We start from the raw sequence: 72,089 nt of genomic DNA on the forward strand, positions 1-72,089 counted from the left end.
ATGATTTTTAAAAATCTCAGCAAATGAGGAATAGAATGGTATTTCTTCAACTTGAAGAAGACATTTACAAACAACCTACAGATGACATCCTACTTAATGGTGAGAAATTCAAAGTTTTCTCACTAAGATCAGAAACAAGGAAAAATATTCCTTCTCACCATTTGTTTTCAATATTGTACTGGAAGTCCAATCTAATGCCATAAGACAAAACAAGGGCTACAGATTAGGAAGAAAGAAATAATACTGTATTTATTCTCAGATGACATAATTGTCTATGTAAGAAATGTTGATTCCCATTGAAAATTTCCTCTTTCTTACCTTCTTTATGTCTTGCATCATAGCAGTTAGAAGCAATATTTTACTAGAGTATTATATTTGCAATGAATATTAGGAGATAATAAAATATTTCTTCTGGGTAAGCCAAAGTTAACCAAACTTCATTATTTTGTATCCGGTGAAACTGAAACCTTGAGAGGAAACTGACAAATAATGATGTTAGTGATGCAGTGAGTCACTAAATGTTCATCATCCAGTATTAAATTGATCTATCAAACTAATATAGGGAATAACAGAAGATGACCAAAACAAAAAGCAGCAGCAGCAGCATAGAGCTTCTTTCAGTTAAAATATGTGCTCTACTGTCGCCTTCTATTTAAGCCACAATAGTTAAATCCATCTATTTATGAGGCTGGCCAAAAGGGGCCATGTGGAGAGAAACCAAAGAATTAATTTTTTATGAAATACATCCAGTCACCATGGAATATTATTGACAGCCTCATTATCCTCCATGCAAGTTACCCACTTGTGAAATGGGCACCTTTGTCATGGAGCCCAAAGGAGAAAACACAATTTCTTTTTTCTTTTTTAAAGATTTTATTTATTTATTTGTCAGAGAGAGAGATCACAAGTAGGCAGAGAGGCAGACAGACAGAGAGGAAGAAGCAGACTCCCCACCGAGCAGAGAGCCTGATGTGGAGCTCGATCCCAGGACCCTGAGATCATGACCTGAGCAGAAGTCAGAGGCTTAACCCACTGAGCCACCCAGACAGGCCAAAAACACATTTTTTTGCGGAATTTTGACATTTCTTAGGTCTTTAATTTCACTTAAAATAATCTACAGCTATTAATCTACTTCCCAATTTCTTGAAGGTTCAGTCTACTGTGAGATAGTTCTCTGGGAAGACAGTATACTTGTGAGGGGAAAAAATATTACATTTGATAACCAGAACACATGGGTCACAGTCAGCTTGTAAGAGTAGATAAACACAAGGGCTTAGAGACTTAATGATCTTGTTAATTCTCTCCCCTCCATTTGCCCTTATTACTTTATGATTATTTTAATATAATCATAAAGTACATAATTGTGTACACTATTCAATTTTTTTAGACAATGAGGCAAAACATAAACACATATTCATTGATAAGGGTATTAGTTAAGATATTTGTTATCCTTATCTGATGATTGGTATTATAGACAATGAAAAAATACAGAAGAATTTAAGATTATTCACAGGGTGGTAAGATTAACTCCTTTTTTGTTTACCTGAATTTTGAGTGGATATTGGTCTACTTTTGTTTCTGAGTTCCTTGAGAGGGCAAATAGTGAAGTATATAAAACAGAAGATCCAGAAACATGAAATTTTTAATAGACTCATAACCATTTAGGACTATGCCTTGCCTCTGAAATCTCATAGATTTCAATGCCATTTATGAAGATTTCCAAATATGGAAGCGTTGACTCCAATTGCAGAATAAACTTAGATATTGATGATCATGCTGTTGTGTTGAGAAGAGAGGCCCAAGTCCACAGAAAATGTTTTGAGGCTAGCTGTGAAAATTAAAGTACAGGGAGACATTCCTGCTTCCAAAGATATGTTTTGTTTCCTTTCTGGATGACAGATAATCAAATACTTATCACTTCTCTAATTTTCAACCAATGTAAACTAATTTGGGTCAATATAATTTTGGTTATGTATGCATTTATTTTGCCACAAAAGGACAGCATAATAACCTATATTCTATTATCTGTGGTAAGCTGACAAAAATGAAATAGTCTAAGTGTTTACAGTAAGTTGGTAAAAAGTTGAAATGTGGGGATATGCTACCAGGCAAGTGGGTTTCTCTGATAGAATATTGCTTGAATGTGTGTTGGTCGCACAACAATCATGGAGATGTGCCTATGATTGATAGATTAGCAAAAGAGGAAGGGAAAAGAGATGGAAGAAATTGCAGAAATCTCATTTCCTCTCCTCACCTTCTCTTTTTTCTCCTCAAGAAGTCAGTCCCTCAGTACAGTAGAATATGAAGAAATGTGTTTGAGTACTTCATGTATTATATTTGTATTATAATCTCTTGCATTATATTGTATTATAATCTCTTGGGTATTATAATGAACACACTAGGGAAGAGCATTGTTATGGCCCACTACTAGTTTGAAATCTATCAAGACCAGTAAGAGAGTATATAAATCAAACAGAATATATAGATGAAACAGGCAGAAGACTGTGTGAATGGTGGAAATAAATAGCATACAGATATAACTTGTAGAATAAGGCCTCCCTCTATCCCTACAAGTCCCCACTAGACATATTAGTTTTGCTCCTCTGCTTATAAATACTGGTTGTGAAAAACATACACATAATGTTTTGATCCATTTTAGACTAGATTTTTAATAATCATGTTTCAAATATAATGCTGTACTTGAGCAACTCAGTTATAACTCAGTGGTAAAAGACACAGGCCTTGGGGGAAACACAGTAAATGGTGCTAGGGTCCAAATACATGTGTCCCTCTCCCTTCACCTAATTCATATGTTCAAGTCTATGCTTCAAAGTGATCGTATTTTGAAGAAGGGTGTTTTTAGTTAGATTAGGTCATGAAGATAGAGTCCTCATCATGGGATGAATGCCCTTAAAAGAAAAAGGGACAGAAGAGCTCACTCTCTCCAAAGTAGGGAAGAAGGAAAGGTTACATGAGCACATAGGCGGAAGCTGTCCATCTACCAGCCAGGAAGCTGGCTCTCACAAGTTATTGAATCCACCAGCACCTTGGTGGCGTATGGCCTCTAGAACTAGAACAAATAAACGTTTGTTTTCTCAGTTACTCAGGCTGTGGTAGCTTGCTATAACTGTCCAAACTGACCAAATAGATGGACTTTGGAAAACAGAAACAAATTAGCATGCATTTTTTTTGTTTGTTCCGTTACGTCTCCATCATTCTAGGGATCAACATCCTATTCATCCTCAATATTTTTTTTAAAGATTTTATTTATTTATGAGAGAGAGAGAGAAAGAGAGAGACGGAGGCAGAGTGTGGGTGTGGTGCAGGGGCCAAGGGAGAGGATCTCAAGGAGACTCTGTGACTATGGAGACTGACACAGGGCTCAGTCTCAGAATCCTGAGATCATAATCAGAGCTGATATCAAGAGTCAAATGCTTAACTGAATGAACCACCTAGGCGCTCCCATCCTCGATATTTAGTATGGACTAATGTACAGAAAGTTTTGTGTTAGTGATATTGTTGGGGGAAATAGTATGTCAGCATTAAAATAAAACTTGAAGAATACATGGAGCTATAATTAAAATCATAAGGGCAGAAATGTAATTAAAATAATATACATTAAAATGAATCAGGCTCTGAAAATTTACAAATAAGAGTTGAAACATTAGTTGTAGATACATGCACAAAAAACTGAATACATTATAAAATATAAATAGACAATTAGGAATAATAAGAGCCCTCATTCTAGATGGTGGCCACTTTTTTTTTCCTTTTAGCTGTCTCGATAATTTTTGATAATTCTTGATAAGATTACAGATACAAAAAAATCACCAAAATATAGTTGTAATTTCTAGATAATAAGATATGAAGCACATTTCAGTTTATTATTTATATTCTTCAGTACTAAAACAATCTAAAATTTTAATCTCATTTTTTAATAATTAGAAATGAATAAATCACTTAATCAGGCTTTTAGTCTGATCACATATCTGGATTTTCTGTTTTCAGGATCACCTTTCATTCTATACATCAAAGTAATTTAGGTCTGAATAGTTCTTAGATACCTGCAGTTTGTCTTGTTGCTTCATTGAGGGTAGAGACAGAGACAATGCCTTATTCTTGTTTGTATTTTCTGAGGTCGGCATTCACTAACTAATAAACACAAGAATAAATAGCTACCTATATTGATGCTTTTATTTCCCTAATCCAAAAGCCTGCATTTACTTCATGCTGCTCACAGATTATAAAGTCCATACTTTCCAAAGACCATATAGTTTCTTGCTAGATATCCACTCCCTGGTTAAATTTAAACTTTGTTCAAGTGAGGGTGATTAGTTCACACTCTGGTACATTTGTATTTTAATCCTGTTGGGAACAGTCTACAAAATAGTGATGCTATCCTGTATCAAAAGATGCTATGGGATGTTCTCAAAATACAAATTCAGGGGTGCCTGGGTGGCACAGTGGGTTAAAGCCTCTGCCTTTGGCTCGAGTCATGGTCTCGGGTTCTTGGGATCGAGCCCCGCATCGGGCTCTCTGCTTAGCAGGGAGCCTGCTTCCCCCCTCTCTCTGCCTGCCTCTCTGCCTACTTGTGATCTCTATCTCACTCTCGGTCAAATAAATAAATAAAATCTTTAAAAAAAAATACAAATTCATACACAACTAAAACCCATCCCAATGCAGAGACTGTAAAAACAGTCCCCAAAAGGAAACTTCTTTCTAGGTGAGAAAAACTGATACACATACTAAATTATTCCTAGTTTGTAAGACTTAGAAAGAGGAGAATTTTTTAGCTAAAACATGTATCTGAAGATGCAGAAAAGTTAAAATCTAGTAACAATGAAGGGATTTATATATGTGGTCCTGTTGTCTTTCACCTTCGGCAAAGCTGGCTTTGTTTTCCTTCCAAATGTGTTCCAGGCACTGAGCGGCAGATTTCATCAGGCAGCTTCAAGCCTCATGGTGGGAATTCATTATTCACGTGCAAGCTTGTCTGAGACAGATGTCTGTAGCCATAGCATAAGAAGCTGCCCAAATCTAACATTTGGCTATTTCCATAATTTTCCCAAAAAACACATTTTAAAGTTGATTTCTGACTCTATAAGAATAATAAACCCCTTCACTGAATACATTTTTTTTTTCTCTCCTTCAAATTTCAGTCTGTAAAAGAGTGAAACAACAGGGCTTAACTACTTAACGTGGAAATAGTACATGTAAACAAGTTGGCATGGGCCAGGAAAAATTAGTCAAGACTACCTATCACACACATACGTTCCATCCTTTTGTATTTTTCTCAATTTCAAGATTCCTTGTCTTTTTCCTGAAAATCATTCAATGTCCTCAGGTGTTTTGCCTAACTGGACCAACTAACTCATTGTCCTGGCCTCCATAAGAAAATGCTCATTCCTAAAATTAGTCTTCTTTCCCAAAATATATTTTTTTTATTAGTTTAGGTTTAGCCATTTGTTTGGAGAACAATAATCAGTACTAATCTGCTTATATCTCAACAATTAATTTGTAACCTGTTTTAGGAATGTCTCCATTTCTAAGGGAAAAAAGTTATGTGGTATACAAAGATCCATTAAAATAGTAGATATTTTAGGGGCACCTGGGTGGCTCAGTCAATTGAGCTTCTGACTCTTCGTTTTGGTTCAAGTTTGTGCCCAGCAGGGAGTCTGCTAGAGATTCTCTCTCTCTTCTCCCTCTGCCCTTCCCCACTGTGCTTTCTGTCTGTAAATTAAATAAGTAAATCTTTAAAAAAAAAATAAACTGTTAGGTATTTTCATATAGCAGTATACATTCTAGAAATCTGATAAATGAAATACTTATGTATTTTTTAATTCATGCAAGTACAAGTAAATTAATAAATAAATAAATATTTCAAGACTGTCTATAATATTTAAATAAAACACATAATAGTCCAGGAAAAACTAAATAGATTTCAACACAGTAGTACTATGTACAATTATACAAAAAATATAGAATTATGCAGAGGTTAACAGTTATACTTATTAATAGTTTGTGTGTTCATTAATAATTCACAGTTCCTCTTCAGGATGCTAAAATGTATTAGTAAAGTTATAAATAAATATAACCCTTTATTTATGTGATTATATGAGATATTAAAAATTATAATTCCATACATAGTAATAATTAATATATTCTGTTAGTATAGATTATTTTTCATGCTGATACTAAACTCACTTTCCAACTTTATTTTCCAAAAGCAGCATGTATTATAAAGGAAAGTGAGTACAATGTGGAAAATAATATGCATCTGTATCCATAAGATTTTAGCAAATGTTTTTGAGTATATTATAAAAAGATACATAAAAAGGTAATTATTTAAAAAGAACATAACTAATGATATTTTATAACCAACTTTATTAATTTCATAGTTCAGGAAAATTTCTTGCATGTCATTAACACTTCAATGCCAGAAACTTGGGTAATTTATATATTAAAGTCTGAACACTACCAGACTAGTAGATTTCCAATAAACATTTGTTGATTAAAAAAAAAAAGAAGAAGAAAGAAAGGTTTCTCTAGGAATAAATTATCTAAGAGGGGTTGATGAGCCAAAGGACATGCTAACTTTAAGGGATTTTGTTTTGTTTTTGTTTTTTTTTAAAGATTTTATTTATTTATTTGACAGAGAGAAATCACAAGTAGATGGAGAGGCAGGCAGAGAGAGAGAGGGAAGCAGGCTCCCTGCCGAGCAGAGAGCCCGATGCGGAACTCCATCCCAGGACCCTGAGATCATGACCTGAGCCAAAGGCAGAGGCTTAATCCACTGAGCCACCCAGGCGCCCCTTAGGGATCTTGTTTTATGTTGTACTCTTTTCACTAGAAATATTAAATATTAAATTAAATTATATTTAAATAATATTTGGTTTGGCCATAGCTGAAATTTCCCTCTTGGTCAAGTGTAAACACTAGATGATACCATAAAAACCGCCACAGAGACAAAAGGAACAACAATCATGGTAATTTTTTTTTTAATTTGACATAAAGTGCTCGTTACTTACTGGTTTAAATTATATTTATTTTATTAGATATAAATATGGATATTTTTTGCTTATATTTTATCCCTCTGTATTTTTTTATTTGGTGAATTTCCTTCTCATATCTCTTAGTAATTTTATACATAGATATATATGTATACATATATATGTATGTATATATATGCATATTAGTATACATATATATGTATACATATATACTAATTTCATACAAATATTAAATGTTTTTTGGTGGATGAAAATATAGTTTGAGGATAACTTTTTTTTTTGAAGATTTTATTTATTTATTTGACATACAGAGATCACAAGTAGGCAGAGAGAGAGGAGGAAGCAGGCTCCCTACTGAGCAGAGGGCCTGATGTGGGGCTTGATCCCAAGACCCTGAGGTCCTAACCTGAGCCGAAGGCAGCGGCTTAACCTTCTGAGCCACCCAGGTGCCCCTGAGGATAACATTTTCAAGGATAGCCATGCTCGTTTGCTTATGTATTATCTAGGGCTACTTTTGTTCTACAACCATAGAGCAGAGTAGTTGTGAAAGAACATTGTAACTCGTAGGTGGAAAATTCTGTGCAGCACCTGTCAGAAGTTGAAAATAAGAGGGAAAAAGTATGCACATACACACAAACATAAAATTATGTATAATTTTCATCTCTAAGTGTTTCATTTAGTTTATTCTTTGATAACATATTATTGTGATTTATGTATTTTTAAATATTTCTTTAGATCTGTTTTGTTGGAAATAAATTCTCTATATTTTGTGTACAAAGTTTTTTTTTTAAATTTCACATTCTTTTTTTATTATGACTTTATGTTTTCAGAGTGATTTTAGGTTTGTACCAAAATTCAGAGGTGAGTACAGAGATTACAATATATCCCCTGATTCCATGCATGTGTAGACTCCCTACATCTTTAATATCCCCTAAATAATAGTACATGTGTTATAATTAATAAACCTATATTAATAATATTTATAATTAATATTACATAATATACCTATATTAATATTAATAATAAATCTAAATACTGTAATGACCCAAAGTCTAGTTTACAATGTGGCTTGCTGTTGGTGTTGTATATTCTGTGAGTTTGGACAAAAATATGATGACATGTATGCATCATTATGATGTCATATAGAGTATTTTTATAGTCCTTAAAATCCCATGCTTCGCCTTGCCTCTCTATGCCTCCCTCCTGCTCAAACATGATCTTTTAAAATTTTTCATAGTTTTGCCTGTTCCAGAATGTCATAAATTTAGAATCACATAATATATAGCCTTTTCCAGATTGGTTTTTTTCACTTAAGAATACACTTTTAAGGGGCGCCTGGGTGTCTCAGTGTGTTTAGCCTCTGCCTTCAGCTCAGGTCATGATCTCAGGATCCTGGGATAGAGCTCCCTGGGATGGAGCTCCTCATCTGGCTCTGTGCTCAGCAGGGAGCCTACTTCCCCCCACCACCCTCCCACCTGCGTCTCTGCCTACTTGTGACCTCTCTGTCAAATAAATAAATAAAATCTTAAAAAAAAAAAAAAGAATACGCTTTTAAGTTTCCTCCATATCATCTATGGTTTGATAGTGCATTTAGTTTTAGTGCCAAGAAATGTTTCATCGTTTGGATGTATGTACAATTCCCTGACTGAAGGACATCTCCATTGCTTCCAAGTTTTAACAGTTATGAATAAAGCTGCTATGAATGTTTGTGTGCAGGTTTTGTGTTAACGTAAATTCTCAACTGTTTGGGTAAATACCTAGGAGTGCTGTTGCTGAATTGTATGGTGGTAATGTGTTTAGTTTTTTAAGAAACTCGCCAACTCTCTTCCACAGTGACTGTACCATTTTGCATTCCCTCCAACAGTAAATAGGAGTTTCCATTGCTCCACATCCTCACCAGAATTTGCTGTTGGTGTTCTGGAATATGGCCATTCTAATAGGTTGCAGTGATATCTTGTTATCCTGTTAATTTGAATTTCCCTGATTAACTATGTTCTGGAACATCTTTTCATGTGCTGTTTTACTATGTGTATACCTTATTTTGTGTGTTGTCTGAAGGTCTTTCATCTGTTTTAATTTTTTTTTATTGTTTCATTTTAATATTTCTTTGTATATATTGGACAATAGTATTTTATGAAATTTAGCAAATATTTTCTCCCAGTCTGAGGCTTGTCTGCTCATTCTCTTGATGTTGTCTTTCATAGAACATAAGTTTTTAACCTTAGTGAAGTCTGGCTAACCAATTTTTTTTTCATGGATCATGCCTTTGGTGTTTAATCTAAAAAGTCACAACCATACCCAAGGTCATCTATGTTTTCTCTTGTGTTATATTCAAGGAATTTATACTTCCGTGTTTCATATTTAGCTCCATGATCCACTTTTGAGTCGGTTTTTGTGGAGGGTGTAAAGTTTGGTTCTAGATTCTTTTTTTTCTTTTTTCTTTTCTTTTCTATTTTCTTTTCTTTTCTTTTCTTTTCTGAATGTAGATGGTCAGTTATTCCCGTACCATTAGTTGAGGACTGTCTTTGCTCCATTACATTGCTTTTGCTCCTTTGTCAGAGATCAGATGATAATATTTTAGGGGGTCTATTTCTGGGCTCCCTAATATGTTCCATTGATCTCTTTGTCCATTCTTTCATCAATACCACACACTGTCTGGATTACTATGACACTATAATGTGTCCTGAAGTACAACAGTGTCAGTTCCCCAACTTCATTCCTTTCCTTCAGTATTATGTTGGCCATTCAGGCTCTTTTGCCTCTTTATATAAACTTTATCAGTTTGTTGATATTCACAATATAATTTGCTGGGATTTTTATGGAAATCAGATTGAATCTATGATCAAGTTCGGAAGAATTGGTCTTGTAGTAATATTCAGCCTTCCTATTCATAAACATGACATATTTATCCATTTATTTAGTCCTTTAACTTCATTCATCAGAGTCTTGGAGTTTTCTCAAATCTTGTACATATTTTGCCAGATTTATACCTAAGTATTTCATATATTTGGCTGTTTATTTTGTTTTTAATTTTAAATTACTTTTTTGTGCCTGGTACATAGAAAGTCCATTGAATTTTATATAATAACCTTGTAATTAAAAATATTTTGTAATTTGTCTTGAGATTTCTGCTTCCATCGATGTGTTATTTAGAAGTGTGTTGTTTAATCTCCATGCATTTTGGGATTTTCCAGCTATCTTTCTCCTACTGATTTCCAGATTAATTCCTTTGTGGTCTAGAATAAACATTGTATTATTTCTATTATCTTAAATGTGTTAAGGTGTTTTATGGCCCAGAATGGGGTCTATATTAGTAAATACTCCATGTGAGCTTGAGAAGAATCTATATTCTGCTATTGGATGAAGTACTTTAAACATGTCAATTATATCTAGTTGATTGATGGTGTTGTTGAGTTCAACTGTGTTCTCACTGATTTTCTACCTGCCAGATCTATCCATTTGTGATAGAGGGGGATTGAAGTCTCTAACTTAGATATGGATTCATCTGTTTCTCTTTGATGTTCCATTAGTTTTTGCTTCATGTGTTTTGATGGTCTACTGTTAGGGCACATATACAGTTGGGACTATTATGTCTTCCTATAGAATAAACCTTTTATCACTATTTAATGCTTTATTTTATCCCTGATGATATTTTAGCTCTGAATTCTGTTCTACTTGAAATTAATATAGCTACCCTAGTATATCTTTTAAAAAAATTAGTATTAGCATAGCATACCTTTATCCATGCATTTGCTTTTAATTCTTATGTGTCATTATATTTCAATTGGATTTCTTATAAACACTATGTAGATAGATAGATATTTTGTGATTGGATTCTGAAAATCTCTGTCCTTTAATACATATAGGCCATTGAATTTCCAAGTGATTATTGATGTAATTGGATTGATATCTACTGTATTTCTTACTATTTTTTTTATTTCTTGCCCTTGTTTTCATTCCTATTTTTGTCTTCCATTATTTTTTCTGACCTCTGTGGTTTTAAGTATACATTTTATTATTCCATTTTCTCTCCTTTCTTACCATGCCACTTATACAGTTGATCCTTGAATGATATGGAAGCTAGAAGTACCACAGCCCCACCCTTCTCCTACACAATCAAACATTCACATATAAATTTTGACTCCCACAAAACAACTACAAATAACCTGCTATTGACTGGAAACATTATGATGACATACATAGTCCATTGACTATTTGTATATTATATGTATTATAGCCTATACTCTTACAATAAAGGAAACTGGAAAAAGAAAATGTTATTAAGAAAATCATAAGGAAGAAAAATACATTTGCAGTACTATAAAATATCCACATATAAGTGTACCTATGCAGTTCAAACCCACATTATTCAAGGGTCATCTGTACTTGGTGGTTTTTATTTGTTTTGCTTTTTTTGTTTGTTTGTTTTTAACTCTTTACTGACTAATCTTTATGTTATTGTTGAGTAAAAATCAGGCAGTACCAATGACTTCAGGAATGCAGGGCCTGTCCTTCTCTAGGACCACAATTAGAATGCATTCAAGCCTACAGCCTAACAAAAGGAGCTGCTTTTTGGCCACCATGTCTTCAGATCCAGCCATGTTAAATTTGGTATAGCCTTACTTCTAGGAGATGTGGGTCTTCGAGCAGCTAGGTAACTTGAATTTGGCCCTGCATAGGGCCTCAGTCCTTGTTTTGTGGTGTGGAACTGATGGATCTGATGGCTTGGCCAATGGGGATCCTGGCCACTGTGCTTTGAGGCCAATGGCACTTCACATACTTGTCTTGGGCCTAGACTGAGGACAATGTCAGACATAAATGTCCAATGGAAAGGTCTGTCTCCATGTTCTTCAGGCAACCCATATGCACAACAGACTCTTTATACTACTGAGGAAGTTGCTATTAGCAGTCATTACACATCTGAGGAAAGAACATGGTTGGCCTAATTGGCTATAGTGTTTTATTTTGCTTTGTTATTGTTCTTTTATTTGTTTTAGAGTTTTCCCTAAGTTTGTAATATGTATTTTACAGGCTAATCCAAGTCCACTTTTAAATAATGTAACACACATCATAGGCAGTGTGAGTACCTTATAATAAAAAAATAATCTGAACTTTTCCTCCTCTCCCTTATATATCATTATTGTCATTCATTTGACTTACACATAAACTTATATAATCAAATACATTTTGGGTATTATTATAATTAATGCACTATTATCTCCCTCATCACTTAATGATGAGAGAAACAATTTTTATATTAATTTTGGCTATTAATTATTTGATGCTTTTCCTTTCTTTACACTGATCCAAGCTTCTGACCTACATATTAGTTTTTCCTTCTCTAAAGAATTTATTTTAACATTTCTTGCAAAGCAGGTCTACTTGCAAAATATTCCTTTAATCTGTCTGAGATAACATCTCCTTTATTTCTTTTTCAATTTTGAAGAATAATTTCTAGGTTGGTAGTCTTTTTTTTACTTTAATTACTTAATTAAATACTTTAATTACTGGGTAAAATTCTGGTCGGTGTCCCACTGTAAGTAAGGTGTTTATTTTTCCCCTATGACATTTTTCAGGATTATTTCTATGTATCTCATTTCCTGGAGTTTGAAATGAAATTCCCAGGTGGAGTTTTTGAGAGACATTTATCCTGCTTAATATTGTGAGATTCCTGGGCCTGTGGTTTTGTGTTTGATATTAAATTGGGGAAACTTTCTGACATTATCATTTTGCATATTCTGTTTTTTAGGGTTTATTTTGTTTTGTTTTCTTCTCCTTCTGGTAGTCCCATTATGTGTATGTTACACATTTTTGTATTTGCCTCACAGTCCTTGTCCTTTTGTTTTGTTTTGTTTTTCAATCTTTGTTCTCTTTGCTTTTCATTTTTGATATATCGTCTAGCTCAGATATTCATTCTTTAGCCATTTCCTGTGTACTAAAAAGCCCATCAAAGGAAGCAAACTTTAAGTGTCTCTGAACAATAGAAAACAAGGGGCACCTGGGTGGTTCAGTGGGTTAAAGCCTCTGCCCTCAGCTCAGGTTCAGGGTCTCAGGGTCCTGGGATCGGGCCCTTCATTGGGTTCTCTGTTCAGCAGGGAGCCTGCTCCCCCTTCTCTCTCTGCCTGCCTCTCTGCCCACTTGTGATGTCTTGCTGTCAAAATAAATAAATAAAAATTAAAAAAAAACAATAGAAAACAAAATGAGGGTTGATGGAGGGGAGGTGGACAGGGGATGGGCTAAGTGGGTGATGGGTATTAGGAAGGTACTTCTTATGTTGAGCATCTGATATTGTATGTAAGTAATAAATCACTAAATTCTATTCCTGAAGCCAATATTACCTTACATATTAATCCACAAGAATTTAAATAAAAAATTGAAACAAATAAACAAAAATGCATTCTCCTTTGCTTTTTCCACCTGTCTGATTTAATTGAAGTATAAATAACATACAGTATTATATTAATTTCAAGTGTATGACATAGTAACTCAAAATTTGTATACATTATGGAATGCTCACCAAAAAGAGTACTTACCACATGTCACCATACAAAGTTATTACAGTAATATTAACTATATTTCCTATGCTAAATTTTATATTCTTTTAATTTATTTTCTAACTAGAACTTTGTACCTCTTAGTCCCCTTCACTGATTTTGCCTATCTCCCTACCCTTTGCCCCTCTGGCAACTACCAGTTTGTTCTCTAAAGTAATGAGTCTTTTTTTTTTTTCTTTTTCTTTTTTTTAGTTTCCATGTACAAGTGAAATCACATGGTATTTCTTTTTTTCTGGTTGACTTATTTAACTTAGCTTAATACCCTTTAGGTCAATCCACTTTTTCATGTGTCTGTGACCTCTCTTAGGAGGTATTCTTTGAAGAAGTATCTGATCCTAACTTCTACCCACTTCTTAATTGGATTATTGGTTCTTTGGGCTTGGTAAATTCTTTATAGATTTTGCATAATAACCCTTTGTTTGCTATGTCATTTCCAAATATCTTATCCCATTCTCTCAGTTGTCTTTTGGTTTTGTTGACTGCTTCCTTTGCTGTGCAAAAGCTTTTCATCTTGATGAAGTCCCAATAGTTCATTTTTGCCCTTGTTTCCCTTGCCCTTAGAGATGTTTCTAGGAAGAAGTTGCTGCTACTGAGGTCAAAGAGGTTGCTGCCTATGTTCTCCTCCAAGATTTTGATGGACTCCTGTCTCACATTGATGTCCTTCATCCATTTGGAGTGTATTTTTGTGTATGTTGTAAGGAAAGGGACCATTCTTATGCACAGGGCTGTCCAATTGCCCCAACACCATTTGTTGAAGAGACTGTCTTTTTTCCATTGGCCATTCTTTCTTGCTTTGTCGAAGATGAGTTGAACATAGAGTTGAGGTCTATTCCAGGCTCTCTATTCTGTTCCATTGATCTATGTGTCTGGTTTTGTGCCAGTACCATACTGTCATGCTGATAACGGCTTTGTAATAGAGCTTGAAGTCTAGAATTGTGACGCTGCCAACATGGCCTCCTTTTTCAACAATCCTCTGGCTATTCGGGGTCTTTTCCGGTTCCATATAATTTTAGGATTATTTGTTCCCTTTGAAAAACAATGATGGTATTTTGATAGCGGATTGCATTAAATCTGTAGATTTCTCTAGGTAGCATAGATATTTTCACAATATTTGTTCTTCCAATCTATGAACATGGAATGTTTTTCCATTTCTTTGTGACTACCTCAATTTCTTTCATGAGTATGTAATAGTTTTCTGAGTACAGATTGTTGCCTCTTTGGTTAGGTTTATTCCTAAGACTCTTATGGTTATGGTGCAATTGTAAATGGTATTGACTCCTTAATTTCTCTTTCTTCTGTCTTGGTGTAGAAATAGAAATGCAACAGATTTCTGTGCATTGATTTTATATCCTAAAACTTTACTGAATTCCTGTATGAGTTCTGGCAGTTTTGGAGTGGAGTCTTGTGGCTTTTCCACAAAAGGTATCATATCTTCTGCAAGGAATGAGAGTTTGACATCTTCTTTGCTAATTCAGATGCCTTTTATTTATTTTTGTTGTCTGATTGCTGAGGCTAGGATTTCTAGTACTATGTTGAATAGCAGTGGTGATAGTGGACACCCCTGCCTTGTTCCTGACCTTAGGGGAAGAGCTCTCAGTTTTTCCCAATTGAGAATGATATTTGCTGTGGGTTTTTCATATATTGCTTTATGATACTGAGGTATATACCCTCTATCCCCACACTGTGAAGAGTTTTGCTCAAAAAGTGATGCTACACTTTGTCAGATGCCTTTTTAGCATCTATTGAGAGCATCATATAGTTCTTGTTCTTTCTTTTATTAATGCATTATATCACATTGATTGATTTGTGGATGTGCAGCAAACCTTGAAGCCAGAAATAAATCCCACTTGGTCGTTCAGCCCAGGAATAAATCCCACTTGGTCATGGTGAATAATACTTTTAATGTACTGTTGAAGCGTATGGGCTAGTATATTGATGAGAGTTTTTGCATCCATGTTCACCAGGGATATTGGTCAGTAAATCTCCTTTTTAATGGGGTCTTTGTCTGGTTTGGGGATCAAGGTAATGCAGGCCTCATAATATGAGTTTGGAATTTTTCCTTCCATTTCTGTTTTATGGAACAGTTTCAGGAGAATAAGTATTAATTCTTCTTTATATGGTAGAATCCCCCCTGGGAAGCCATCTGGCCCTGGAATCTTGTTTGTTGGAAGATTTTTGATATCTGCTATAATCTCCTTACTGGTTATGGGTCCGTTGAGGTTATCTGTGTCTTCCTGATTCAGTTTTGGTAAACTGTACATCTCTAGGAATGCATCCATTTCTTCCAGATTGCCAAATTTGCTGGCATATAGTTGCTCATAATACATTCTTCTAATTTTTCATATTTCTTTGGTGTTGGTTGTGATCTTTCCTCTTTCATACATGATGTTATTAATTTGGGTCCTTTCTCTTTTCTTTTGGATAAGTCTGGCCTCAGGTTTATCAATCGTATTAACTCTTTCAAAGAACCAGCTCCTAATTTCATTGATCTGATAAACTGTTCTTTTGTTTCTGTTTCCTTGATTTCTGCTCTGATCTTCATTATTTCTCTTCTGCTGTTGGGTTCAGGCCTTCTTTACTATTCATTCCCCAGCTCCTTTAGGTATAGGGTTAGGATGTGTACTTGAGACCTTTCTTGTTCTGAGAAAGGCTTGTATTGCTATATACTTTCCTCTCAGGACCACCTTTGCTGTGTCCCACAGATTTTGAACAGTTGTGTTTTCATTATCATTTGTTTCCATGAAGTTTTTTCAATTCTTCTTTAGGTTCCTAGTTGACCCATTCATTCTTTCGTACGATGCTCTTTAGCATCCATGTATTTGAGCTCTTTCCAACTTTCCTCTTGTGGTTGAGTTCTAGCTTCAGAGCATTGTGGTCTGAAAATATTCAGGGAATGATCGCAGGCTTTTCATACTGGTTGAGACCTGATTTGTGACCCATGATATGATCTATTCTGGAGAATGTTCCATGTGCACTAGAGAAGAATGTGTGTTCTGTTGCTTTGGGATGGAATGTTCTGAATATATGTATGATGTCCAACTGGTCCAGTGTCATTTAAGGCCTTAAATCCTTGTTGATCTTTTACTTCCATGATCTGTCCATATCAGTGAGTGTTAAAGTCCCCTACTATTACTGTATTATTGTCGATGTGTTTCTTTGATTTTGTTATTAATTGATTTATATTAATTGGCTGCTCCCATGTTAGGGGCATAGATATTTAAAATTGTTAGATCCTTCATTGGACAGACCCTTTGAATACTATATAGTGTCCTTCTTCATCTCTTATTATAGTCTTGTTTAAAACCTAATTTTTCTGATATAAGGATTGCCACCCCTGCTTTCTTTTGGTGTCCATTAGCATGCTAAATTGTTTTCCACCCCCTCAAATTAAATCCGGACGTGTCTTTAGGTCTCAAATGAGTTTCCTGTACACAGCATATCAATATGTCTTATTATTTAATCCATTCCAATACCCTGTATCTTTTGATTGGGCATTTAGCACATTTACATTCAGGGTAACTATGGAAAGATGTGAATTTAGTGCCACTGTTTTACCTGTAACGTGACTGTTACTGTATATTGTCTCTTTTCCTTTCTCGTCTGTTACTTTTAGACTTTCCCTTTGCTTAGAGGACCCTCTTTGTATTTGCACTGGTTTGGTGCTTCCAAATTCTTTTAGTTTTTGTTTTTCTTGGAAGCTTTTTATCTCTCCATCTATTTTTGATGACAGCCTAGATGGATATAGTATTCTTGGGTGCATATTTTTCTCATTTAGTGCTCTGAATATACCATTCTGGTCCTTTCTGGCCCACACGGTCTCGATGCGTAAGTCTGCTGCCAATCTTATATTTCTTTTTTTTTTTTTAAGAAACATATAATGTATTTTTATCCCCAGGAGTACAGGTATGTGAATCACCAGATTTACACACTTCACAGCACGCACCATAGCACATACCCTCCCCAATGTCCATAACGCCCCCCCAGAACCCCCTCCCCCCAGCAACCCTCAGTTTGTTTTGTGAGATTAAGAGTCACTTATAGTTTGTCTCCCTCCCAATCCCATCTTGTTTCATTCATTCTTCTCCTACCCCATTAAACCTCCATGTTGCATCTCCACCTCCTCATATCAGGGAGATCATATGATAGTTGTCTTTCTCTGATTTACTTATTTCACTAAGCATGATACCCTCTAGTTCCATCCATGTCATTGCAAATGGCAAGATTTCATTTCTATTGATGGCTGCATAGTATCCTATTGTGTATATATTTGTTTATCCATTCATCTGTTGATGGACATCTAGGTTCTTTCCATAGTTTGGCTATTGTAGACATCACTCCTATAAACATTTGGGTGCATGTGCCCCTTCATCACTATGTTTGTATCTTTAGGGTAAATAACCAGTAGTGCGATTGCTGGGTCTTAGGGTAGGTCTATTTTCAACATTTTGAGGAACTTCCATGCTGTTTTCCAGAGTGGCTGCACCAGCTTGCATTCCCACCAACAGTGTAGGAGGGTCCCCCTTTCGCTGCATCCTTGCCAGCATCTGTCATGTCCTGTCTTGTTAATATTAGCCATTCTGACAGTGTGAGGTGATATCTCATTGTGGTTTTGATTTGTATTTCCCTGATGCCGAGTGATATGGAGCACTTTTTCATGTGACTGTTGGCCATCTGGATGTCCTTTGCAGAAATGTCTGTTCATGTCTTCTGCCCTTTTCTTGATTGGATTATTTGTTCTTTGGGTATTGAGTTTGCTAAGTTCTTTATAGATTTTGGACACTAGCCCTTTATCTGATACATTGTTTGCAAATATATTCTCCCATTCTGTCCATTGTCTTTTGGTTTTGTTAACTGTTTCCTTTGCTGTGCAAAAACTTTTGATCTTGATGAAACACTAATAGTTCATTTTTGTCCTTGCTTCCCTTGCCTTTGGTGATGTTCCTAGGAAGATGTTGCTGCAGCTGAGGTCGAAGAGGTTGATGCCTGTGTTCTCCTCATGCACAGGATTTTTATGGATTCCTTTCTCACATTGAGGTTCTTCACCCATTTGAGTCTATTTTTATGTGTGGTGTAAGGAAATGGTCCAGTTTCATTTTTCTGCATGTGGCTGTCCAATTTTCCCAACACCATTTATTGAAGAGGCTATCTTTTTTCCATTGGACATTCTTTCCTGCTTTGTCAAAGATTAGTTGACCATAGAGTTGAGGGTCTATTTCTGGGCTTTCTATTCTGTTCCATTGATCTGTGTGTCTGTTTTTGAGCCAGTACCATGCTGTGTTGATGATGACAGCTTTGTAATAGAGCTTGAAGTCTGGAATTGTGGTGCCAACAACTTTGGCTTTCTTTTTCAATATTCCTTTGGCTATTCGAGGTCTTTTCTGGATCCATATAAATTTCAGGGTTATTTGTTCCATTTCTTTGAAAAAAATGGATGGTATTTTGATAGGAATTGCATTAAAAATGTAGGTAGGTTTAGGTAGCATAGACATTTTCACAATATTTATTCTTCCAATCCAGGAGCATGGAACATTTTTCCATTTCTTTGTATCTTCCTCAATTTCTTCCATGAGTACTTTATAGTTTTCTGAGTATAGATTCTGTGCCTCTTTGGTTAGGTTTATTCCTAGGTATCTTATAGTTTTGGGTGCTATTGTAAATGGGATTGACTCCTTAATTTCTCTTTCTTCTATCTTGTTGTTGGTGTAGAGAAATGTAACTGCTTTCTGTTCATTGATTTTATATCCTGACAGCTTACTGAATTCCTGTATATGTTCTAGCAGTTTTGGAGTGGAGTCTTTTGGGTTTTCCACATATAGTATCATATTACCTGCAAAGTGTGATAGTTTGACTTCTTTGCTGATTTGGATGCCTTTAATTCCCTCTTGTTGTCTGATTGCTGAGGCTAGGACTTCTAGTACTATGTTGAATAGCAGTGGTGATAATGGACATCCCTGCCGTGTTCTTGACCTTAGCGGAAAAGCTTTCAGTTTTTCTCCATTGAGAATGATATTTGCAGTGGGTTTTTCATAATGGCTTTGATAATATTGAGGCATGTCCCCTCTATCTCTACACTTTGAAGAGTTTTGATCAGGAAGGGATGCAGTACGTTGTCAAATGCTTAATCAGCATCTATTGAGAGTATCATAGTTTCTTGTTCTTTCTTTTATTAATGTGTTGTATCACATTGATTGATTTGTGGATGTTGAACCAAACTTGCAGCCCTGGAATAAATCCCTCTTGGTCGTGGTGAATAATCCTTTTAATGTACTGTTGAATCCTATTGGCTAGTATTTTGGTGAGAATTTTTGCATCTGTGTTCATCAATGATATTGGTCTGTAGTTCCCTTTAAATGGGATCCTTGTCCGGTTTTGGGATCAAGGTGATGCTGGCCTCATAAAATAAGTTTGGAAGTTTTCCTCCCATTTCTATTTTTTGGAACAGTTTCAGGAGAATAGGAATTAGTTCTTTAAATGTTTGGTAGAATTCCCCTGGGAAGCCGTCTGGCCCTGGGCTTTTGTTTGTTTGGAGATTTTTGAGGACTGTTTCATCTCCTTACTGGTTATGGGTCTGTTCATGTTTTCTATTTCTTCCTGGTTCAGTTGTGGTAGATTATATGTCTCTAGGAATGCATCCATTTCTTCCAGAATGTCAAATTTGTTTGCATAGAATTGCTCATAGTATGTTCTTGTAGTTGTTTGTATTTCTTTGGTGTTAGTTGTGATCTCTTCTCTTTCATTCATGATTTTATTGATTTTGGTCCTTTTTCTTTTCTTCTTGATAAGTCTGGCCAGGGGTTTATCAATCTTATTAATTCTTTCAAAGACACAGCTCCTAGTTTCATTGATTTGTTCTATTGTGTTTTTGTTGTTGTTGTTGTTGTTGTTTCTATTTCATTATTTCTGCTCTGGTCATTATGATTTCTCTTCTCCTGCTGGGTTTAGGCTTCTTTTGTTGTTCTTTCTCCACCTCCTTTAGGTGTAGGGTTAGGATGTGTACTTGAGACCTTTCTTGTTTTGAGAAAGGCTTGTATTGCTATATACTTTCCTCTCAGGACCGCCTTTCCTGTGTCCCACATATTTTGAACAGTTGTGTTTTCATTATCATTTGTTTCCATGACGTTTTTTCCAATTCTTCGTCAGTTTCCTTGTTGACCCATTCATTCTTTCATAGGATGCTCTTTAGCTTCCATGTATTTGAGTTCTTTCCAACTTTCCTCTTGTGATTGAGTTCTAGCTTCAGAGCATTGCTGTCTGAAAATACACAGGGGAGAATCCCAATCTTTTGATACCGGTTGAGACCTGATTTATGACCCAGGATGTGATCTATTCTGGAGAATGTTCCATGTGCACCAGAGAAGAATGTGTATTCTGTTGCTTTGGGATGAAATGTTCTGAATACATCTGTGATGTCCATCTGGTCCAGTGTGTCATTAAGGCCTTTATTTCCTTGCTGATCTTTTGCTTGGATGATCTGTCCATTTCAGTGAGGGGAGTGTTAAAGTCCCCTACTATTATTGTATTATTGTGTTATTATTGTATTATGTGTTTCTTTGATTTTTTTATTAATTGGTTTATATAGTTGGCTGCTCCCATGTTAGGGGCATAGATATTTAAAATTGTTAGATCATCTTGTTGGACAGACCCTTTGAGTATGATATAGTGTCCTTCCTCATCTCTTATTATAGTCTTTGGCTTAAAATCTAATTGAGCTGATATAAGGATTGCCACCCCTGCTTTCTTCTCATGTCCATTAGCATGGTAAATTCTTTTCCACCCTCTCACTTTAAATCTGGAGGTGTCTTCAGGTTTAAAATGAGTTTCTTGTACGCAGTGTATTGATGGGTTTTGTTTTTATCCATTCTGATACCCTGTGTCTTTTGATTGGGGCATTTAGCCCATTAACATTCAGGGTAACTATTGAGAGATATGAATTCAGTGCCATTGTATTGCCTGTAAGGTGACTGTTACTGTATATTGTCTCTGTTCCTTTCTGATCTACCACTTGTAGACTCTCTCTTTGCTTAGAGGACGCCTTTCAATATTTCCTGTAGAGCTGGCTTGGTGTTTGCAAATTCTTTCCGTTTTTTGTCCTGGAAGCTTTTAATCTCTCCTTCTATTTTCAATGATAGCCTAGCTGGATATAGTATTCCTGGCTACATGCTTTTCTCGTTTAGTGCTCTGAATATATCATGCCAGCTCTTTCTGGCCTTCCAGGTGTCTGTGAATAAGTCTGCTCCAATCTAATATTTTTACCATTGTATTTTACAGACTTCTTTTCCCAGGCTGCTTTCAGGATTTTCTCTTTGTCACTAAGACTTGTAAATTTTATTGTTAGGTGACGGGGTGTGGGCCTATTCTTATTGATTTTGAGGGGGGTTCTCTGCACCTCCTGGATTTTGATGCTTGTTCCCTTTGCCATATTAGGGAAATTCTCTCCAATAATTCTCTCCAATATACTTTCTGCTCCACTCTCTCTTTCTTCTTCTTCTGGAATCCCAATTATTCTAATGTTTTTTCATCTTATGGTGTCATTTATCTCTCGAATTCTCACCCCCGTGATCCAGTAGCTGTTTGTCCCTCTTTTGCTCAGCTTATTTATTCTCTATCATTTGGTCTTCTATATCACTAATTCTTTCTTCTGCTTCATTTATCCTAGCAGTGAGAGCCTCCATTTTTTATTACACCTCATTAATGGATTTTTTATTTCAACTTGGTTAGATTTTAGTTCTTTTATTTCTCCAGAAAGGGCTTTTATATCTCTGAGTGTTTCTCTAATATCTTCCATGCCTTTTTTGAGCCTGGCTAGAACCTTGAGAATCTTCATTCTGAACTCTATATCTGACATATTACCAATGTCTGTATTGATGTCTGTCTTTGGTACTGCCTCTTGTTCTTTTTTCTAGTGTGGTGAATTTTTCGGCCTTGTCAGTTTGTCCGGATATGAATATATGAAGGAGCAGGTAAAATGCTAAAACGGTGGCAAAGGCCCCAAGAAAATATGCTTTAACTAAATCAGAAGAGACCCCAATTTGTGGAGGGGAGAAAGGGGATAAAAAGAGGTTCAGGAAAAAAAAAGAAACAATTTTTTAAAAATGAATAAAGAAAAAATATTTAAAATATATATATATATATATATATATATATATATATATATCAGATAAACTAGTTAAAAAACGTTAAAAAAAGAAAAGGGTAAAAGTTAAAAAAAATTAGCAGAAGAAGAAAAAATTGAAAAATAAAAAAAGCAAAAAACAAATTAAATTAACTGCAAGACTAATGAATCATAGGGAGAAAGCATGAGTTCAGTGCTTTGCTTCCTCCTCCTCTGGAATTCTGCTGCTCTCCTTGGTATTGAACCCTCACTCCTTGGTAGGTGAACTTGGTCTTCGCTGGATTTCTTGTTGATCTTCTGTGGGCGGGGCCTGTTGTAGTGATTCTCAAGCGTCTTTGCCCCAGGCGGAATTGCACCACCCATACCAGGGGCTGGGCTGAGTAATCTGCTCAGGTTAGCTTTCAGGAGCTTTTGTTCTCTGAGCACTTTCTGTAGACTTCCGGAGGACAGGAATGAAAATGGCGGCCTCCCAGTCTCTGGCCTAGAGGATCCGAGAGCTCAGGGCCCCACTGCTCAGTGAGCCCTCCAAGAATAGCGCCCAATAATTCCCGTCTCCCTGGCCTCTGGCTATACTCTGAGCTCACCCCGGCTGCGACTGGTTCAAGGTAACCCCAAGCTGAGAGCTCACTCTCGGCTCTGTCTCTGTAGCTGACTTCCCCATTCTAATACCTGCAAGCTCTGCAACACTCATACACCCCTGATTCTTCTGTGACCCTGCGGAACCTGGGGCCACACTGACCCTGTGTGGGCTTCACCCTGGTTTAGCCCCTGGAGTAATGTCCCTCAGTGGAACAGACTTTTAAAAGTCCTGATTTTGTGCTCCGTTGCTCCGCCACTTGCCGTGAGCCAGCCCCTCCCCCTGCGGTCTATCTTCCCATCGCTTTGGATTCACTTCTCCGCCAGTCCTTCCTTTCAGAAAGTGGTTGTTTTTCTGTTTCTAGAATTGCTGTTCTTCTTCTCTCCGATCTCCCATTGGATTTGTAGGTGTTTGCAATCTTTAGATAAGCTATCTAGCTAATCTCCTGCTACCTGATGTAGCCTCAGCCTGCTACTTCTCCACCATCTTGACTCCTCCCCCCCCAATCTAATATATCTACCATTGTATGTTACAAACTTCTTGTCCTGAGCTGCTTTCAGGATTTTCTCTTTGTCTCTGACACTTGTAAGTTTTACTATTAGATGATGCATTATTGAGCTATTTTTATTGATTTTGAGGGGGGGGGGGGTTCTCTGTGCCTCCTTCATTTGATGCTTGTTTCCTTCCCCAAATTAGAGAAGTTCTCTGGTATAATTTGCTCCAGTATACCTTCTGTCCCCCCTTTCCTCTTCTGGCATCTCAATTATTCCAATATTGTTTTGTCTTATGTTTATCACTTATCTCTCAAATTCTCTCCTCATGATCCAGTTCTTTAGCTTCTTTAGTCTCCATCATTTGGTCTGTATCACTAATTCTCTCTTCTGCCTCATTTTTCCTAGCAGTTAGAGACTCCATTTTTTACTGCACCTCATTAATATCTTTTTATATTTCAACTTGGTTAGATTTTAGTTCTTTTATTTCTCCAGAAAGGGATTTTATTTCTCCAGAAAAGGATTCTCTAGAATCTTCTATGTTTTTTCCAAGCCCAGCTAGCATCTTTATACTCATCGTCCTAAACTCTAGTGCTGACATCTTAATAATATCTATATTTATTAGGTCCCCAGCAGTTGGTACTACCTCTTGTTCCTTATTGGAGTTGAGTTTTTCCATCTTGTCATTTTGTCCAAAGAAGGTTAGATGAATGAGAGAATGAAATGCTAAAAGGGTAACAACAATCCCAGAAAAATATACACTAATCAAATCAGAAGAGATTTGGGGAGTAGAAATGGAAGAAAAGAGAAAGGGGGGAGTAGAAAAGGAAGAAAAGAGAAAAAGAAAAAAAGATTAGGTTGGTGAATAGAACAGAATGACGCACTTGATTTGGATTTGTTATTTGTATTGAATTGTATGTATTGTATTTTTGTATATATTATATTTTGGTTTGTTAGAAGAAATTGCCTCTCAAAATTTTATTTTATTTTTTAATTTTTTTTAAGATTTTATTTATTTATTTGACAGAGAGAAATCACAAGTAGATGGAGAGGCAGGCAGAGAGAGAGAAAGGGAAGCAGGCTCCCTGCTGAGCAGAGAGCCCGATGCAGGACTCGATCCCAGGACTCTGAGATCATGACCTGAGCCGAAGGCAGTGGCTTAACCCACTGAGCCACCCAGGCGCCCCGCCTCTCAAAATTTTAAAGAAAAAAGATCCATATATCTATAAACACGATGAAGGGATGTAACATGACTATAAGGATGAAAATTTTTGAAAGATTTTTAAAAGGAAATTGATAAGATAAGAAGTTGGTTGAAAAAAAGAGAAAAAAAAAGAGAATGTGATCAGGCTGGAGACTAGATTTAGGGTATATTTTGATCTGTCAGAAGAAACTATATCCCAAAATTTTAAAGAGAGAAAAACTTATAGGTATATGAAAAATAAGGTTAAATACAATGAAGGGATAAAATGTGAGTATAAAAATGAAAATTTAAAAAGATTTTTTAAAAGGTATTGATAAGATAAAATAGTTAAAATGGGTTAAAATAGGAAAGAGGAAAAATTCAAAAGAAAAAAGAAAAAAATAGAAAGTGAAAAAAATAACAAAAATTTTTAAAAATTAACTTTGAAAGACTAAAGAATCATGGGGGAAAAGCCATGAATTCTATGTGCTGTATTACCCTAACACTGGTGTTTTGCAGTTCTGACTAATCAATAAACTTGGTCTTGGATAGATGTTCTTGCTGATCTTCTGAGGGAGATGCCTGTTGCTGTGATTCTCAACAAATGTCTTTTCCCGAGGTGGAATTGCCCTGCCCTTGCCAGAGACCAGGCTAAGCAATCTGCTCTGTTTCACTTTCAGTAGCTTTTGTTCCCTGAAAGCTTTCCATACACAGTTTTGTAGGAGGAGAATGAAAATGGCAGCCTCCCAATCTCCCGCCAGAGGAGATGAATGCTAGGGGTCCCACTTCTCAGCGTGCCCTCAGAGAGGAGCAGTCAATCACCCTTGTCTCCCTGGTGTCCAGCCACACACCATTCTCACCTAGCCTATGACTGACTGTTTCTGTCTCTGGTGCACAGCTACATTTGGAGTCTCCAAATCCAGCCAATTTCTGCAGCATGCTCCCAAACTGCTCCTCCCAGTAGAGGAAGGATCTTCCTGGATCCCTGATTCTAACACTTGTGGATCCCTGCTTGAAGAGTAGTGACCCAACTGTGCCTTGGATCATGGTTTAAGGTAACCCCAAGCTGAGAGCTCTCTCCTCAACTCCATCTCTGCAGCCAGCCTCCCTGCTCCGTTAACTGGGAGGTCTCCTGCCCCAGGCACACCCGGTCTTTCTGTGACCCCAAGGGTCCTGAACCCTAAGGAAGGGCTCCACACCCCTACCTCTCCAGCTTCCTACTCCAGCACTCCTCCCCCCACTTAGCCTCTGGAGTAACATGCCTCAGTGGAGTAGACTTCTAAAAGTTCTAAATTTGTGCTTCACTGCTTTCTCACTTGCCAGAAGCCAGTCCCTTCCCCTGCAGTCTATCTTCCTGTATATCACTTGGATTGACTTCTCCGCAAGTCCTACCTTCAGAATGTGGTCGCTTTTCTGTTCCTAGAATTGCTGCTATTCTTCTCTTTGATCTCCTGTTGAGTTTGTAGGTGTTCGGAATGGTTTGATAACTATTTAGCTGATTTCCTGGGACCCAGTGAAATTTAGATCTCCTACTCCTCTGCCATCTTGCTCCTCCTCTGCTGTGTCTGTTTCTTATACTTTTTCTGTCTCTTCAAATTGTGCTTCTCTGTTTTTTACCTTTTGGTATACCTTGTAATATTTTTCCTGATAGTGGGACATGCTATATTGGTTAAAGGAACTGCTGTAAATAGATCTTCAGTAATATGGTGTTTGGTATGGCAGGAGGATCTATGGTGCTATGATTTGATCTCTGTCTATTGGGGAGTCTATGCCTTTGGACTATGAAATTCACAAGTGTTTGTCAGTGGTTTTTGTTTTTGTGTTTGTTTGTTTATTTTGCTTATTTGTTTTGTCTCATGTTAGTGAGATAGGATGGCTAAAGAGGGTAGGATTAAATATTTCCCTTTTGCCAGGTCACTTAGGCTGTGATAATACCACAGCAAGTTAGGTTATGTTTAATTGGTTTCTCCTGAGGGCAGGCCTTGTTAGGAACACACTGCTGTTCAGTATTACAGAATGCTTCCTTTTCACTTCCCTCTGCTAGATCTGATGGGGATTTTCCTCAGATATTTACAGTGAGAACCTACTTAAGCTTCTGGAGGTAAACCTCACAGAATTCTTGCCCTCCCCACACTATCTGGGCCCTTCCAAGTTTTAACTCTCAGTTATCCACTCTGAGACTCCAGCAGTTCTTCAGTTAGAGTTCTGGTGCTGCTGCGCTGGCACTGGTTCTTGCAGAAAGCTCTGCTGTGAGTCTCTGCTCAGGTAAACCACAACTCCTTATATTCACCTGGTTGTCTCTCCAGTCTTGAGGGCAGTGTTTTGTCCTGTGTCCTCGGTTCTTAAACTCACAAGAAGAGTTATTAATTTTTCAGTCAATTCAGCTTTTTACTTGTCAGTACAGAGTGGTGACTTCCAAGTTTTTTACATGCAGAACTAGAAAGTGGATTTCGTTTCTTTTTCATATAATAAAATTCTTATTTGAGAGTGGTTTGACGTTTGTGGAAAAGTTACAAAGATATTACAGAGTTCCCAGGTAGACCATAGCCAATTTCTACTATATTAACATTTTTCATTAATATGGTATATTTAAAATATATATACATATGACATATTCTTCACAGTACCAATGCATTGTTATTATACCAAGTCCATTCTTTATTCACATTTCCTCAATTTTTCAAAATGTTCTTTTACTGCTCTAGGATCCCATCCAAGATAAGTATTACATTTATTCATCATCTGTAGGTTTCTACTAGCTCATGTATCATGTATCTGACTTCCTTATTCTTGGTGACCTTGACAATTGTGAGAAATACTGGTCAGGTATTTTGTAAAATGTTTCTTATTTAAGGGTTTCTCATGATTGCACAGGGGTAATGCATTCATGGGAGTCAGACCACAGAGGTAATATGCCATTCTCACAATTCATATCAAGTATATATATTCTCATAATGACTCATTACTACTGATGTTAACCTTGATTGAGAGTTGGATTATCTAAATAAATTATTTTTATTATCTATCCACAAGAGTTTCACCTATCTTTTCCCATTTATTTATTTAATCATGTGCTTATATCAGTATTCATGAATTTGAATTTTATGTTTTCTGTTATAATATGGTATTTTTTTTTTTTTTGCTCAAATTATACCATCTTTATCTATTGGGAGCTCTTTTAGTTGATTCTTGTGTGTCTTTTAATATGTCCATACCTCATTTGTGTATGTATGTTTAGCACTTTCCTACTTTCTGGTTTTATAAAACTTATATCTTTTCTGTCCTGGTCCTATTATTCAGGATTTATTCAAGGAGCTCTAGTTTCTTTTAATAGAGAATGGTATTGGAAATTAAGATCTGGGAATGAGGTGTGCCCTCATTTTGATTTTTTGGTTTTGTTTGGTTTTTCCCCTACGGATCCCATAATTTCATTCTGTGCTCATTTTCTTCACTTTCAAATTCATATTTTAGATGTTCCTTGAGTCTGTTGGTGCTAGATTTTAACATCCTTAGCCTTTGTTTATTTTTAAGTGATTTTATCTTTTCATTCATCTTGAAAATTTAATTACAAAAATTCAGATTTACTTGTTTCATGGCATAATCATTTTATATATGAAATTTGCCTCTTTTTTTAACAATGATGTACCTCTTAGTTGAGTGTCATTAAGTAATTTTATAGCTTACATCATTTTGAAGTGTAGCTGAAGTATTTGATTTTAGAAGACTTTAAAGATTTTTTTTTCATTGTCTAGCTCGTTCAATGAAAGGTATTTCTCAATCACCTGACACTGAAATCAAGTTACCTACAAAGAAATAAATTCAGAAGAGCATCATATTTCTCTTCCTTCATATTTGAACATTTTAGACATACGTAATAAGGACTGTGATAATTTGAAATGAGAAGATGTTGACCTATGAGTTCTCTTTCCAACCATAGTCCTCTCCCTGGGTCATGATCCCTGCTCTCTCCTCTCCCCTCTTCTCATCTCATATTTACTCTAACATTCCAACTGCAGAATACTATGTCTTTGTAAAGTGTTTTAAGAACTTTGCAAAAGACTAATCATTATATTCATTAAGCTGAGTTTTATGACAGCTATGATTTAAATTGACTAAGTTATTAATTGATCTTCCAAATTATAAATGCTAAATTTAGGTTCATATATTGTGTCATTCTGCTGATTGGGTAAAAAATAAAATTGGGGTGATTATAGAGGCAGGAAATTAATTCAGGTGAAAGATGAATCCTTGAAAAGGGAAAATGGGTGTTGTGCCATATTTTAAAAATATTTTTAAGTAAGAATTGTTAGAACTTATACCAGTACATGTAACTTGAGTCAGATGATAATGTAGGGAATCAGTCTAAATTAACCATTGGCTCATGTGGGTTGGCTATGATTCCATTAAATGAGACAATAGAGAGAGATATATACTGAAACAATGCTAATTGAGATCTTTTTAGGCATTTAGATTGCATTGTGTCTCTGTTCAGCAGGTATCCAAAGATATTAATCTTCCACTTTAAGACAATAAACAGAAGATGGATTTACAAGTAACAAATGTAGTTTTGGTTCTTGATGAGATAGCTTAGGAATACTAGATAGGGTTCTTCTACTTAACCAGAAAAGATAGCTTGATATGGTATCCAGATAGACTAATTTTGGTGTGGATTTATTTTTATGTGATAAATTTATCTGTATAATCAGTTGATCTATATCTGTAAGTTCTAAAAATAAGATCTTATCAGGGGCACCTAGGTGGCTCAGTGGGTTAAGGCCTCTGCCTTCAGCTCAGGTCATGCCAAGGTCTTGGGATCAAGCCCCACATTGGGCTCTCTGCTGAGCATGGAGCCTGCTTCCCCCTGTCTCTCTCTGCCTACTTGTGATGTCTGTCAAATAAATAAATAAAATCTTAAAACCCTTTAAAAAAAATAAATAATAATAAAAATAAGATCTTTATCTTTAAGTTCTTCCTAGGTAGAACTTAATGACTGGAAGTAGTCATAGAAGTAAAATCTAAAATAAATATGGAAGCCCTATTTTTTCTTGAATGTTGTCATACTGCTTGTCAATAATCTATTGTTATATTACATGGGACAATTTCTGATATGGAAGACTATTGGAGGTTATTAGAATTCTCAATACACATCAGTTGTAAACAATTTTTGCACAGATTTTGCTCTTTAGAAAACAAAACCTTATCACACTGCCAGTATATGTGAATTATAAAAGAATCTGGCTTTCTTTGGAATATATAATGCCTGATGTTTGAGACTATCCCTCTCAAATCTTGAAATGGACCATCTTTAGAAGAATTGATCCAGATCAGTCTGGCAAGCAAGTTTCATGCTCAATAAACCTTTCTCCATCGATACTTATACATATTCTCTTACTTAAAATTTATGAAAAAGACTCATGTCTCAAATGATTGCTAGCATTAGACATAGTTAAGTATTTGCATTTTGAACCCCTACATCTTTCCAGTTTTCCCCCTTTCTTTCTTTCTTTCTCTTTCTTTCTTTCTTTCTCAGTCACTCTCTCTCTCTCTTGATCTGTCTCTCAAAAAAAAAAAAAAAAAAGAAAAGAAAGAAAGAAAAACGAGCTCCACTTAAGTTCTGTGGTACTCTAAAAACACTGTGATACAGTAGAAACGAACAGAATAGGAAATAATAATTATGCACCATCAGATGACAAAACAAGGCTGGAATTTCCTTTGCTTTTACATTAACAATTGGCTATTTCTGAGGGAATAGGAATAGTGTTACTAGAGTGTTACTCCTAATACAGGAGTTATAGTGTTACTCTTAATAAAGAGGATCTCATAGTCATAAATATCATAATAAGAATGTTTTTAGTAGAAAATTAAATTTGTGTACTCATAAGATTATATATTAATATAAGCAAATATCTATCAAATTTTTATAAAAATATGAAGATATATAATCTTTAAAATTAGCTCCTTTAACAGTTAAGTGATAAATGTTGATATTAGAGCTAATGAAAATTGTTTAACCTTACTTACACATAACCTTACTTACACATAACCTTATTATGTGGTATCTGGGAATATGACTATGAAAATTCTTTCCTTCTTGTTTCTACAGCTTTATGCAGGCATAAATATGAAAACCAAATCCTCAGGATAGTTCAATATGTTGTTTCAAGCTCTGTTTTATTATGATTATTATTATTACTAGTTTGTTTATTTTCTCTTCTCAGGAAAATACACATATACAGATGTCATTTAACCTACCATTTATCAAAATCTTTACATTGAAAAGAGGATTTTCCTTAGAGAACAATGTTTCAGAGGGTCAAATGCTTTATATGGAATATAATTCTAACTACTCTGATACTGCAGCTGAGAATGAGATTCTTGTCCAGTTACCCACTCATTCTTCCTATGCTGTCCTCAGTATCACTAGTGCTTCATGGAACAATGTTTGAAAAGTATTAACATATTACAACTTTCTTACTTACTGTAAAAAAAAAAAAAGAGTCAGAATATGTGAAAAAACTAAGAGGATATCAGATATATTTACAAATACCTTTGCTTATGCTGTTCTGTATAAAGAAAAATTTCATCTTATCCATTTCCATCAATATTGAATTATTGATAGAACTTGGATAGTGATGGTAGGATATCTTGTTATTTCTTATATATGGTATGAAGAACACCACTACCACTTACAAAAATGTTTCAGATCTAAGTGTTTAAGCAGTTCCATCTTTTTAAATACAAGCTGATTCAGGAAATGGTTCCTGGATCAGAAGTAACACTGAAATAATTATAGAACCATACAAGTTTGTCCTAAAGGGGTAAAGCCTAAAGAATGATAGGTTTTTCACTTAAAAACACATACACACACACACACACTCACACTTCTGCCCAGTTTACAAAATATTCAGCTCTCTTCTTTCTCCATAAGTTTTTCCTCTAATTTTGATAAACATACCCTTAATACAATAATAAATGACTAATTATCCTCAGAGTGAAGAGATAGCAACAAGTTGTAGTGACTGAACCCATTGGATCGTGCATTACCCCATTGAAAGAGGGCAGCTATTTATCTCACCTGGTTATAACCACATTGGAATACAGAGCTAGGTCTCACCAGCTCCTCAAATATTTTCAAATCATATCAGAAATACAGATTTAATAGGAAATCCACAATTTTCAATATTAGTCAATATATATGCATTTAACATTGTATAGGTCAACACTGTCTGAGAAGAACACCATATATAAATAAGCCAGTTATGGCCTGTGAAGTACTGCTTTGAAATTTCTTTCAATTATATATATTTTACCATAGGCACTTAAGCAATTTATCTAGTCAACAAATAGTGAACATAGTACCTGTCACCAATTGTTATAATTGGTTTGCACATATGTTTCATTGATTTTTTCCAAAAATCTCTGTGATTAAATGTTTTCCTTATCCTCTCTTTGAAGGAGAAAAATTGAAGGCACAGATAATGAAATGTTGTTCTGTTAGCATAAGAATGACTGTTACAAGAAACAAATAAAACATATATATTGGCTCCAATATAATAGAAGTTAATGTCTCATGTAAGTAAATTCCAAACAACTGTTCCAGTTGCATAAGTAGCTCTCCTCCAAAAAAAGATTCAAGGACCCAGACTTCTCTCCAGTAGCTCATCTTCAAATCCTGACTTCCAGATTCATTTTGCATATCATCATCAAACTGGTAGACAGAGAAAGAGCATGGAAGAATAGATGGAACATGTTCCTATGATCTAGGCCAAGAACCAGTGTCAAGGAAGAAGAGAAAATGAATTAAATGAAAATATAACCATTTTCTATCATAATAAGTTAGATTCTGAATCAGGAGATGAATCCCAATTAGTCACACCTAGATCCTACACTCTCATTGTATGCTAGTTACTAAGATAGGGTTATATAATAAACAAGATAGGGTTTTCAACCTGCAGGAAAGTCAGACAGTTGGGATGAATTTATTGTCATGGTGTGTGTGTATAAAATTATTCATGAGATAAGATTGGGACCCATGACATATAAGATGAAACTGAAACATAGACCAAGTTCAGAGGAAAAAAAAGTGTTTCCTTTGTAAGTAAAATAGGACTATTATTGCCACAGGAAACAGCATTTGTGATAAATTAAATAGTATATAAGAAACATTTAAATTTAAAAAGCTAATATAATTGGATTTGAAAGAACTAAGAAGGATAATAAGAAACAAAGCTATATAGAAGATAGGATGATGTAAGAGTCATCATACATTAATACTAAGAAAGTCAACATTCACCCTAAGATCAAAGAAAGCCATTAAATAATTCAAAAGAGAAATACAGCAGCCAGACTTAGTCATGTAAACATTTATTTTAATAAAGGGAAGCCTGGAAAATGGCTTGAAAAATGAAAAGAATAATATGAAACAAACATTTCAGGGGCTTATGTGAGGTGAGAGGTAAGTGAAGAAGAGAGTCTATGATGCTTCGAATTAGGGGATCACAGAGATGACAAGCGAATGAGACCAAATGATGTTTAGAAAATAATAGTGGCTTAGCTTATGGCATGGTTGGATATGAGCAGTGAACCTGGATCCTAACAATGCCCATTATGTTTCTAAATTGAGCAAATGAATGTTTTTTTTTTTTTCATTTAATGCCATCTGTTTAAAAAAAAATGGAAAATGGAGGGAAATATTATGAATTCAGCTTTCTATAGTTTATAATGATAAAGTGGAATTAATCAAAGCACTTATCTAATGAGGTTGTTCTTAATATAGGAAGTATGAATTATAGAAAAAATAAGAAATGTCATATTTTTTTCTATGAATATGGGTTTTTTATTTTTGTTTGTTTGTTTTTAATTTCAGTACCTATACCTCTAAGTGTTTTAGTTCTTAACCATCTACTATTCACTCACTACCCCTCCTTCCCAAAGTGTGCATTGTTTCATGATCTGGTAAAATACTGGGACTTAGGGAAAACCCTTCAGTCAATGGCTCACAAAGATTAGCAACAAGTGAACACGATCTTGTCTCCTCCATAATTTCATTCCAATGTCTTCTATTTATTCCTATGGTCACATTTGGGATGTACAGGTATTTGTGAAACTGCCTAAAGTTCATAAAACTCTAGGATCTATAATGTCATCCTTTAGGACCCTATGGATCTCTCACCATTCTTCTATCCAGTCTGAGATAAACTCTAATGGGATGAACATGGTTGCCTCACTGCCCCCAGTTTCAATAAGACGCTTTACCAGGAACACCTCTTCAAAGCTTCTTTTTTTTAAGTATTTAAAATTTTGTCAAAAAATATGTTTCATGGGCACCTGGGTGGCTCAGCGAATTAAGCATCTGCCTTTGGCTCAGGTCATGATCCCAGGATCCTGGGATCAAGCCCCACATTAGGCTCCCTGCTCAGCAAAAAGCCTGCTTCTCCCCCTCCCTCTGTCCACCACTCTGCCTACTTGTGCTTTCTCTATATCTCTCTGTCAAAAAAAATAAATAAAATATTTTAAAAATATTTTTTGTATGATAATAATATTTAGCCAGCTAATCTACAGTGAGACATAAAGATGAATAGGTTTTTTTTTAATGGAAGGGGGAAGAGTAAACATTTAATAAATGCAATGGACTCATAGAAAATATCTAATAATTTTAGATATTATAATATTGTATTTATTTCACTCATTTGAAAGTGTAAAATAACAATTAGACATATTGATTGAGAGCTCTAAAGAGAGTCGGGCTAGACACATGGGTATAGAAATTACATATATATGGATGGCCCTGTGGACATTGTAAATTGTTTAACCATCATCAAATTTTCCATTCAGACTTCCTACCATAGTGCCAATATAATTTAGGTATCCATTCCTCTCCAAAATCCCATAGAACTCAGTGAAAGTTGATCCATCTCTAGTTCTTAGAAAGGGTATTAATTAAAATGAACTTCTAAAGTGTCGGGGTAATCTTATCCATTTTGCACCAAGTAGATGTCAAGAGTACAGAATTAAGAAAACCAACAAATAGTGTTGTTGCCTTAGAAGGCTAATTTGTTCTAGGATGTACATGTGACCTAAATTGCTTCAGTTGTACTGGTTAGGAGAGATTTTATTCCTTAACAGAGATGTGCTGTCTCTTCCTTCTCTGCACATGAACACAGTAGCAAATTCTCACAATAAAACTCTTTGTTACCTTTGTAACCATGATAAAGCCAGCCTAAAGGCACAAAATGAGAAAAGAACACAAACAGAACTGCAACCCTTGGTCATAGACCTGGAGGTATTACTATGCCATTTTAAGATTATCAGGTTTTGGTTTCTCCTATAATCAGCCAAAAATGTTTACCCTAAAATAGACAGTAACTGAGGTCATCAGTGTATACCATATTGCATGAGAAGAACATGAAGAATTTTAAAAAATACAAACAAATCTAGCATGTTACTTGAAGAGAACTACTCACTTTTGAGACAACTCTGAGGATGTATGACTCATTGAGGAAGCATCTGAACAATTGAAACTACAAAATTATAGATGAAAAGTTAACTAAAAAATAATGTATGCAAATATATCCATTTTCCCCAAACATTAGCTAACATGACAATGACCCTGGAATTTTTGTAGCATCTATGTTTATTATAGCAATAATGCTTAAGTGCTCTGATACAGAAAACATAAATACCTTTTCGGTAACTGCATAGTGTATCACTTCCAGTACTTGTGCTGTCAAATATTACGACAGCAGTGTAATATTATTCTCAGAAAGGCAAAACAAAATAAAACATGACACTAATAATGTTATGTTTAATTCATGGTAATTTGATGTTCTTATTTTTTACGATCAGAATAAAATAGCTTGTATAAGATAATACATTTGATTCATTCTGTACCAAGTCTTCTTTATTATGAGGCTTATAAAAGCATCAAATAATTACAACAAACAATTTAGTGGGAAATTATTACTACAAATAACTTCTAAATTGAAATGTTAGCTTGAATAATTTCAAAAAATAGCAACACCAAAGAATGCTAAGTATTTTAAACACCACATGAGGTGAGCTACTATGCTGTGGTGCTTACCTTTAAAAAATCACTTCAATATGTCCATTTCAGATTGGAAGGGTAGGGATCCATTTCATTATTATAGTTACCCTCCCTCCCCTTTGCCAATGGCTTATGCAGTCACCAACCTGTTGCCTATTCCAAAATGTGCAACACATTTTACTAAAATATGCTTAAGTTGAATGTTTCTTTGAGCTGTTCTGGCAGCCGAATCTTTGTGTTTATTTTCAGAGAACAGGTTTTTGCCTTGAGGATTCTTGGGGGTGATAGAGTTCATGAGACTGTAAGAGGTTAAGTTACGCAGATTCTCAGTACCCAGGAAGAAATAAGAAAAACTGCCTTCCTAAAACACTGGGTACTCTCTGTTGCCTGGGGAACAGTTTTTATTTAATCACAGTCATACTTCAGTTGTACCTGGAAAAATATTTTGAAGTCATGAAATCTGTTGTATAGGAAACAATTTGCATAAATATAATAATTTACTAAATTAAGTGGATATTGGTAGAAACTGACTACCTTTTATCTTAGAATTACATATTATGGCTAAAAATATTAAATTCTATGGGGTATTTGTACTCTTTAAACATGTCTTCAAGTAAATTTAGAAACTTTCTTTTCCTATTCCTCTGATTAAATCTGTACATAGTCAATCTTGGCAGAATCAATAAATAATCAATGTATATCTCTTACGGAGCTTATGGAGTAACTTTACTACCCACCAAACTCTACATTCTGAGCTTTGGTATTCAGTGAAATGTATGGAGGAAGGAAAACATAAGGAGAGCATTTAGCTATTATCAGAAAAAGATGGGGCACCTGGGTTAAGTGCCTGACTCTTGCTTTCAGCTCAGTTCAGGATCTCGGGTCATGGGATTGAGCCCGGCGTTGGGCTCTGTGCTCAATGCAGAGTCTGCTTCAGATGTTCTCTCCCTCTCTTTCCCACTTGCTCACTCTCACTCTAACAAAAAAATAAAATCTCCAAAAAAATTTTTAAAAAGAAAAAATAGAACAACTGGTGAGAATGTAGCAAAAAGGTAACACTTATACACTATTGGTAGGAATGTAAATTGTTATAGCCATTATGGAAAACAATGTAAATGTTCCTCAAAATATTAAAATAGAACTACCTTATGTCTCAGCAACCCTTCTCTTTGGATATATATCCAAAGTGTATTAAATTAGTACTTCAAAGAGATATCTGCACTACCAAGTTCATTGCAGTATTATTTATAATAACCAACAAATGGAAACAACATAAGTGTTCATCTATGGATGAATGGATAAAAAATGTAATATATAGATACAGAGATATCTAATTACATATATATATTATATAAATATGATATATAAATATATATAATTCATCCTTTAAAAAAAGAGGTCCTGTCATTTGCAACAACATGGATGAACCTAGAAGACATTATGCTAAGTAAGATAAGCAAGACACAGCAAGAAAAATACTGCATGACCTTACTTATATCTAATTAAGTTGAATACATAGAAACAGAGTAGAATAGTAGTTACCAGGAGCAGAGAGGTGGAGTAAATGGGGAGGTGTTGGTCATAAGGATACAAAGAGGGAGTTACATAGGATGAGTAAGTTCTAGGGATCTACTGTACAGCATAGTGGTTAAACTTAATAATGCTGCATTCTATACTGGAAATTTGCTAAGACAATAGATTTGAGGTGCTTTTAAAAAGAGACACTATAGGAGGAGAGAGAGAGAGATGTTGATTAGTATGATTGTAGTAATAATTTCATGTGTAGTGGTGCATACATACATATAAAACACAATATATATGTATATGTTTATTATAAAATAAAACCAAGTGAAAAGGAATAATAAACATTAACACTAATCCCTAATCTAAACTGGGGTGCTGTGGGTATATATTTTTCTTTTTTGTCTTTCTTTAATGATTAATATGATGTAGCTAATTCTAGGGTATATGTTGTGAGAATGGTCTTTCTAAAATTGCTTTCTTTTCTATGACCTCCACTGATTTCTTTTTAACCTGACATAGCAAATTGCTTCTGAAGGTCTTAAGATAAACTGACTAGACATTTGAAATTAAAATACCATAATTTGTAATTACTAAGTAATATATTATGTTCCTTCAAAATAATTTATTATAATACAATTGATGTGATGAGCCTCCAATACTTCTCCAGAATTGCTATTTTGCCTTTGTCTTATTCTAATGAATATATTTGAGATTGCAATAAACAGTTTTGGTTATTCAAATTATATTTCCAAATCTGATACACAACTAGTTCTAGTCTCTATGACTGGGACGCTACAAGCCAGCACTATTCTAGAAATGAGAGGAAAATGATCAATTCTCAATACTAATGCCCTACCTTTATTTGTTGGTTTAATCATTAGCCCTGTGGCAGTTACATCCTATATTGAGCCCAAAATATAATTTAAAAAATCATTTACAATTGTCTTACTAAAGAAATATTGAGGGATATAAATACAATGATAATTGAGCACTTTCAGTTCTTGTACATATTTATTCATTTATTCTTCATAGCAGCATTATGAAGTAGGATATTAGTATCTTCATCTATAAATAGTGAAGTGAGCTACAGAGATATTAAAGAGCTAACTTCCAATAATACTATATGTAGTGGAGTCAGGGTTCAAAAATGTCTGATCTTAACTAATTCTGCACATTATGGGGCACATTAAAAACTAAAAATGTAAGTATATTTAAATAAAAATAACCAGAAAAATACATGGCAAGTGTGAAAAAATTCTTGATACTCCTATTCCTTTTATTCTTCACGTTAAACCACATATACTAACATTTAGTCCTCTAAATATTTTATGGTGTAATGTTATGCAAAATATATACAAATTAAAATATTTTATGTCTTTTCCCTTTTCTACTAATTGAATCATGCCTAACATATAGATCTTTTATCACATACATATTATAAAGATCACAGAGATATTTCTTATACTTTTAACTGACATATGGACTTCCATTGTGTATTCATTATAATTTATTGATGGATTTAGGCTTAAACTTCTTAAAAATTTTAAAATTCTGTAAAGCATCTAGAAATGATTTTTATAGCTCAGTTAATATCATTTTTACATGTGCAATAATTTCCCAAGATAATAGGAGAAATCTTATGATATAGAAGAATAGGAAGGCTATAAATAAAGCTTGCTAAGGAATAAAAAAGTTCTGAAAATATGACTGAAGAAGTGGATTATAAAATCCAGGGAAATGGTGCGTTGGGTTTTAATAATTGAATAGGTATGGAGCCTGGGTTCATTGAAACAGGATCAGGTATAAAGTCACAATCTTTGAGAAATAGGAAATTTATACTCAAATAAGAAAAGAATATGGCATAGTGAACTGACTACACCATCCTTGATTCTTGGAGGAAAGAATACCAGAATAATATTCTATACTCATAACCTGGTACTTATAAACAAGTATGAATCTATACAACAGTATGTTGTATAAAGTATGATTTTATACAACAGTATGTTGGTATGAATTTATACAAAGTATGTTCCAGGATTCTCCAGGTGATGCATTTAGATAAATTAACTGTGTTAATAGTTATGAAGTACTTAGAATAATGCCAAGTAACCAATAAATGCTGCTAAATAACATACACGCACATATATACACACATACATATGTAAATATATATACACATATTCATATTCATAGAATTAAGTAGTCTTGAGAAAAGGAAGCATTTATCCTTTCTGGAGAACACAGCTATCTAAAAGTTTCAATTCATCAAAATGTAACAATTCCAAATTTGCACGCATCTACTTAAAAAAAAACAGAGCAAAAATGACATTTTAATTAATTAGTGATGAATTTGCCTTCATAATGAAAAATATGTTTAACAATATTTCCTGGTAACTGATAGATCTAGTCTTTCAGAAAGTTAACAAGAATATGGAAATTTGGAGACTATAATTAGCAAACTTAATCTAACAAATAGTGAATAATATTGTCCATAAAAATAAAAGAGAGCACTAAAAACAACCTACAGTTGACCCTTGAGCAGCACAGTTTTGAAATCTGTAGGTCAACTCTTGGGTGGGGTTTTTTTACAATACAGTACTATAAATGTATTTTCCTTTCCTTGTGATTTTCTTATTAATATTTCATTTTCTCTGGCTTATTTTATTATAAAAATACAGTATATAATAACATACAGATTATGTGTTAATCAACTATTTTATAGGTAAGGCTTCTAGTAGAGTATTAATAATTACGTTTTTAGAAAGTCAAAACTTACACATGGACTTTCAACTGCACAAAGTGTTGACACCTTGAACTCCCACATTGTTCAAAGGTGAACTGTATATAATAGGCTGATTTCTAAAAACTCATCATTATAGTAGTCCCCTCCTTATCCACAGTTTTGCTTTCTGAGGCCCAAAAGCATATGATCCTCTTTCTGATTAATGGTCAGGTCAGTAGTGACCCAGTGCTATGTCACAAGGCCTACATCATTTACCCACGTCATCTCAGCATGAAGGCATCATCTCACATCATCACAAGGAGAAGGGTTAGCAAAGCATAATGTTATATTTGAGAGAGAGGCCATATTCACATAACTTTTATTGTACTATATTGTTGCAATTGTTCTATTTTATTATAATTGTTATTTTCTTACTGTGCCTAATTTATAAATTAAACTTCATCATAAGTATGTATATATAGAAAAAAATAGTATATGTAGGATTCAGTACCATACATGCTTTATTTATTTATTTTGTTTGGATTTTTAGTATTTATCATGTGCTAGAGACTATATTTTGAACTATGGATTCATTAACCCCTTTAATTTTCAATCAACTACATTTTAAGCCATTTATATTTTAAACCCAGGGAATTTAAAATACAGATGCCTAGTCTAATAAGCACTCTTCATCAAGTTAATAAATATTCTATTTCTAGTTTTCTCATTTGAATTATGTTAATTCAAATAAGTTTAAATAAGATATGACTTTTTGTTCTATTCTGTTAAGACAGAACATTACAGTTATGGATGTTCTAACACTGAACTATCCGTGGCTCCTTGGGATAAAGGCAACTGGATCATGATACATTAGCCTTTTAACAAATTTGTGTTTAAGTTTCATAGTATTTTAATTAATAAAATTAATATGTAGTTTCCTTTTTTGCTGTTTTTTTTCTGTTGACCTTTTAGAATCAACTGTGAAAGTTTTCATATTTTACTCTCTTGAACACATTTTGTATAACATGAAATTTACTTGAAATCTAAATTTTCATCAAAATTCTTCCCCAAAAAACATTTAAATTTAGTGTCATCTTTAGTCAGCAACTGATTTATTCTTGGTTTTCCTGTGTGTTAGACATTATTGGCCTACATTTACCTGCCAAAGCATTAAATTTACAGTTTTTCAAATATATTGAGCTTATTTCTCATCTACACATCCATTTGACAGAGATCACAAGTAGGCAGAGAGGCAGGCAGAGAGAGAGAGGAGGAAGCCAGCTCCCTGTTGAGCAGAGAGCCAGATGCGGGGCTTGATCCCAGGACCCTGGGATCATGATCTGAGCCAAAAGCAGAGGCTTTTACCCACTGAGCCATCCAGGCGCCCCTCATCTACACATCTGCAACTGTATTTTTTCTATTTTTATTTTTTAAATTTTGTGATTTTTTTTTTTTTTACTCTTTCCTCACTTATTCAGCAAGCATTTATGGATGTCCGTTATGTGCCTAGAATTGATCAAGAACCAACGTTTCTTGTTCTCAAAGCTTTTACTTTCCAGTTGAGTAGAAGGATGAAGTGCTAAATTAATAAAGTAAATAAAAATAAATAAGTGCTATTATATCAGAGAGTTATAAGTATTGTCATAGAAAAATATTCTGTGATGGAGAGTGGTGGATCATGGGCAAGTGGTAGTTCAGGGAAGTCCTCTTGGAGATGGAGACAAATGACACCTAACTAACATAGGAGATATTGTGATTCTCACAAGTTCCTAAGCCCTGAGGCAGGAGAACTTTCACCGTTCAAAGAAGTGAGTAGGCTAATTCTGTAGGAGCTTAGTGAGGAAAAGAAGGAAAGGAGAAAAGGTCAGAGACCAGATCATATGGGGTACTGTAAGTCATCACAGGTTGTTGGCAATTTATTAAAAAGTTAATCAAGGCTCACTAGAGGATTTTAGTCAAAAGAATAAATAGATAGATAGATAGATAGATAGATATAAATATATATGTCTATCACCTTGCTTTGTGTATATCTTGCTTCCCCAAAGCACAGCATTTTATCTGTCCCTATTTACAGTTTGCTTCCTCTGTGTCACTCTTTCTGTACTAACTGTGTTCTTGTCATAAGCTCTTCTTACAGATGCTCTATAAACTGTTACGTGATGCATTTTAAGAACTTACAAAAATGTTCATTTAAGATTCTCCAAATCCATACCAAAGAGATATGGAGTAAAAATAAAATAATGTAAAGTAGAATATTATAAAAACAAAAACAATGTAATTTGTTAAGTAAGATATTTCATGGGGCACCTGAGTGACTCAGTCATTTAAGCAGCTACCTTCAGCTTGGGTCATGATCCCAGGCTCCTGGGATTCTCTCTCCCTCTGCTTGCTGCTCCCCCTGCTTGTGCACATGCTCTCAATCTCTCTCTGTCAAATAAATAAATAAAATCTTAAAAAAAAAATACTTCATAATTTAGTGCCCATGGTTTTCTGATTCAATTAACTCTAATTACAAGATGTAAAAATCCCCACAGAGGGACACCTGGGTGGCTCAGTCGGTTGGATGCTGTGATCCCAGGATTCTAGGATTGTGTCCTACTTCAGGCTCTTTGCTTAACGAAGAGTCTGCTTCTCCCTCTGCCTGCCACTCCCCCTACTTGTGCTCTCTCTCTGTCTGGAAAATAAAATCTTAAAAAAAAAACAAAAAACAAAAAACCTCCCCAGAAAAAAAATTCCAGCAAAGAAGTAGTTAATTCAATAAGTGCATGTATTAACACCAATAACCTTATTCAGTGTAGGCTCCCTTCCTAGGCTATATTTAAATAAGGATTCTCTATAAACAGCATTACTAGCACTGTGATAGAGCATACCAAAATATTAAAATTCAATCTTGAAGAGAATTAATTATTTCACTGTTGTCATATAGATGAATTGGTTAACATGTTGGAACAAGTAACTACAAGTCTGCCTTTATAATACAAGGATGTAGTATATTATTTTGATTGAGATGAACAAATTATTTTTGCTGGGGCCTGATATTATTGCTAGCTCACCAATATCAAGCCTTGTAGTTAATGCCTATTTGATTAACAGAAACTATGTGTTCAGTTCTACTAACCACTGGAGAAGGTCTGTAGCAAACATGAATACTGTATGTTGGGGATACAGATATAAGTGTTCTGTCCCTCCAAGAAGGCCACAGTCCATTAACTGATATAGTCATTTTTAACAATGAATGGAGAACAGTAGGGATTTTGTAGCAGCTGAGTGAAAAAACTGGATAAAAGTGCCAAAAACAAGCATTTAAACTTAGAAAATTGACCAAAAGACACACACAAATTGAGAATAAATCTATTTACAAAAATATATGGAATCTTGGAAGAAGAGTAGAAATATGTGGCAATTTGGTTTGGGAATACTTCCATTATTTTTCCTTCTGGCTCTATGGCATAGAATTTCTGCTAGGATGGAGCATGCTGGGAGGTCTACCGGCCTCTGCCATAGGAGTCTAACATTATTAGCATCGTGGTATAAAAAATATAATGCCTGAAAACATTGTTGAAAATAATAATGATCTCAGTGATAATCAGGGAAGGCCATCATCACAGTTAGCTGAGGACTTAAGTACTCATTCAGGCAAGCAACAGATCAGCCATAAGTTTAACAAGAACTCCTGGAAAGGATAATATTCAAAGAGGGCCCAGTTAAAATCCCAGTTTTCTCTGGTATATTCAAAAGAAGATTGGTACCTTGGGGTGCCTGGGGTCGCTCAGTCAGTTGGACATCTGCCTTTGGCTCTGGTCATGATCTCCTGGGAATCTCCAAGTCCTGGGACCAAGCCTGGTGTTGTCAGGCTTCCTGCTCAGCAGGAAGTCTGCTTCTCTCTTAATCTGCCCCTCCCCAGCACTCATTCTCTCTCTTCTCTCAAATAAATAAAATCTTTAAAAAAAAAGAAGAAGAAGAAGTAGATTGGTCCCTAGTGAACTAATTTTTCTTGGCTAAATAAGAAACCTTGTGAATATAAATTTAAAAGCCAAGACAAATTTGTAAACTGACTAAACTTTGAATGTGATCCTTAATCTACTAACAGATCCATTGGCAGGGAGTGGAAGTCTTACTGGCTCATGGTGTTTAAGACAGATTGGCCAATCACTGGCTAACATTAAGTTAAAATGATCCAATAGCACTTCATACATTAACACTTCATAGGGATCCAAGCTTAAACATAAAAACAGTAATTAAAAGAAAATTTTAATAGAGATATTAGAGTCCACACTTACAGGGAAAATAGTCTTTGCATAATTGGTAGATGCAAGTGACTACACACACACACACACACACACACACACACACACACCCCACCACCACCAGCAATAACAACAACAACTATATAGTTCTGGAGGAATTAAACTTTTCATATAACATGTTATCTATCATGTCTAATTTTCAACCACAAAAATTATGAGACATGCAAAAAAAAAAAAAAAAAAAAAAGAAGAAGAAAGAAAGAAAGAGAGAGAGAGAGAGAGAGGACCATACACAAGAAAGAAAAAAAAAAGTCATCAACAGAAACTGCCTCTGAGGGACACCTGTATGGCTCAGTCAGTTAAGTGTCTGCTTTCAGCTCAGTTGTGATCCCAGCATCTTAGAATCAGGCTCACTGCTCCATAGGCAGCCTTCTTCTCCCTCTCCCTCTGCCTGCCACTCCTCCTGCTTGTGCTCGTGCTCTCTCTCTCTCTCTGTCAAGGAAACATATAAAATCATAAAAAGAGAGAAAGAAAGAAGGATTGCGAGAGAGGGAAAGGAAGAAAGGAAAAGACAAGACAAGAAAAGAAACTGCCTCTGAAGGAAGGAAGACATTAGATTTGACAAAGACTATTTTTTTATGTGAGAATAACTGACACAGCATTACATTAGTTTGGGTGTACAACTTAGTGATTCAACTTCTCTGTACATTATTCAATGCTTACCACAAGTGTAGCTACACTCTGCCACCATATACTACTACTACAATATTGTTGACAATATTCCCAGTGTTGTGCCTTTTATCCTCCAACCAGACAGGGGTGCCTGGGTGGCTCAGTCATTAAGTGTCTACCTTCAGCTCAGGTCATGATCCCAGGGTTCTGGGATCAAGCTCCATATCGGGCTCCCTGCTCAGTGGAAAACCTACTTCTTCCTCATCTACTCCCCGTGCTTGTATTCTCTCTCTCACTGTCTCTGTCTCTGTCAAATTAAATAAATAAAATCTTTAAAAAAAATTTTTTTTAAATAAAATAAAAGCAGCTTTTATAAATATGCTTAAAGAAATTTTAAAAATGCCTTTAAAAAATAAAGGGAAATGTGATAATCATGGTTCATCAAATAAAACATCCCTATAAAAAGATATAAATTATACACACAAAAAGTTTAAATGAAAATTATGGAGTTAAAATTGAAATGACTGAATATCAAATCATAGTGTTATACACTAGAAACTAATATAATGTTATGTCAAATGTACTTCCATAAAAAAAGTTATAATAACTGAGATTAAAGATTCATTAAAGGTGTTCAAGAGATTTGAGCTGGCAGAGAAAGAATCTGTAAACTTGAAGATAGATCAGTAGAAAATAACCAATCTGAAAAAGAATCAAGTGATCAAAAAAAAAAAGGAAAATACTGAATAAAATCATAAGAACAGCTACTAACATAGACTTTAAGTATCATATAAAAGTAAGGTCAAAGAAAAGAAGTTCCTGGTACATCCAAGAATATAAATGAAAAGCAAATTTAAAACCATCCCAGGGTGCCTGATGGCTCAGTCAGTTAAGAGTCTGCCTTCAGCTCAGGTCATGGTCCTGGAGTCCTGGGGATAGAGCCCCATGTCAGGTTCCCTGCTCAGTGAGGAGCCTGTTTCCTCCTTCTTCCTGTGCCCCTCCCTGCCTCTCATGCTATCTCTCCCACTCTCTTTCTCTCAAATAAATAAATATAATCTTTAAAAAATAAAAAAGGGGGTGCCTTGTTGTCTCATATGATTAAGTATTTGCCTTCAGCTCAAGTTATAATCTCCGGGTCCTGGGATCTAGCCCCACATCTAGCTCCCAGCTCAGCAGGGAGTCTGCTTCTCCCTCTCCCTCTGCCTCTCCTGCTTGTGCAATCTCTCTCTTTCTCAAATAAATGAAATCCTTAAAATAAATAAATAAAATAAAAAATAAATAGAACCATACTGATATGTTCAAGTATCCATATGCAAATGCAAAATTATGCATAACTGTTTTAACCAGTGATAACTGCAGTCTGAGGTGGCTAAAAGCTCATGGAATGGGCCTGCTCTAAAAACAGATGAAAGGTGGGGCACCAGGGTGGCTCATTCACGTAAGCATCTGCCTTCTGCTCAGGTCATGATCCCAGAATCCCAGATCAAGCCCCACCATCAAGCTTCTTGCTCAGTGGAGAACCTGCTTCCCTTCTCCCACTCGCCCTGCTCATGCTCTCTCTCTCTTTCTCTCTGTCTCTCTCTGTGTCTCTCTCTTGCTCTCTCAAATAAAGAAATAAAATCTTAAAAAAATAAAATAAAAACGGACATAAGGAAACATAATGCTTCTTAATATGATAAATTCCCCTTTGTAATGCTTTAAAGCTGGGAATAGAAAAACAGAATTAATAGTCAATGAGAGTAACGGGAGAGGTTAATGGAAGTGATTGATAGCACATACGTGTTACAACCATTTGGCCTGATGAAGGAAGAAATTGATGGTTTTTTTCTGAGGAAGATCATATAAACATGAAGTGGACAGAAAGGGAGGATATAAGAAAGAAATATTTCAAACTGGAGGACAACTGCTATAATTCAAAAGAGAAAAGGAAGAAAAGTATATGGTTACAAATGCTAATGGGTGGTCAGGTGTGCTGGTAGAAATCTGTCTTATAACTTCTATTTTCTCAAATGGAAATTAGGATGATTATCTGAGATATCTATTTTCTCAAATAGAAATTAGGATTATTATCAGATTATCTGTGGGGAAAGATATTGAAGGTATGAAGAGAAAAAAAATTGGCATCTAGGAAAATAGGAGAGTGATTGCATTAAGGAACAGTGGCATTTTATTATTATTATTATTATTATATTATCATAGTGGAACACTAAAGACAAATTTGAGGTTAATGAGACCAATCAATATCATTGATTATCTACTCACATTCAGAGGTATGAATTCTGGCCCGGAGTGAGTAGAAACTGAAGTATGACCTGAGTTTTTCCTGTGCTGTTAGGGTTAAGGTTTTATCAAATATAGTGAGGTAAAGAAGGAGCACAACTGAAAAGTATAGGAGAGTGATTACAATTGTTGACTATAGAATGTAAATTGGGGGCACTTAGGTGGCTCAGTGGGTTAAAGCCTCTGCCTTTGGCTCAGGTCATGATCTCAGGGTCCTGGGATCAAGACCTGCATCAGGTTCTCTGCTCAGCAAGGAGCCTGCTTCTACCCCTCTCTCTCTGCCTGCCTACTTGTGATCTCTGTCTGTCAAATAAATAAAATATTTACCAAAAAAAATGTAAATTGAGTGTGAGGGGAAGTGAGGGCACAGATGTGATGATAGAGAAAATTTGGGGTGCACAGGTGGGTTGGTCGGTTACACATCCAGCTCTTGATTTCTGCTCAGGTCATGAACTCAGGGTTGTGAGACTGAACCCTGTGTAGGGCTCTGCACTCAGCATGGAATGTGCTTATAATTCTCTCTCACTTGCCCTCTGTACCTCCCACTCATGCTCGCTCACTCACTCTCAAAATAGATAATAAAAAAAAAAAGAAAATTTGCTCAGGTTAATGAGGTGTGGGCCATGGGGTCAAAATATCAGTGGGAAAAAGAAAAAAGATGACAGTCACAGAATGAGGCAATAGAGACTGAGATACTGTAAGGTCATAGTTATTGGTCATATCACATTCTAGGGCTTATCTGTTGTACAGTATGTGAGCTAGAGAGAAGAACATCCGTCATCTTTTAGAAGAGGCCAGTGCTCTAAGAAGCCAGGTGGTTGGAAAGTTAATCTACATACAGATTAAAATAATCTATGAGTACAATCTAAGTGTTGGGAAGAGGATGATAGGACTTGAGATAATTAACAAAAAAGAAAAAGAAAAAAGAAAGAAAGAAAAAGAAAAAAAAAAGTAATTGACTGCAGCTATTAGATGGCTATGTATTCAAGTTCATCTCATTTGTAAACCAAAATGAATTTGATTTTTAGTAACCTGTTAATAAATCCAATAAATTAAAAAAGACAATTATGTCATCTGGTATCTTTTATAACTTCTTTAACTAGTTGAAGGGATGTAACACTATCAATGCTCTCTTGTCTATCCACACTCCTCTCTGATCAATATAGTATTTTTTTTTAAATATTTTATTTATTTATTTGACAGAGAGAAATCACAAGTAGGCAGAGAGGCAGGCAGAGAGAGAGGGGAACCAGGCTCCCCCCTGAGCAGGGAGCCCAATGCGGGCCTCAATCCCAGGACCTTGAGATCATGACCTGAGCCGAAGGCAGCAGCTTACCACCACTGAGCCACCCAGGTGCCCTGATAATTATAGTCTTGCTTTTTAAAACCTTCTATAGTAGTAACACTTAACTCTAGCAGAAAATTGCATTAGGAATATTAGTTAATGTGAATAATTAATAATTCCTAAAAACAAAGAAGTGAGGTAATGACAACACTAACAGTTCTAGCAAAACCCCCATGGCATAATATTAGAAGCACTGCCCTAACCCTTTTATAAATATTAGCTTATTTAGTCCTTATGTATATATTACTGTACCTCCTTGTATGCCATAGAAGTCTTTCTGGGATTAAAATCACAAAGTATGTATATTTTCATTTTTTTAGCTTTAGTATATTTAAGATTATGTCAATGAGATTTCTCAAATAATATTCCTAAAATGTTAAAACTTGAGGCTTACTATACTGGGCCAAAAAGTAGCTTCAAGCTTCAATCAAATTTAAGACATTGACTCTATAATTGAAGCAAATGAAGGCAGAAGGTTTTGTCAAGGAAGATGAATACAAACTATTGGGGAATTTTTATATTACTCTATTTTTTTTTTCAGTTATTGTCACTAGTGATGAAAATTGCTCATTTTTTTTCACCAGGAAAGTAAAATTAAAATTATGTGTTGCTAAATATGGGAAACTAGGCCCCTCATTTAATTGACAATCCATTTGTAATGAAAGATCTAAAAAGCAAAATGCAAAATGTTAATTGGAATACAAATGAAACTGTGTAATATTATTACTCCAGATATATTTTAATTATACATGGATTGACAACTGGGCCTTTGGACATTGTAATGAAGCTCAATGTTATTGAAATATAATTCACAGGATGGACTACCCCAAGATATATTTCTCACCAACTCTAAAAATGAATTTGCAGTGGAAACCAAGTGATGGGATTGAATTAATTGAGAGCATGATTTTCCTTTGTATACAAGTGGGTCATTATATTCTGTCCTCCTGGTAGAAAGGTATGTTTTCTGAAACATTAGTTGTCCTGTAATTGGGGAAAAAAAAAAAAGCCATCATTTTTTATAAATTCTACATGTTTGCTTTATGAACACTCTCTAAAATATGACTTTGAGGTTCTGTTCTTGAAATTTTGTTTCAGTTAACCTTATGATCAGTCCCTTATTATTATTAGAATACATAACTAGTATATTAGCATGTTGATAACTTTTTCCTCTTCAGTGTCATTTTGTTCAAACTAAGAAGACAATGAAGTTATTAGAAATTGGTTTAAATGTATCAGGATTTGAATATATAACCAGTTAGTTAACACCTTTTATAGAGGTGCCTGACTCAGTCAGGGATGCCAGGCTCAGTCAGTAGAGCACGTGACTCTTGATCTCAGCGTTGTGAGTTCAAGTCTCATGTTGGACATAGAACTTACTAAAAAAAAAAAAAATCTATAAAAGTGAATTATAGAATATTTTTAAATGGCCCCATTTAAAAATTTGCTGTATTTCCACAAATGAAAAATAAATGCTATTAACGTAAACCATTAAATTAATTATTTTGTATAATCTTCACAATAGCCTTATAGAGTTGGTATCATTAGTGTCTTAAAAAAACAGGTGAAAAAAATGATAGATAATTAAACACATTGTCTAAAGCCACAAAACAAGTAGATGGAGGAGAAAAACTTCAAACCAAAGTTTGACTGGATTCTGTAACTATAGCTTTGAAGAAAAACGACCCTATCAATAGCAGTATTCCTGGGGAATTAAAAATCTCAGCTTCAGTGCATGCTGGCAGAGTAACCAAAATAAAACAATGATGTAACTCATAATAATTTGATAGCAAAGTAGAGATGTGTTTTAATGATTACATAAAACGAGAGACAATGCTGTCTATTCCCAGAGGAGCTGGTGAGAAATAGTCAACACTGTGTTTCATGTGAAATCATGAAGTGAGCATTCATAGTCAGGAAAGACCCCTGTCTGGCACTTAACAAGGGAAGAAGAGAGTGTTCTCCATCACAAAGATATAATCTCCAAGGTAAATGGTTTAGCAGAGCCTAGACCAAGACCTCTGAGAAAAGGGTGTTCATCACACTCCAGCAGTTTCTAGCTTTCTTGTCTCATCAATAGGGATGGAGGACACTATAAAAGAAGATACAATTGTGAAAGTCATAGGCCAAAGATATACACCCACTAAAAGCTTGTGATTTCATTAGAATATCATAAAACACTACTGGTTCCTCATACCTTACACAACACTCTGATAAAATAACAGATTGCAGATGAATTACCTACAAGACACAGACTCTCTTTGAGGAGTGTTGAGGAGACTCAAAATGAGAGGAGAAGAAAACAAGAATCTTCTATCCTCTGGCAACTACAATATAAAATACAATAAGTAGAAATAAAGTCGAATACTAGTTGAAATAACAGGTCCTGTTACTTGATATGATATATCTGGCTTCCAACAACAAATTTCAGAGCACGCCAAAGTCAAAAATGAAACTATCTGAAAAGGCAAAACATGTATCAGAACCAACTCAGGTACAACACAGATGATGAAATCATAAGAGCAGGATATGGAAATAATGATTCATACGCTCAGGACTCTTAAAAGAAAAAATAAATTATATACACAGATAAGTAATATAAGGAGAGAAATTAAAAACTTATGAAAGTATGAAAAGGAAATGCTAGGAACCAGAAATGCTGCGAAAGAAATAAAGAATGCCTTTGATGGACTTCAGAGGAAACCCCATACAAACAGAGAAAGAATCAGAAGCAGGTACTTAAACAGAAATGTCAGGGAAAAAAGCAAAAACAAAAACAGTGAATTGAGAGTAGGTAATTAGAACGTTCTGACCTGAAATTAAAAGACAAAAAAGTAGAAAAACAGACAGAACATCAAAGAACTGTAGGACTATTTCGAATGAGGTAATTAAAATACCAGAAGGTTAGAGAGAACAAGTCAGAAGAAATATTTAGAGTAATAATGGCTAAGAATTTTTCAAAATTATTGACATATCACAAACCAGAGATCTATGAAGCCCAGAAAATACCAATTTGAATATCCCCCAAAATCTATACTATCTATAGCATATTCAAACTCCAAAAAAAGATCAAAGACAAAGAAAATCTTGAAAGAATAAGTGGAAGGACAAAAAAAACTTATCTAGAGAGGAACAAAAACAAGAATGTTAGGTGACTTCTTGGAAATCATGCAAATAAGAAAGTAGAATTAAACATTTAAAATGATGAAAGAAAAATAAAAAGCAATCAGTCTAAAATTCTATATCCAATGATTATTTTTTCAAAAGTTAAAGAAAAATAAAGGTTCTTTTCAGACAAATAAAACTGAAGGAATTCATCAGTAGAAGAGCTTCACTGCAAAAATATTAAATGATTTTCTTAGTATTGAAAAAATTATGTGTCAGAATCTTAGATATACATAAAGAAACACCTTCAGAAAAGGAATAAATAAAGGCAAATAACTTTGTATTTATTCCTAATCAATCTAAAATATAGCTGTGGAAAATAACACTATAATAAGTGACTATAGCATTTGGGTTAAGGAAGTAACCATACTTTCATAGGGACAGAAAGATGGATTTGGGAAATTTTTGTTATAAGGTACCTACACCACACATGAAGCAAAATATTGTTATTTTAAAGTTTAATTAGATAGTTGAAAATGTGTATTGTAAGCTCTAGAGAAAGTGCTATTTGTTGAAATATTTTAATTGATATATACAAAGTGAATGATGTAGAAAAGACAATAGGATTTGAAGCTGGTGGCCAAGAAAAAGTTCTTGAGAAGTCCTTGTTGCCAAAAGGTGGTTTTATGGGGTGCCTGGATCGCTCAGTGGGTTAACGCCTCTGTCTTCAGCTCAGGTCATGATCCCAGGGTCCTGGAATCAAGCCCCGCATGGGGCTCTCAGGTCAGCAGAGAGCCTGCTTCCTCCTCTCTCTCTCTCTGCCTGCCTCTCTGCCTACTTGTGATCTCTGTCTGTCAAATAAAGAAAGTCTTTTTTTTAAAAAGGTGGTTATATTAAGCATGGGGACAGATCTGCAGGCTGAAAGAGCTGCACTGGGGTCATGAAGAGTGGCCAGTTATATACTTTCGAATCGGGGTAGCATAAGTCTCAAAGGAATTTTGGAAGCAAGGTTTCCAGGACCTTGAGGAGCCTAGATTTTGTTGGGAAAAGGTCATTTATTACTGTCTAATAAAACCTTAGTCCTGAGACCCTTCAGATGTATATTAGCGGGCCATTTGCTTGGGGGATTATTGCCAACATGTGTCTTGGGGGAGAGGTATAGATAAAGGAAGTTTCCAAAGGGACTTTTATATGTTAAAGTAGACTTACTGGGTCCTGGGGGTGGGCTAAAATTGTCTTTTGCTCTTAGCAAAATATCAACATCCAGGCAGTTGAAATTCCTAAAGGAATGTCACTCTGCCTGTTTCAAGGACTTGTCAATGAGCTTTAGGTTGTAAAGAAATTAATAATTTTCCTGCATCAGAGAAGACATAAAATAGAAATATAGTAAATATTTAGTGAAAATCAAAGAAGATATGGGAGGGAAGCCACCTACAAAGAATAAAAATGTTATAAAAATCTTTGGTAACAATCCAAATATATCAATAATCCAAATATATCAACAATCCAAATATATCAATAATCACTCTAAAGGTGAATGTTCTAAGCATGCCAATTAAAAACAGAGATAGTCAAAGTGGTACACAAAAACACACAAGAATATGTTGCCTACAAGAAACCCACACTAAATATAAAGACAAGATAGGTTAAAAGCAAAGAATGGAGAAAGATATACCATGCTAACATTAATCAAAAGAAAGCTGAAGTAGATATATTAATTTCAGAGAAAGCAGACTTATGAAAAAGGGAAATTGTCAAAAAGAAAGACACTGCATAATCATAAGGTAGTCAATTCCTTAAGAATATATAATAATCTTAAATATGTATGAACTGAACAATAGAGAATCAAAGTATATCAGGCAAAAAAATGATGGAACTGAAAGGAACAATAGAAAAATCCACTGTTATTTTAGTTGGAGACTTCAACATACCTCTGTCATCAATTCATAAGTCAAGTGGGCAGAAAATCAGTATGGATAGAGTTGACCCAAACAACACTATCAACTTCATCTAACTATTTATAGAATAATTCATTCAGCAACAGCAAAACCCACATTCTCACCAAGCTTTGATGCAATAGTCACCAAAATAGATAATATTTGGGGTAAGAAAATATACCTCAAAAATTTTGAAAGATTAAAAGTCATACAAAGGACATTCTCAAACCCCAGTGGAATTAAAGTAGAAATAATAACAAAAATGTAGCTGGAAAATCCCCAAATATTTGGAAACTAAGTACACTACTTCTAAACAGGACATAGATCAAAGCAATTCTATAATATAATATAATATAATATAATATAATATAATATAATACAATTTTCTGCAACATGGCATGAAAGTGTATAAAGAGAATTAGAAGGTATAACAGTTATGTTTAGCTTCTTTACTCAGTTTATTTGATTACTCCTAAGTATGCATAATTAAGTTGCATTTATAACTCACAGGATTGGTATGAAAACTTAAGAAAAGTAATGTAGGTAAAAATACTTGATTAAAAAAATTAATTAATTAATTTTAAAATGCTTGATAAAATTAAAATTTATATAAATTTCCCGTGATTCAATGTAAGATCACATATGAAGTAGCATATTTTTCAAATATTACAGTAATGAGAGCTAACACATATTAAGTACTTGCTAAATGAAGTTCTATATCAGGAGTTTTACAAAAGATTTGCTGAAGAAACCATTTTAATAATTTCTTACTTTGTAAAGTTCATTGGGTATTACATGAAGATAACATTTGAAGATGACTTTCAGTTAAGTAAAGAAACATAATTTCATATTGGCTTCTGATTCTTGTGCTTTGTCCAATGAAAATTTCTTTAGCTTTTTCTACTCATAATTTCTGTGCACTGTGGAACACTTGAGTGTTCTAATTTTCTACATGAAAATAATTTGTCTAACCTAGATAGAATGAGGTTACTAGAAAGATCCATCATCAGATTGTTCAGTGATTTTGGACAGGGTCAGCTATGCCCTGAGCAAGAACCAGAGTTCCCTTTAGAGACTGCAAACATTAGTGCATTAGTGTCCTGAGAAAAAGAAAAAAAAAAACTCAGAATAATATTATAAATTTAACTGATGTGGCAGCAAACTAACATTCATTCAAATATACTCAGTATGTGGACAGGCTAAGGTTTTTACTCTTTATACAAAGAAAAGTATTACCTGCCAAAGGTCATGATTGTAAAATCCTCCATATGAATTAGCTTCCGAAATGAGAAAAGGACTTGACCAATTATAACACATGCTTCAAGTCTCAGAGGATATGTCTAGATCCTGATTTTGTAAGGCTCTTCAATTTTCTTTTTTTTTTTTTTTTTTTTTTTTTTTTTTTTTTTTTAAAGATTTTATTTATTTATTTGTCAGACAGACAGAGGGAGAGAGAGCGAGTGAGCACAGGCAGACAGAGAGGCAGGCAGAGGCAGAGGGAGAAGCAGGCTCCATGCCGATCAAGGAGCCCGATGCGGGACTCGATCCCAGAACCCTGGGATCATGACCTGAGCTGAAGGCAGCTGCTTAACCAACTGAGCCACCCAGGCGTCCCAATTTTCTATGGATTAGTAAATTACCCTTAAATAAACAAATAATCTTCAGAGTTTGGGCAATGAAGCAGGCAGAAAACATGGAGATTAGATAGGAGGAGGGTTTTACCCTGGAGTAAGTGTGTACCCAGTCAATTTGCATAGATGATTATGATAGTAGTTTCTTTATTATTCACTCTTTTTCCCTCTCTCTGTCTCTCTCTCTCTCTTACACACACACACACACACACACACTTTAACCCATTCTCAGAATATGCACTGAAAATTGAGGAAGGTAAATAGGTTTACTGACTATAATTTTGCCAGCTGATGAGGATTTCAGAGTCATAATGAGAAATGTTTAGAAAACACCATTCTAAATAGAAGATAGACTTACATCAACAATGAAGTGGTTAACATAGATATAAAATCAAAATTTACAAGTTATATCTAATCAGATACAAAAATTCAAGAAATCACTTGGAAATATGGTAGTGAGTAGATCTGTCATAAAATGTAGAATCAAAATGGGTTTAATGTAACCACTTTTCCCATGTGATTCATGAAATATTTCCAAAAGCCTTGGACAAATATGCTGCCAAATAATTTTTTGAATCCCTTTTATAAAATAAGTTGGGGTAGGTAATAAGACAACTCTGTTGTTGAAAACTAATAAAAATGCTTGGTAAGGGACGCCTGGGTGGCTCAGTTGGTTAAGTGGCTGCCTTCGGCTCAGGTCATGATCCCAGTGCCCTGGGATTGACTCCCACATAGGGCTCCTTGCTCCGCAGGGAGCCTGCTTCTCCCTCTGCCACTCTGCCTGTGCGCTCACTCGCTCTCTCTCTCTCTCTCTGACAAATAAATAAATAAAATTTTTTAAAAATGCTTGGTAATTTTTTTTTAAATTTTCAACCATCAAAGAGTGGATAACCTAACAAGGAATTTAGAGGCCAAAGTAAAAGGGAAATTGAGAAACAAAAGGTAAGACCTGAAGCAACTTTTGTTCTGAGGGCATTTGTTGATATTGGCGGAAGAACCTAGCTTGTGATTCTTTCCAGGACAGGGTAGAAAAGTCAAATCCTCCAGGCCATAGAAAATGGGAGCTCTATTAGAGGACCTCCGTAGATCAAGCTGAACTCATAAAGAACTGTACCTTTGGGTTAAAGCTGAATACAATATAAGAAATCTATGTTCTTCAAGAAAAGTTACCTTAGCTCTAAGCACGGTATGAAGGAAAACTGAAGAAAAATTAACCACAAGTCAGGCCTCTTAAAGATTTGTCACCCAAATAGGCTTCAGGAGGATAGAATTTTAAAAACTTCAAGCATTAATGTAATATATTCCCTGAAAGTTACTGTCTTGAGATGCATGGCATAAACAAAAGACAATCCATTGAGAAGTTATGCCTCAAAATTATTTGCTTCCCCCAAATTTTGATAGTATAATAAGAAATAACTTACAAAGTTCAGGGTACAAGGCAGTCCAAATGATACCCATCAAAACAACTATTAGGGTGCCTGGGTGGCTCAGTGGATTAAGCCGCTGCCTTCAGCTCAGGTCATTATCTCAGGGTCCTTGGGATTGAGTCCCGCATCAGGCTCTCTACTCAGCAGGGAGCCTGCTTCCCTCTCTCTCTTTCTCTCTGCCTGCCTCTCTGCCTACTTGTGATCTCTCTCTCTGTCAAATAAATAAATAAAATCTTTAAAAAAAACTATTAAAAATGCAAGAAAGCAGAAATATACATGGTTTTTAATAGAATTATCAGACATTAATTCTAAAACAACTAGGATTTCTTTGTCTAATTAAATAAATAGGTGAATAGATAAATAATAATTTCAGCAATGAAAAATATAAGAATTGACCTAGCAAAAATGAAGCTTTTAGACAAGTGATATCCCTGAAAACTATAATGATATATACATATATATCACTTATACACACATACACACACACATACTGGGAATGGATTATCAGAAACTAAGTTAATTAATTGGAAATATGTTCAGAAAATAATCCAGAATGAAGGAAAAATACATAAATAAGAGAGAAAATTTTACAGATATGGAAAAGAGCACACATTTACTTATAATTGCAAGAAGAGCGCAGTGAGAAAAAAAAAAGAGTCAATATTTGAGGGGAAAATGGTTGAGCATTTTTGAGATAAATCTCTAAAACCAAGATAAAATCTTGGACGTGAAGAAGACCAATCAATCAATCTCAAGATATATGAATAAAACCAAATTCTTATTTCAACATTTCATAGGAACAACACAAAACCAAAACCAAAGAAAGTAGTAAAAAGTAGATTCAGCAGCAATTTAGTTAAAACAGTGTTTTTCAGAAAGTTTGACTCACGTAATAATCATCTGGAGGGCCTGTTGACAGATTACTATGCCCCACCCTCAGATTTTCTGATTCAGTGTCATTTGCATTTCTGAGTTTCTCTCATAATTGTGATATTGTTGGTTCAGGAATCTTATTTCAAGAATCTTAGGTCTACCTTTAGACTTAAGCTGACTTCCCAAGAATGAAATAAAATTTAGAAGGTAATGGAATAATATGATGAATAAGCTGTAAGAATTTTAGGGGTAAATATATTTGACATTCAACATAAATAAATTGTTCTCTCTTTCTTTCTTCCTTTATTTTTTTTATTGTTTCTTATTTAAAAAAAAAATTTTTGACCCAACATTCTTTTACTAGCCCACCTCACTAATATAAATCCAAAGATGGACTTTAAACAGAAACAACATGATCCTGGGTAAAAAGTCTCAAATGGAAGGAGAAAAAAAAAAGAAAGGAAGAAAGAGAGAGAGAGAGAGAAAGGGAGGGAGGGAGAGAGAAAGAGGAAGGGAAGAAGGAAGGGAGGGAGAGAGGAAGGAAGGAGAGAGAGAGAAAGAAGAAGGAAGGAAGGAAAGAAGGAAAGAAGGAAGGAAGGAAGGAAGGAAGGAAGGAAGGAAGGAAAGAAAGGAAGGAAGGAAGGAAGGAAAGAAGGAAGGAAGGAAGGGAGAAGGGAGGGAGAGAGGAAGGAAGGAAGGTACAAGGAAACAAAAAGAAAGAATGGAAGGAAAAAATGTTTTGCTAAATCTAAAGTAAAATTATATGTACAAAATAATACTAATAGTGTAGGTTTAAAAAACATATTTGAATCTCATGAAAAATTACTTATAATTAAAATGTAGCATTTTTCCCTCAAAATGTTTTAAAAATCCTTAGAACTTTTCCTCAGGGATACCTCAGTTCTGCTCTTAATTAAGAGCTTCCAACTGATCAACTGATTGGATCTGGCCCATGCAGATTATGAGCATAATCTTTTTTTTTTTTTTTTAACCTAAGTCAGCTAATTGTAGGTATGAGTCACATCTACAAAATACCCTTACAGAAACACATTCCTTTTTTTTTTTTTTTTTAAGACCTTTTGTTAAAAGATTTTATTTATGTGAGAAAGAGAGACAAAGATAGTGAGAGCATGAGCAGGGTGAGGAGCAGAGAGACAGACTCCCCTCTGAGCAGGGAGCCCAATGGGGGTCTGGGTCCTGGGATTCCAAGATCATGACCTGAGCTAAAAGCAGACTCAGACTTTACTAAAGAAAGTAAAGCACTCTCTTTAGTGTTTGGATAATTATTGCTAGAGTCTAGAGGAGTTGACAGACATTACTGACCATCACAGTCACCCTTTGTCAACTCAGAGCCCATGGTTAGCTCCGTGACTCATAGTTAATCTCCAAATAAATACAAAAGAAAGTCATCCTTCTACCTATCATGGTATAACTATCCTGCACACAACTAAAAATGCACTAAACATTTACTAAAAGCAATGCATTGGGCACCTGGGTGGCACAGTCAGTTAAGCATTGACTCATGGTTTAGCTCAGGTTGTGATCTCAGGGCCTTGGGATCAAGGCCTGCTTCAGGTTCTGTACTCAACATGGAATCTACTTGAGATTGTCTCTCCTCTTTCTGCGCCTCCCTCTCTCTCTCTCCGTTCTCTCATTCTAAAATAAACAAATCTTAAAAATAATAAATAAATAAATAATAAATAAATAAAGCAATGCAATTCCTTGGCTGATATTTACTCTTCTCTTTGACATCCTATAAATTAAATATAGTAATATAAATTTAGCTATACTTAATAAATATACTTTATGTTAGATGATAAGGTAAAATGAAAAGTAAGATATATACATAAATATATAGCTGAAATACATATATTTCTGCAATAGGTCACATGATCATAACTAGTATTTATAACTGTGTTCTTACTTTCCCACTCCATGTCTTCTTTGTCCTCAGCAAGTACTTTAGCTGGTCATGGTTCTATGTCTCATGGGGCAACCTAAACCTTTTCTGACAGTTCTTAGTCATCATCATTCTTGTCTGAATTAGATTGTTGTTGTTTTCCGTTGGCTTTAATTACAGGACATGACACCACTAAGAGATAACCTAATGTATCTTCCATATTACAGACATTGTTTCTTATCTCAGCTGCATTGTAATAGCCCAGTTTTCACTTAGTTATGAGGATGAGTTACACCATCCAAAGTAGCAACCTCTTCTTTGATTGTTGATAACAGAGACCTGAGAAGCCAAAGTGGCCAGGTGGAATTCTTAACCTCCAGTTTAATGGAATCATTATTATGTTTCCTGGAGGCAGCCTTTCTGCCTTTGGAATTAAAACCTCTAAATCAGCAAATAATAAGGTCATGGGGAAAGGAGGGAAGAATTAGATTGCTGAGGGAAATAGTGTTGTCACTCCCACTTGCACTCCTTATTTACTAAATCCATGAATCCTGACTGTGGAAGAAATAGCACCATATATGGGATGATTATTTAAAGCATCCACAGCTTCCTGGAGAACACTGACCCCAATCTAGAAGATACTGTTCCCTATCTGGCACTATAAACAAGTCTTCAAAAGAGCATTCCACAGTTCTTTCAAGCCAGCTGCTTCAGGATGATGGATAACATGGTGAGACCAGGGAATTCAATGATCATGTGCCCATTGCTGCATTCCATTTGCTGTGGAGATCCTTGATCAGAAACATTGCTGTGTGGGATGTCATACTGATGGATAAAGTGTTCTCTAAGTCTGCAGATAGTAGTATTGACAGAAGCATTCCAAATCCATAATTAGAGATATGTGTCTATTTCAGGAAGAATAAAGTGCATTCCCTTCCATGATATATGTTAGCCAGTGTAATCAACATGCCATCAGGTAGTTATCCTGGGACATGGTGTCATATCAAGGACTCAGCATTAGTTTCTGTTAATGGAAGACTGGGCATTCAGCAGTAACTGTAGCTAGATCAGCTTCAATGAGTGGAAATCCACCTTACTAAGCCCATGCATAATCTCTACCACTGCTACTGTAACCACTTTGTTATGAGCCCACTGGGGGGGAAAAAATGATAGGAATGATTGAGGAAGAAGGCTGACTGAATTTCAGAGAACAGGTCATCCTATCCACTTGATTGTTAAAATCCTGCTCTATTGAAGTCACTGTGTAAGGTCAATTCACATGGGACATAAATGTCTTTACTTTTTTTTTTTTTTACAAATATCTTTATATATTTACCCATTCCAAGATGCCCAGTATACCTCTTTCATGGATATCCCTGTCAGTATTTTACTAATCATATTCTTCCCAAGACCTTGACCTTCTAGCTAAACCTTTGGCAACATCCATGAATTTAGTATAAACTCCTATCTTTGGCTATTTCTTCTTCCAGGCAAAACAAACAACTAGTTTTATTGCTTGAAGTAAGCCTAATAGGAGGATTTTGTTTTACCCCCTGTTCTTTAGGGATATCCCAGAGAGAGCCTGCAGTAATGCTACTGGCAGCTTTTGGGTGGAATCTGTGTATTACACAGGGCCATCTGCAAACCAGACCCAAGTTTCTTCTCTTTTATTCAGATGGTCATAGGGAACTCTCCATGAGCTCATAGGTGGGCGGGGGAGTGAGAAAATAACGTAGCAGGGATAGAGACCATAGGCACTTAGGATACTTCCTCATGTATCTTACAATGTCTTCCAGTCCTGGTTAAATCTGATCTCTTATGTAACACTTCTATTCAAAAATGGAGTGCTGATGTGCAGGCCAAACATTATGGTTTGTGGGGGGTCAGACAACCCAGTTCATAATGGGCGGCTCGGGTTATATGGTAAATGTGGTGACATGTAGCCCAGCTTTCAGTCTCTACAAAGGTTGTGAGCAAGCCAAATGTTATTTCTCAGAGAAGAGAAAGCCAAATGTTATTTTTCAAAGAATATTTGAGAAATGTTATTTTTCAAAGAAGAAGATGGCAACACTTTGCCACAAAATCCTTAGTATCTGTGTTGTGATTCACCCTAGGGGACTCTATTTACACTGCCATTTTAAGTACCATAGAATCTTCTGCATCTATAACCTAACTGACAGAGTAGTTCAAACAGAGGTTTGAATTCTAAGCTCTAAACTAGCAACTTCTTGGATTACTCAGTAAATAGGCAGGAGTAGCACATTTGAATGAGACATGTATTATCTCCAGAATCCAAAGATGTCCGTAGGTACTGGGTCAGGTTTTGATTACAGGAGGGGCCAGTGCAGGATCTTCTCATCTACCTTAGAGGGAGTATCAGAACATACGCAACACCACCAGGTACTTAGAAATTTCACTGGAGTAGCAAGTCTCCAAATTTTTGTGAGTTTATTTCCTATTTTCTGACATGCAAATGCTTTGCCAGTATGTCTAGAATGTTATTACTTCTTGCTAACTAGGTCCAGCCAGCATAATATCATCAATTTAATGGATCAGTGTGATGTCTTTTGGAAGGGATGGGTGATGAAGTTCACTGTAGACTAAATTAGGGTATAGAGCTAAAGAGTGATATACCCCCTGAAGCAGAACACTGAAAGTAAATTCCTAACTTGCCAGCTGAAAGAAACTGCTTCTGGCGATCTTCACTAACAGGTATTAAGAGAAAAAGAAAAAAAAAAAATTCAGATCAATAGCTGCAAGCCAGGTACCAGGAGATATGTTAATTTGTTCAAGCAGTGAATCCACATCTGGGAAAGCAGCTGCAATTGCAGTCACTCCTGACTAAGTGTATGATAATCCATTCTGATTCTCCAAGATCCATCTGTTTTCTACACAGGCCAAATAAACAAATCAAATGCAGCAGTTTGGGGGATCACTGCCCCTGCATCTCTCCAGTCCTAAATGCTGGCACTAACCTCTGTAATCCTTCCAGGAATGTGTCATTGCTTCTGGTTTGCTTTTTTTTTTTTTTTTTTTTTTTTTTTTTTTTTTTTTTATCTAGACAGAGGCCATTCTAGTTGCTTCAACTTAGCCCTTTCTAAAATAATAGTGCTTATGGGGTAGGTAAAGCGACCAATTTGGTAATTCTGCTAATTGTTGCATATGTCCATACCATTTGTATATCCTGGACTGGGGAAATGACCACAGGATACTGGATTCATTAGGACGGGACATGAGCTAAAACCTCATGGAGCATCTGACTTCCATAAGCCCCTTCTCTCACTGTTTGACCACAGTGATTTTTTTTTTTTTAAAGATTTATTTATTTATTTGACAGAGAGAGATTACAAGTAGGCAGAGAGGCAGACAGAGAGAGAGAGGAGGAAGCAGGCTCCCTGCTGAGCAGAGAGCCCGATGCGGGACTCGATCCCAGGACCCTGAGATCATGACCTGAGCCGAAGGCAGCGGCTTAACCCACTGAGCCACCCAGGCGCCCTACCACAGTGATGTTTTGGTCTCCTTGAATTTAGTGTCAATTTAAAGTCAGTGTCCAATAACCTTCCCAAAGTCTAAATACTTCCCTTTCCCTAGTGAAAAATCATCCTGATAAATGGTGATAAGTGTCTTTGGGGGAGACTCTGGTAAATTTCAACAATATAAATTAGACAACAGTGCTTCCTGAAGGGGACCCATTCTCCCTGTGATTTCAAGGGGCTTGGGGTCTACAAACTGCTTAAAGTCTGGGAACTAATGAAAGGACTATCTGTTTTGTTGTTTCAAGTTAGACTTCAATACATCCAGCCTCTAATTCATACAGCTGCATAGGTCAAATAAGAAATTTTAGACTTATACTGTCCATCTATTTCTCTTATAGAGACATGATAACACTAGCCAATATCATAAGTCTCTGTGAATTAGGCTATTCTGACAACTACTCTGGCTCTGTTATCCATTACCTAGTGCTAGCCATGGTCACCTTGGCTTTGATGATTAAATGCCTCCAATTGGGCCTTGACATTTTGCTATCCATAGTCTTCTCCACTGCATTTGGGGATGCCAGTTTGGTGGCAAAGTTTCCACTATAGCTTCCAACCTACATAGAAGAGTGGCAACAGAACTTTCCAAGGATATGGGACTCCTTTCACAAATTTCTTTCTGACAGCCATGTTGGGAAGTTTGTCCTCTGGAAATTTCAGAAGTGAATGAGCAGGTCTTATATGATAAATCTCCTCTTTTATTCTAATTTCCCTAAAACTTTAATAGCCTTCATCTATAGTATACCAAGATCGTTCTGGCATTCCATCTTTATTTAGTGTAGGCCAATTTTATCCATTTTTCAGCCACTCAATCGAACAGTTAATTCCTCAATCTAAAATTTTGAATCTAGAATTCCTTAATCTAATACTCTGCACACAGAATTTCTGCCTAGTAGGCCCATGTCAATATTTTGGCCTGAATTAACTTTCTTTTCCTTTCAACATTATCCCACATTCTTAATATCTATTCCCCCACATATTACCGAGATTTATTTCTATATAAATTAGAAACATCACATAGTTATTTTGATGTGTAAGATGATACTTCTACTTCATAGATGATACTTCCTACTCATAGATGATACTTCCTACTTCACCTTTGGGGTCTCCTCGTACCTGAGTTTAAATAGAGATCTAGAAACAATATAAGGTAGTGGGAGTGAGTCCTAAAGAGAACCAACAATGTCTGGCAAGGCCAGAGGAGGCCGTTACATAACTTCAAAGAAAATAGTTAACCTCCTCAGACAGAGTTGCTAAGTCTTCTTCCATAGACAAAGAAGACTCAGCAGAATTTAGGGGTTCTATATCCCCAGCTCCCTTGGGATTTTCACATCTGCCCTCATTCCACTTTCCAGGATGTCCTTCCTTCTCAATCAATGCCTTCACTTTAATAGTACATACACTGCAAGATTGAGGATTCTATTTGTATTATAATTCAACCATATGCAGGATGAGAATCTGGGTTTGTCCTTCAGAAATCTCCACCTTGCACCTACAAGAGATAAAGGTTTCTTCAGGGCAATTTTTCAGGTAATTTACACCTTCTGTTAGAAAGGAGAAGTCCTGAGCTCATTCTTTTTTATTTCCTAGTTTCTCACACATATAGGAGTAACCAGCCAATCTCATTATACTCCTCAGTGTACTAAAATGTTCTAGGCTATCAAATGCTTGAGCACCCAGAACCTTATCTCATACAAATACTTGATTTGGAGTATCTACGGTGGTATTTGTATATTTCTATTACCACATACTGACATTGATAACCAGTGCCCTCTCTACCAGTGAAAATAAAATCATTAATCAAGATAATTAACCTAATTGTATTGGGAACAATGTCAAAAACCCAGAACCGAATCAAAAAATTTTTCCTTTAAGTTCTGTTCCTCTAGAACCACTCTTGGTACCAAAATCTGCATCAGTAAGGGTTTCACTGGAGAAATAATCAGCAGAATTGCATGGACCACAATACACACATGCACACCACAGAGCAAGGGATCAGCTTACTCAGCTGGTGGTAGATTGATGAGAGAGCATCAACCAATCTACAGTGATAATGTAGGTACCATCCAAATGGAAAAAGGCTCTCTGGGAATAAACAGAGAAAACCAAAACAGAACAAAATGAATATGAAGGCAGACTTTTGGTTAAAAAAAAGAGAAACAGAAAAAATAATATAGATGGTGATGGTGTTTGTGATAATCATAATGAGAAAAAGAAAATTTTATAGGGTAATTTACTCTGGTCAGTGGTCTTTCTGGTAACAGGTAAGATAGCTACTCCTCAGTTATCAGTGAGAATGAAAAAGAAGGAGATCTCAGTGCAAACCAAATGAAAATACATGTATCTGGAAAGAAGGCACTTAGAAACACTACCTTTACCAATAGCGATGACATTTAGTGTGAAATCACTTGCAAAAGCAGCAATATTTTTGAATACAAGAGAGCAAAAAGGAATGTTTGTAATAAATATTTGTGTAGTGACTGATTTTCTTGAAGCACATTAGGCAAAACAAGATAGTAACAATCTTTTCATTCTTGCCCATATTACCTTGACAGCAATCTCCAAGTTGCATGTGTAAAGCAACATACCTAACAATGACACATAACCTGCAGGTTTAAAACAACATACATAAATATACAGCATATAGGAGTTCCTCTGCTTTCCTTTGACACTACATCCTTCAATAAACTTTGTTCATTACACTATGTTGTTTTAAGAAAATTATTTTATTTCTCATGGCTTGCCCCTTATCAGTGACTGGACATATAATTGTGTATTGTGAGTGTCTATGCCCTAATTGTTAGTACTTTAAAGGTAGAAAAGCTGTGCTTTATCTTCTTGCTCACCTTTTACATTCTAATCTAGTATAGTTTGGGTATGTAATAGACATCCAAATAATATAATATAATCTTTTATCCAAGTCACAAGTCTTACATCTTAGAGGATTTCATGTGTTGCCAGTATCTTCTTTGAATTGATAGCTTACGTTGTTGAAGGTATTTGAATTTTATGTTGATTCAAAAGATACCTGGAATTCACAATTTGAAATGTTTCTTTTTTGTGGGTGCCATATAAGGTTTCTACTTAACCAAGCACAGTGCCACCCTGAAAGCATTCCTAAATTGGTGGTGCAAATTAAGAGTAAAATAAACACATGTCCTCATTCCCAGCATTAAAACAAATCAGACTGCATAATGTAATTAGGCAGCAACATGACAAGGAATTTATTCTATTCTACATCCCTCTCCTGTTTCCTTTGTTTCAGCTTCAGTACTGGAGAATGAAATTCTGCTTGAGTTCATGGTAGAAAATACACATGTGGGACATGATAGAGATTGATCTTTTACTGTACATTGTGTAGGTTGACTCAAATAGTTGGCATGCTCAAGAATCATGCTCTGAAATTCAAAGCTCTGATTTTAATCAGTTTGTTTGAAATGAATTTTTCTTTGGGAAGTATCTATGTCCCTCTGAGGAAAATTTAACAAAATAAGACTCAAACAAAACAGAACAAAGCAAACAGCAATTAGAAAACAAACAAACAAACAAACAAAAAAAACAGAAAAAGCAAAAACCTGCGAAGTGGAATGATTTGCTTCATCTCCACCAAACTGACATGATTATATTTAGTAAACACCTTAGGAAAAGAACTTGGCAAGCCCATCTGAATTAGAAATAAACTACATGGTGCCTCACTTGGCTTGGTTAGTATCCAGGTTCCCATGGAAACTGAATTATGTCACGGTTTAAATAAAATTAATCTAATGCTTCCAACATAAACAGGTCTTTGTACTAAATTAGGCATCGATGTGTTGTTATATGTCTTTCGTTTTAAAAGATAGCCTTATGTTGGTTTGCAAAAAAGGTATTAGCACATAGGCACTTCAAAAGAAAAAAAAAGTGATAAACAAAGGGGATAAAAAATAAAGGTAATTGTTGAAAGGATTTTACTTAATCACTTTAAGGTAAAATTGGGTAGTAGAGGTGCAGGACAATTTTAGTTTGTTGCTTAGCTACAAATGTGTGCATACCATGATGATTTCCAATTAACTATTCTTTTGCACAAAATTTCTCATCAGACTCATGGAGTATGTGGCTGGAGTACATTTCATACTCAATTTCTCACAACATTTATTTGTTTTTATGATTGGGAATGTACAAATAACAGAAAACTTGGGGCTTGGAAAAACACCACAAATTTGTCATCATTATCATATTTTGTCCATTTTTTGTAATGTCTAAAATGTTTTTTGAATATACCATCTCGTAGAGTTTACCTAACAACCCAGTGAGAAACATGCAACTATATTTTCTCACATTTTATGGGAAATGGAACTGAAACTGAAATAAATTAGTTACCTACCTCAAGTTCAAAAAATTAAAAAACGAGTTTTACATAAAATAGAAGAAAGTTATTCTGATTTCAGATCAGTGGTGATTTCAAAGTCCTAGCTGTGGGAACTTAGATCAGTCACCTGCAAACAAAGTTTAGAGGCACCATGGAGGTGAGATATAAAGCATTATATATATATACATATATAAAATATATATATAATATTATTATTAAAGCATTATAATATAGCATATAGCATTACATAATGCTATAATAATGAAAGGGCACAAAGAATAAAAAGCCAATAGAATAAAAGGTGAGGAATTTTTTAAAAAGCCAAATTACTATCATCTAAATCTCTAAGAAATTTCTTAGGTCTATAAATGGTGTAGATAATTGAGATAGTTGTTGACTTAACATTACTGAAATGATTAACTAATGCAAATTAAATAGCTTAAGTTTGCCTGATATTCTGTTTCTTATTTATTGAATTTAATCTATTTAAGCTTGGTTCTCTTTGATTTTGTTTAAGATTTTATTTATTTATTTGAGAGAGAGTGCGCCAGAGCGAGAACAAGCAGGGGGAACAGCAGAGGGAGAGGGGGAAACTGAGGAGGGAGCCTTAAGTGGGGCTCCATCCTAGGACCCTGGGATCATGGCTGGAGCCAAAGGCAGAGGCTTAACCAACTGAGGTCCCTAGGTGCTCCGGGTCTCTTTGATTTCTAATTGTTTTTGAATATAAGCTTCTTTCTACATAGTGTTTGTGGTTTTATGACAACTACTTGGTAACTCACAGTACACATACTTTTTATTGCTCTTATTAATGAAGTTGCACATAATTTCATATATTTATTGGCCATTTGATGCCTTCTTTTGTACAGTGGCATTTCATATCTTTTATCCAAGTCACAAGTCTTACATCTTAGAGGATTTCATGTGTTGCCAGTATCTTCTTTGAATTGATAGCTTACTTTGCTTCATCCAGTTGGATCATTTTTTTGACAGAGGGAAGGGGAGGAGTAGAGGGAGAAAGAGAATCTTAAGCAGGTTCCATGCATAGCACTGAGCCCCACGTGGGCTTCATCTCACAACCCCAAGATCATCACCTGAGCCAAAATCAATGGTCTGATGCTTAACTGACTGAGTCAGCCAGGCACCCTTGATCTGTGATAAACAGAAGCTCTTACTTTCAAAGTAGAACAATTTGTTCTTTATAGTTAGACCTTTTGTTTTGTTAGTTAATTAATTCACACTTTGTCATGAGTCCACTGACTGGGTATGAAGGGTCTTTTTTTAAAGTGTCTGTTTTGTAACACTGGTCTTCTTGTCTATTCTGCACAAATTCCCAACACCATACTGTCTTCCCTAGTGAAGCTATAAAATATGACTCATAAACTAATAGAATCAGTTGTAACATACAGCATCCTGTTTTATGTGTGTGTGTATGTGCATTTATGTGTTGTTTCTCTAGGCTTTTTTTTTTTTCATTAAAATGATCAGATTTTTTTGTCCCATATAATAGTAACAACCAAAAATTTTTATTAGAATCCCATGGAAGAGGTGGAAGATTGATATTTTTACAATACTTAGATTTTTTTAAGATTTTATTTATTTATTTGAGAGAGAGAGAGATTACACACACACACAAGCCGGGGTGGGGGGAGCGAAGAGGGACAAAGGGAGAGGGAAAAGCAGACTCCCTGTTGAACAGGGAGTCGGAGGAGGAGCTCAATCCCAGAATCCTGAGATCATGACTTGAGCTGAAGGCAGACTCTTAATTGACTGAGCCACCCAGGCACCTGTATAATACTTAGGTTTTCAATTCATGAACGTGGAGTGTTCTTTCTTTTTTCTTTTTTCACATCTTCCTCAATTTCTTTTAATAGTGGTTTAGTTTTCAGTATAGAAGCTTCCACTATGTTTATTATATTTTTTGATATTTTTTTAAGATTTGTTGCTATTTGAAATGATCTCTTGACATAACCACTTTTTTTTTTTTTTTTTTTTTTTTTTTTTTTTGAGGGAGAGAGAGAGAAAGCACAAGCAGACAGAGTGGCTGGCAGAGGCAGAGAGAGAAGCAGGCTCTCCACTGAGCAAGGAGCCTGACACGGAACTTGATCCCAGGAGCCTGGGATCATGACCCAAGCAGAAGGCTTAACAGATGGAGCCACCCAGGCATCCCAATATAATCACTTCTTTAAAGCTATGCTCTATTGAAAATAATATGCATGAGCAAGACTTTTGCAAATAATGATTTTGTATTTTTTTTCCTTTGAATTTTGGGGTTTTTTTTGGTGAGCAGCAAAGTTTATTAAGAGTACAGTAAAGTTTATTGAGTGATATCACAAAGCTCACAAAGAGGAAGGGGACCTGAGGCTGTTGCCTCTTTGAAATTTCTTAATGCTATTGAATTAAGATGCTTTAGTGCTATAGTGCTTTATCATTGAGTAGGACCTCCAGTAAAATTTTTAATAAGTGAGAGACATCGTGTTTTATCCTCAACCTCAGAGGAAATACCTTTAGCATCTTATCACTAAGTATGAGGATTGGTGAAGGTCTTTTTTGTTGTTGTTGTTGATGTTGATATCTTGTGGAACATGTTCCCGTTCTTGCTCTCTGGTATCCAGCCCCATGTGTAATCTGAAGCCCTTGTGTGTCACTCATTTCTAAGGAATAGAATATACCAGGGTGATATGTGGGATGTCACTTCCGACAGGTCTTCTGCTCTTAAAGCCTTTGCTCAGCAGGAAACAAGCTGCTATGTTTTGAGTAGTCCTATGGGAAGGGTCATGTTGAGAAACTGATGTCTCTGCTCAATAGCCCATAAGGGCCTAGGGCTTTCCAACAGTGATGTTAGTGAACATGGAAGTGGACTGTCCCCAGTCAAACCTGGAGTTGACTGAGATCCAGTGGCTACCTTGACTGCAGCTTGTCCGGGCCACTGAGTCAGAGGCCTTCAGCTAAGCTGTACTAAGAGTCATGGGCCACAGAATCTGTGGGATAATGTGTTTTTGTTTCAAAGTCACCAGGTTTTAGGGTAATTTGCCAAGCAGTAAAAGATAATCTAATACACATACTCTATCAAATTAATGAAGCCCCTTTCTTTCCTAATTTACTAAATGCTTGGAAAGTGAAAATTGATCTTGAAATTTATTGATGCATATTTTTCCTGAATCATTTAAGAAGTTAATATGTTTTTCTGTTTTATCCCATTAATATAATGTGTTAAAATGCTTAATTTTCAGTGTTCAACTACATTTGGTCCCTTACAATAAACTTGCATTAGTTAAAATATATTGCTCTAGTATAATAATATGTATTTATAGAAGCTGTTTATTAATATTTTGTTTAGGGATTTGCAGCTGTGTTTACATGAGATTGGACTAATATTTTCTTTTTGAGTACAATGATATGCTGGTGTCATAAAATTAATTGGTATTTTTATTTTTACATTTTCTTAGGAAAAATTCAGTTTATATTTGGTATTATTTCTTCTTCAAATATTTGGCTTCAGCAATGAAGCCATTAGAGCCTAAATATTCCTTTGTAGTTATGTTTTTAACTATGGAATCAATTTAGTTATCTACCTCTTTTTTTTCTTTTTAAAAGTGTTTTAATAAGTTACATTTTTCTGTGAATTTGTATGCTTCCTCTAAATGTTTATATATTTTGGCATAGATGTGGTCTATGTTTTCTTTTCTTTTCTTTTTTTTTTTTTTTTGGTCTCTGATCTATGTGATAATGAATCCTTTTCGTTACTAATGTTTGAGACTTTTTTCCTTCTTCATTTCTAACAGTCTTTTATCAGCTACATTAGTATTTTTTGACATATGTTGACTCTATTTTATGTTTTTATTCTGTTTTGTTGTTGTTATTGTTATTATTACACTTCATTCACTTCTACTTTGTGTTATTCCTCTTGCTACCAGACTCCCCCCCAAAAAAAACGTGCTTAGTTTATTGATTTTCCCACCCTTATTTTCTTATAATGAATCCATTCATATCTATTTCCCTACAAGCATAAATTTAGTATGTAGATATTTTTTTCAATTTACTATTTCTTCTGATTGGCTTAAGAAGTTAATATTTTACCCATGGGCTCTTTAGAAATGCATTTTCTAAATTTCCAAGAATGTTGGTTGTGTGCACTTTTGTTACTGTTTTGATTTATGTTTCAACTGTGTTTGTATTATCTCAGTGCTTCAAAATTTCTGAGTCTTACTATGTGGAAATGACTTTTAAATATTTGATGTGGAAATGAAAGAAATATAGTTGTTAGTTTGTAGTTTAGTGCAAGAGTGCTTGGGATAGGTAAGTCAAGATTGTTAATCGCTTTGTTTTAATTTTTCATAGTCTTGTGAAATTGGTCTTTTTCTTTTTTTTATTGGTTACAAAGACAGCTATAAATCTACCACTGTGATTAGTCATTCGTTCTTTAAATTTTATTAATTACACATCTTGCCTCAATATGTATTGAGGGTTTTTTAAATTTAACTTTTCATTTTTTAAGTTTTTATTTAAATTTCAGTTAACACACAATGTAATATTAGTTTCAGCAGTACAATATATAGTGATTTGCCACTTCA

At 35.1% G+C, this 72,089-nt stretch overlaps 1 pseudogene; it reads right to left on the reverse strand.

The window, feature by feature from the left end:
• Positions 1–11,843: 11,843 nt before the first annotated feature.
• Positions 11,844–11,966, reverse strand: LOC131808730 (small nucleolar RNA SNORA70; annotated as a pseudogene).
• Between the last annotated feature and the right edge of the window lie 60,123 nt (positions 11,967–72,089).

The sequence above is a fragment of the Mustela lutreola genome, chromosome 9 (assembly GCF_030435805.1).
Source record: "Mustela lutreola isolate mMusLut2 chromosome 9, mMusLut2.pri, whole genome shotgun sequence".
Lineage (NCBI taxonomy): Eukaryota > Metazoa > Chordata > Mammalia > Carnivora > Mustelidae > Mustela > Mustela lutreola.